Here is a 71,892-nt window from a genome sequence, read left to right as displayed (position 1 = left end):
TCATAGGGGGGAAGCGGGGGAAGGGCAGGGGGATGGCAGGCAGGAGGGTGCAGGGCTGTTTGCAGCAGGCTGCTGTCAGCAGCCTTGCCTTGCCCCCACCCTGCCCTCTCCTCCCTTTCCCTCCTTCCCTTCTGTCCTCCCTGCACCTTCTAAGACTGCAGGGTTTCCCACATGCTTTTCTCTGCTTGCCAATAAGTCTATTTATTTTTTGCAGCAAGCCCGCCAACAGCGTGGAACCTGAGCTGTTTTGCACAGCCCATGCTTTTTCATGGAGCCTGCCTGAAATCACAATTTCTGCGAAAATTGTGCAATTGCAATTTTGGCAGGTCTCTAATTATGTGGGTAGAATTTTCAAAATGCATCTGAATCTTAGGAGTACACATCTCATGAAAAGTCCCAGCCTTTGTTCATAGCGTTCATGTCTTTTCACAGAAGACTTCCAAATTGCAGTGTCATGTGTTTTTAAAATCTTGATTCAGTAAAGGTTATCCTGTATGTAACACCACTCTTTACCTGGGTGACCAAAGAAGCATGAGTGCTGCATGCCCCTGGAGGCTGTGGGAGCATGGCAAGCTCCTGCAGGCAGTGGTGGTGCTGTCGGTGATGGGAGCATGGTGGCAGCAAGCAGGCGAGCTCCCGCAGGTAGCCGCAGTGCTGTTAGCGGTGACAGCAGGTCAGGAGGGGTGGTAAGCGGTAACCACCTGCAGGACCTGCTGGCAGTGTTGGTGGCATCTTTTCGCAGGGGGTGCACCACCACACTCAGGGGGTACACGTGCACCTGCATGCACCCCCTACATGTCGCCCACGCAAAGAAGCTAAGTGAGCTGAGTTCTAGCCTGCAGTTCTGGTGCAGAGCACACTAGGGGATACCCCGCAAGTATGCTTTGCCATCAAGTTTCATAAGTAGGATATCTAGATGCCCTTTTCACTCCAGATAAAGTTAGCAATCAGGGGCTAAGCAGCAAGGCCTGGACACTGCTCCCTGACTGGTTCCCCATACCATTATGTTTCATTTGACTGGGTGAATGCTAGTTCCCAGATTAATACCATTGTCTTGTAACAGTTTTGTTGTGTGGCTGACTGTGCCCTAAAAGAAAGAGGAAGGGTCTAGACAAAGGAATAGTCCCAGGGTGGACAGAGGGGAGAGAAAAGAGTGGAGTCTGAGGAAGGACAGCGGGAACTACAGTGGCACAATAAAGACTGCTTGTTTGAAGCTGAGCCATCTGCTGTGTTGTTTGGGGTGCCTGCCCTCTGAATTGCCACCTTGGAGGAGGAGGAAAACATACTCCCTTTCGAAGAGTTGAGTAAAGAAGAAGCTCTAAAAGGTGGGGGTGCTATGAATCAGTGGGAAATGCAAGGACAGAAGCACCAGGTTCTCGAGCCACAGACTTGGCCGTGGAGAAACCACAGCTGGTGTATTTTCACAGAAATCTTCTGGAGGAAGGCTGGATAAGGGTTTTTTGAGGAAAGTCCTAAGGAATAGCTTCCCCTGAAAGGGGATGATGTGTGACAGCTTGAAATTTATAGAGTTATAATGTCACTTACTAACTGGTAAGAAACCCTTGAAGCTACAAGATAAGAATGTCCTGACGGGATAGTGGAGCATTTAGGAAAGAGGGAAAGTACCAAGAAGGAGTAGGGAGGTGATTATATTTCTGTGGGTGCATAGACACGAGACTTTTACTGTCTAATTAGCTCCACAATAAAGTCTCAGCATGTACACATGTGGCCCTATAAGGCCAGGGGAAACTAATTCTGCTGTAGATTAGTATTTGTAAACACAAGTACTATCCTGCAGTAGTGGTATTTAGTGCACAGCAATGCATGTGTAAAATGCTGATGGGGCTGGATGGGGCATGAGAGTGCTTCAGTGCAGAAATTGCGTGGTGGTTCAGCCCACACTGGAGCACCCTTGTGCCACAGACAACCTCTCTACGGCATGTTGAGCTGGATCAGAGTAGCCCTAGGTTGGCAGACTGACCCCCAGGGCCCCCTGCCAACCAGGGCTGCTCTGACCTGGCTTCATGTGCTGCAGTCCTAGGTGCATGTGTAAGGTGCATGTGTAAACCCAGTGCCTGGAAGCAATAAACTCCCACTATTGTGTTGCATTCATTTCATGTTTAGGCATGCCCCATATATGGCACATACTGGAATGCCACGTCCAGCTCTGTTATCCACATTTCAAAAAATGATGTAAAAAATCAGAGGGCAAAGCAAAGAGTCATAAAAATTATTGGAGAGCTGGAAAATAGGACTTACAGTTTGAGGTTAAGGAGCTCAATCCATTTAGTACATCAAAAAGAGCTGACTTGAACATTTCTTGTTTAAATACCTTCTTATGCCCTGGATAATCAAAAAAGGCTCTTTCATCTACGTCATAAAAGCATTACTGGTAGTGTAACTTGGGATGGGGTAAGCGGGGCACCAGCTGTTGGTGCCAATTCAAAGGTGGCACCAGAATTGCAAACCCGAGAGAGCCCTGTGGACCCCACGCCACTCCCACTGCCGCTGCCCATGGTCTGGGAGCTCGACCAAAGGCAGCAGCAGCCCCAGGACAAAGTAAGCACTTGTCCTGCCTCCTTCCCCACGCCACCCAGGGGACCCGAATTCCAAGTTATGCCTCTTTGCATTATAATCACCCTAGCAAAAAGTTGAAGTTAGAGATTCAAATTAGAAATAATGGCACATTGTAACAACTGAAGTGATAACTGTTAAACCTTGGGAAGTGATTGAGTCTCTATCTCTTCAGGTCTATGCTGGTCTAGATCTGTCTGGAAGATCGGTTTTAGCCAGATACAAATTACTGAGCACAACACAGGGGTTACTGGATTAAACTGTATGGTCCTGTGTCTTACAGGTAGTCAGGCTAAATAATGTAAAGTTCCTTTGCCCAATACCTACGAAGACAAATTGCTTCATTTTATGATGTTGAATCCAAATCAAAGATGTGGGGTGGCAAATTTTCCACGGAAAATGTTCCAAAATGGAAAATTTTCCGGTGCTTTATTTTTCCATGGAAAATTTTCTGCCCCACATCTCTGCTTTTAGCAAAAGAGAATGTGGTTCAAGTCATTCTGAATCAGATTTGCCTCAATCTGATTCGGAAATGGAACTAATAAGTTGTGCAAGTGACTCTACGGATAGTGACAGTGAAACTGGAGGTGTCGCAACGAGCTCAGTGGAAGAGAGTTAAACGCTGTTGAAGTAGATGAGTGGACAACCATGGCATATCATGCACAGTTCTTTGGGTGTGCTAAAATTAGTGTGTCAACAGTTTTCAGTGCCTTCGTTTTTTTCCTTAAACTTAAATAAACAATGTAAGGGAAGTACATGCTATTGTGTATTGTCTTTACATTTTCCCAAGTATTCCAACAAAAATAATTTCTTCCTACATAAAGCTTTGAATTTGTTTGAATATAGCATTTAAACCACATTAAGTGTGCTGTGTTTAAATTTTTCCTAATCAAATATTTCAGTTCAAATACCTGTGGCTATTGGGGCATAAAATTAACATGGGGATGCATTTTTAGTTTTGTTTACTAAATATAAGTCAAATAAACATGCTAAATCAGATCACGCTCTATTTAGGGCATTGGAAAATTTTCTGGAAATTTTTCCAATTCAAAATTTACTGAAAAATCCACATCTCTGATCCAAATACATATACATTTTCATGGTCTAGAGAACATTGTGGTGTTTGATATAAACTGTATTTTTATAGGTTATAATAGGGCCAGGATTGCACAATACAGTAAGTTTCAAGTGAAAAACAAGAAGTTTCTTTGGCACCTAGAAGATCCTCAAAGCCTAAATAGCTGAAGAATAGTAATTACTAAGAATTAACATTTGTCGTAAATTCATTTATTCCTCACCCTTCTGAACCTGCTCTGAGGCACATTAACCAGGCCCTTCCAGAAAATGACACATTTACATTTTAAAAGAAGGGGCCATGAGAATAACAACCAGCTATTCAGATTATAGGGGAAAAGACACTTCTCAGAGCATAGTAACTAAGAGGCAATATTATTATGATATTGGATTAGCAATCTTCATGTCTGAAAGGATGAAAATATTCTTGTGGTCCTAATAAAATCAGGAAATATTTCTGCTCTGGTAAACACATTCACCATAGATCAGGAAGGTTACTTTTGGAGTATTTCAGTCAGTTCTCAGTAGTCAAGTAACAGATGGCAAAAAGGGGTTTGAAGCTGAAGGATACCCCTGAAGGCGTGAGAGCATCCTGTCTCAGAGGTGCACCCGGTCACATTCAGCATTGGGGCATATCACAGTGTTAATTATGGTTCCATTTTTACAGTCAGTCATGAAAAACTGTACTTAAGTACAGTAAATGGAGCTCCACCACTGTAAAAATCAGCATGAGAAAATATCTAGCCCAACACGCTCATTCTTCTGAAGACTCTCTAGGTTTTACTCATAACATGTAGCTGAAACTTTCGTGTCTATTTTTTTTACACCTCTTTTTTGGCTTTCCATTAATTAAGAGTTCTCCAGTGGAATCACAGCGCATCTGTAACTCCTTATCTGTCTCTCCAATAAAATTATAAGTTGTGCATGTTTGAATTCTGTGTGATTTTCTTTGAGCTAATCAAAGAACCAAGTGCTTGGAGAAACTTTAAATTGTGTTCATTTATGATTTATTCTTCTTCAATTTACAAAGTGCATTTAAAATTCAACCATAGCATTACCAGGAAGATTAATGAGATCTTTCTTAAGGAAAAAACTGTTGGAATAGTAGGCACTACGACCCAGATTCGGGTCATTAAAAAGGGAGGATCTTTAATGCAGATATCATGTTTTGGGCTAATTTTAGTGTTATTACTGTGCTAATTTTAAATTACTTGCACTACCACTGTTGATAGCCTTATGAAGGCCCTCTAAAGTCTAGCCAACCCAGCTGCATGATCAATAAAGAGACAATGGTTACCACACGCAGGGTTATTTGGATTAGAGAATACCATGCGCTAGTAAATCATCTGCCAGATGGCATTGGAAGAAAGCTGCAACTCTCTCACTTTCATTTCAACAGCAGCAAACAATGTTCTGCATTTAAAATAAACTCTTCCAGATGAGTCAAAGATAAACCTTGTGGTGCTTGTGCTCTGTCTTCCCTTTGACTTCATCTTGAGAAAAGGGGGTCCTGATTGGTTACATTAATGAAAATCCCGGTGTAGACCACCATCGGATAATGCTGTCCCTCTAGGCTGCATCAAAATTCCATGCTACTTACCGAATAAAAGGGAATATGAAATACAATATTTTCACTCATCAACTTCTGTCAACAGAACCCTTAAAATTGAACACCTACTACATTAAGCCATTTCCTGTCATTTCATGGGTTTTCCACAGCAAAGCGTTACCGTTTTGTTGAAACAGCGTCTGTTTACACATTTTCTGATGCTTTCTCCTTATGTTCAAATAGAAAATATTAATTGAAAGAATACGTTTTGACAGAGGATTAAAGTGGCACTTACCCTTTATCCTAAACCGGCTTGGGGATATAAGTGTTGTCTTTGGTTTTTGCCTTTGTTGACCCTACCTCTGTAACCGTTTGTCTTCCATTTTCCTTCCCTAATGCCTGTTTCTGTGTCAGGGTACCAGTCTTGGCTGCTCTGTGCTACTGCATTATAATTAATTATGTTAACATCATGAAACCACTGGCACACATATAGTATTAAAGGATGTGTTTTTAAGTTATTTGGCTTTACTGAAATATTATGGTCAACATTTTCAAAAATATGCACTGATTTTGAGTGCCTCTATGCTTGGAGAGTGAGTCTGAAACACCTTAGACCTGGTTTTCAGAAGGCTTGAGTACCGCTGAGAATGGGCAAAACGATAAACTTTTTAACAAACAAAAAGTTTTAGTCCATCAAAAACTCTGAAATTAAATGTTTTAATTTCAACTGTAGTTTTGAGCACATGCAGCATCTGTTGGTTCCAATTAGAAATAAGGGTATCCAGCACCTCAGAAAATAAAACGTGAAATATCTACGGGTTGGACGTAAAAAAAGTGGGCAGTTTGAAAGTTTGGTGCTAACTCTTAAACAAATGTGCTTTTCATCCTCACAGATTCATCTTATTCACCAGTCCTTACTCAGATCTATGATAGGGATAGGCAGACAAACTGCACTGGATTAAATGGGGAGGGGGCCTCTGTCCTCTTTATTGTATCTGCTTTTCTCCTATGGTAAGTGAAAGCTAACTGGGGTAACTTAGACCAGCTTTATTCAGGGATAAGCTCTCCTAGTTTAGCTTTCCTTTTTGCAGGTAGGAATGGACATCTAGAATAGTTACTCTGGAATATCTGATGTGCAGTTAGTCTTACCTCTCTCCCTGCCCTTTTACTTCAGTACAGTTTGTTCATCTGTCCAAGTCCTCAAATTCCCCGACTCCAATGGGACAATTACTTTAAATGAGACTAGAGGAGTGGTACCTGCATATGCAGGAATCACTTCACTTACTAACTGCAGTTCCCCGCAGGGTGGAGGTTTGCAGCCGGACAGCAAATGGCATAACATGAAGATGACACTTCAGCAAAAAACCAGGGGATGGACTGTCATTTCTATGAAAAGTGTCCTGGGATCTTTAATGTCTCAGGTAAAGGTGTTTTTGAAAAGGTCTGCAGACCCTACACACCATGCTTAATGTAACTTATACTGAAGGGGCAAAATCAGTCTAGCCAGTATTACAATTCCAGGGTCCCACAGCCTGACCTACACGGCCCAAAAACCCACATCCTCCAAGCCTGCAGGTGCCTAACTCCCACTGGCTTCACTGGGTCCAGAACTTCACTGTAGTTTTTAGGGCGCTGCCTAAGATGTGCTCAGCATGTTGCAGAGTGCTGGCATTGTATGTATTTCAAGCATGAAGCTTTCATGAAGCTTTCAAGCTGTAGTTTTCATGGAACTCAGGCCTCCAGTCCTTCCCTCCTTCTACCCCTTCTGGTTTAAGTAAACCTCCCTCATATTACCTGCAAATATTTAAGAAGTGATAATTCCCAAATGGGAGGAGGGTAGGTTTGTTGAACTTATTAGAGGGCTACTTTGCCAGCCTTTTTGAAAGATGATTAGTTACACGCTTCTCTCGCTGTACTGCTCAGGGCATTTGGAATCAATTAAATATTCAAATATAATTTCTCAGATCTGAGTCCAGTTACAACAGGTGTGAGGGTGCTGGTGGTAGCTGAGGAGGCGAGTAAAAGGCCTAGAGGGAGGCAGTTTTTTCTGTTATGAGAAATAGCAGCTCCTTTCTGAGACGGATCAAAAAAATAATGATTCAGCTGTCTAGGCCTCCTGGATCTTTTTGCCAGTCAGCTACCTCCTAAAAGATTGGCTTGGAAAAAAACATATGAAAAGGGAACAGGCCTCATATTCTAACATTATTTGAATGACTCTTGCAAGCTGTTTATTTTCCTTTCAGCCTTAGGTGGAAAGAAATCAACTGTGCTCAAACTGGGAACTCTCCACATTTTATAAGGTCAGAGCATAATCTCCTCACCACACATTCATGGGATCCAGACTTCACTGCCTGCAATACATTTGCATTGCAGGAAACTTGGACAAACCAAGCAATCTCAGAAGAAAGAAACAGGAGTTTAAATATTTCTGTTTTCATTGCATCATGGAAAAACCGATCGTTTATCTCATTAGGATGGATAATTTTTATTGGAGGGCTCATGCTGTCTTATAAATTTACCTGCTGCTTTTGGATTAAAAGAAGTGTTTGCCCTTTGCTTAGTGGTACAGTACATTTTGGCTTTATAGCATGAGTTTCCTTATGGGTGACATCGTTCTGGAGAAAATATCGCGTTTCCTCTTTTTTTGAGTATGTACATGAACCTTGTTTTCCTGGAATAGATTGGCCAAAAGTAAGAAAAAAGCAAGCAAGTAGCAATTTCACTAGCAGAAGCCACAATTAAGCAATTACTGGGCGTGTCTACACAAGACACTATGTTGTCGTAGCAATGAACTACGGCAATGTCACTCATCACTATGGCGACATAGCATCAATGAGTACAAACTGTAACACCAACACTACTGCATGGTAGCAACAAGCTACCGCGCAGTAGGGTTGGAAATGACCCGTGCGCCGCCAGGACTGCGCAGTAATGCTAAAGCAAGTACTTATTGACTGTGCAGTAACAAATGAGCAGTCAGCGGCATGAGTACACACATTCACCGTGTGCAAGAATGATGGCATTGCAGTTAATGAACTAGATGGGGGTTTAGAAGACCAAAATTGGGTTGCCAGTGCTGTCACAAATCCTTTATGCGGCGTAGGGGAAACCTTCAAAAGGTGAGTGCACCCAACAGGCATCCAACAGGTATCCAAGCTTTTAATGTTTTAAAACATACAGTGTCTGCGATTTGAATTCTTAGGCCCATTTCCCACCTCAGATGTGCATGCTAGTTCCTTTACTTCCACTCTGCCTGCTTGGCCTACTTCTGGCTGCAAGCTGAATGCATGGTCTCTTATCAGCAGGGATCCTGGTGTTCTCTGATAAAAAAATCGCGGATTCTCTTAAAAAAAACCCCAAACTTGAAATTAAAATGAAATGCCTTTAGACATGCCCACACGCACACATATATGTACAGGTTTCCCCTCGCTTTATGAAGGTTCTGTATGTGCGAATTAGCTCTTATGCAATGACCCACAAATTCATTCTATGCGAGGTAAATTCACTTTTACCCAATCAGTGTGGTGGAAGCCTGCAGTCAGCTGCTTTGTGCAGTGCATTGTGGGAGTGACACGCACCAAAATATAGTCTCCTGTGTGGATCGGTGCTCCTTGCTTGCTGTCTGCAATACTTGTTTCTGTAGTTGCCATCCCCATTATGATAATGCCCTGTGCTTGTGTGTACTGTCTGCTGTTGGCGAGTACCAAAATTTTCTTGTAAAAGAGGTAGAAATGGGTCTGGGGGTCAGTACAGTAACCCTAATTGTTGCATTGTAAAGTGGGTTGCCTTTATGCAAATTTGAGTTATGTGCCGTTTTCCAGCAGAAAATGAGGGAAACCTGCGTGTGTGTGTGTGTGTTTGTGTGTGTGTGTGTGTGTGTGTGTGCATGTATCAATTGAAAACAATGTTTCATTGAAATATTTATAATTTTAAAGCAATTTGGAAGCCTACCAATGCCTCAATCACTATAATAAAATGCATTCTAAATACCTATACATTTTGGTGTTTGATTTGGGGTTTTTTATCATGGAAAATCAGAGCTCCCCTTGCCTCCTTAGCTCACAGAACAGAGATCCAGGCTTTCTCCCAAGCCACAAAACCCTGGCCCTGCCGGTGCCCCTCACTTCCCCCCTCCACCACAGCCTTCCAGCCCTGCTGGTGTCCTTCACTCCCTCCTACAGCTCCCCAGCCCTGCTGGTGCCCTTCACCCCCCACCCACAACCCCCTGCCAGAGGGGGCCCTCAGCTGCCAGGGCTATGGGGCCAGCGACCCAGGTCCGCAGCCCCCTTTCCCACCGCAGCTGCTCCCAAGTCCCAGCTGACACCTGCAGGAGGTGACAGCTGCTCTGGCTGGGCAGAGTGGAGCCCAGCTCCCTGTCCCCCATGGACGGCATGGCTGTAGCGGAGCCCATGGGGGGCAGGTGTGGGCTGCCTGCTGCAGGCTCTGCACCCCGCTGCCCTCCCTTGGGGCCTCTGTGGCCCAGAGGGTGGGACCCGGCACAGCAGAGCAGAGCAGGGTTGGACTCAGAAGCCCCTTGCTGCTGCAAACCCCATTCTGCCCTAGCACTGTGCCTCCTACCCACCCCACGGCAGTGAAGAGCACAACCCCATATCATTGCCCCTGCTGCTGCTGGGTGGGCAGAGGACACCTCACCAGGGTGATGGGGGTCTTGCAGCTGCAAGGATCTTCCCTGCTCAGCCCTGTGCCAGGTCCCACCCACTCGGATGTGGCGGCCCCAAGGGAGGGCAGCGGACTGAAGAGCTCAAGCTCACAGCCTGCACCCACCCGCAGATCTGGGGGGCATGTGTCCTCCCTCCCCCCCTTGGAGCATGTGCAGCAGCAGGGAGCCAGCCCCACCTCCCCCTGCCAGCCAGGGAATTGGCAGGGGTTATCACGGGGCCCCTGGCACAGCTTTATGAGCACTTGTGGTGCTCTGGCCAGGTGCCGGACAACTGGAAGAGGGCCAATGTGGTCCTCATCTTTAAAAAAGGGAAGAGGGAGGACCCAGGCAACTATAGACCCATTAGTCTTACTTCAATCTTGTGGAAGCTCTTTGAGAAGATCATCAAGGAGCACATCTGTGATGGGCCAACAGCAGGGATGATGCTCAAGGGCAACCAGCATAGTTTTATAAGGGGCAGGTCCTGTCAGACCAACCTGATTGCCTTCTACGATCAGGTCACAAAATCACTGGATGCAGGTATCACGGTGGATGTAGTCTTTCTAAACTTCAGCAAGGCCTTTGACACTGTCTCCCACCCCATTCTCATCAAAAAACTAGGTGACTGTGGCATCGATGCCTACACAGTCAGATGGACTGCAAATTGGCTGAGGGGTCATACTCAGAGAGTGGTGGTGGGCAGGTCGTATTTGACCTGGAGGGAAGTGGGCAGTGGGGTCCCCCAGGACTCGGTCCTTGGGCCCGCACTGTTCAATTTCTTTATTAGCGACTTGGACGATGGGGTGAAGAGCAGCCTGTTTAAATTCGCAGATGACACCAAGATTTGGGGTGAGGTGGGCTTGCTAAAAGGGAAGGACAGATTACAGCAGGACCTGGACAGGTTACAAGGGTGGGCAAATGAAAATAGGATGGGATTCAATACTGACAAATGCAGGGTGCTGCACTTGGGCAGTAAGAACCAGCAGCATACCTATAGGCTGGGGAACTCTCTTCTCAAAAGCACAGTGGCAGAAAGATCTTGGAGTCATTATTGACTCCAAGATGAACACGGGCTGACAATGTGAGAACACGGTCAGTAAGGCTAACTGTACCTTGTTGTGCATCCACAGATGTATCACGAGCAGGGCCAAGGAGGTGATCCTCCCCCTCTATGCGACATTGTTCAGGCTACAGCTGGAGTACTGTGTTCAGTTCTGGGTGCCGCACTTCAGGAGGGATGTGGACAGCATTGAGAGGGTCCAAAGGAGGGCCACTCGCATGATCTGGGGACAGCAGGGCAGACCCTATGAAGAGAGGCTACGGGACCTTAACCTGTTCAGCCTTCGCAAAAGAAGGTTGAGGGGGCACCTGGGGGCCATCTATAAACTTACTAGCGGGGATCAGCAGGGTTTGGGAGAGACCTTGTTCCCCCAAGCGCCTCCTGGAGTAACAAGGAATAACGGCCATAAGTTGCTAGACAGTAGGTTTAGACTAAACATTAAAAGGCACTACTTCATAGTCAGGGCGGCTAGGATCTGGAACCAACTTCCAAGAGAAGTGATGATGGCTCCTACCCTGGGGGTCTTTAAGAGAAAGCTCAGCGCTTACCTGGCTGGGGTCATTTGAGCCCACTTTTCTCTCCTGACCAGGGCAGGGAGTCAGACTAGAAGATCTACAAGGTCCCTTCCGACCCTACATCTGTGAATCTATGAATCAAATGAGCCACCCACGGCTGCGTGCTGCTCCCTGCTGGGCCCTGCGGCCACGCATTCCAGCCCCGGGCGCCAGCCCGTGCCCAACTCCCTCCCTCCCTATGGGGGCCCTCAACTCTACCCCCCCCATCTCCACCAGACTTACCTGTGGGAGCTGCTCTCCAGGCTGCCTGGCAGCCATGTGCATGTACGCACACATGGTGCTCCCTACCTGACCAACTTCCTCCCGCTCCCCCCAGCTCTCTGCAGGCTTGAACTCTACCAGCCTGCAGAGAGCTCTTTGCAAAAATGCAAAAGCTGCATGTTTCTCCATTAAAACGGGAAATCCATGCTTTTCTCAGGTAAAGTGGGAAATCTGTATTTTCTCTATTTTCGCATGGAAAACAGAAAACTCGGATCACTGCTTATCATGTTATTTTAACACGTCACCACAGGGCGTCAATCTCTGCTGAGGCCTCTATTATTATTTGTACTGTACTAGAACCTAATGAATCTAGGCTTCGTAGTTGTGCTGCACCCAGCCCAGAATCCCTGGTTCCTGTCTATGCTTTATATTCCTTTTACCCCTCAGCCTGCATTTAGTGCCCTCATTAGTTTTAATAATGAGCAGGGATTAGTCAGGGGAGGAACTTTACCTGCTTTTCAGTTGTATGCAGTTGAACGGTTCTAGGAATCAATTATGAGCTGTGGAACCCAACACCGCTTTTGATTCAAATCCAGCTTTGTTCAGTTACAATAAAACCTCTTTTTGTTCTGTATTTGTATAACTCTTCACTCCAGGGTCCTGGCCTTTTCTTCATTATGCTAACAACTGAAGTGATTATCACATCACAGAAACAACAGTAAGTATTGGCAGTCTGACCAGACAGTGAGGCCTGAATGGCCATGGGGTCTGAACTGCTCTGAACAGTTTATATGGATGCAGTTGGAGGGGGCTTGTGCTGCAGATGCCACTGTACCTGTCCTACTTGGTACAAAAGGGACATCAGCATGCTTTTGCAAGATGTTGACAGACAGATTTAGGCTAGCTATCAGGAAAAAACTTCTTCACGGTAAGGGTGACCAAAATTTGGAATGGGCTTCCAAGGGAGGTGGTGCTCTCCCGTATCTTGGGGGTCTTTAAGAGAAGGCTGGATAGGCATCTGGCTGGGGTCATCTGACCCCAGCACTCTTTCCTGCCTAGGCAGGGGGTCAGACTCAATGATATGTTGAGGTCCCTTTGGACCGTAGCATCTATGAATCTATAAGTTTTCAGATGATACAGTTTGGACATCTTAGTCAAGGTAAGCTGGTGACATAGTTTATTAGAAAACACCCTCCCCCACCCCTTTTTGAGTATATACATAATCCATGTTCCCCTAGAAGAGATAGGACACAAATAAAAAGGCAAACAAATGGCCATTTCATTGGCAGAAACTACAGCTAAGCAACTGCTCTGTGCAAAAAAGATGGCCCTGCGGTTGAGGAACTACATTAGGGTTTAGAATAACTAGACTGAACTACCAGGATACATGTGATCTTGTGCCTCCTCAAATGTTTATTTATGTATATGCCACCCTATACAAAGAAGGCTGAGGATGACTTATAATAAAATCCATAGCGCTCCCTAAAGGACACTCCAAAACCTCCACCCTACCTCTCAACTCCAGTTCCCCAGCACTCACTAAGGACAGCATCTCTTCCTCACCCATTGCAGCTGTTCTTTGCAAACTTCCCAAACATTTGGGGCATGTGCTGGCAAAAAAATATTTTCCCACATTACCCTCTTCCCCCTGCAGACTCACTCCCATTACTCTCTCTCTCTCTCGTCCATGCGGCAGTGGCTGTCTCCTCAAACCCACAAGTCCTCTTCCTCATCCCAACAAACTCTCCATGTAACTCAAATTGAATAAAAAAACATAACAAAAACCCCTGTCCTCACTCGGTCAAAATTGAAGGGCAATGCTGGTCCACAGGTGCTTGCCCTGGACACCCACCCTAGCACAGCCTGCTGGCTTTGTAGGGGTTGCAGGCCAACTGGGTCTATCTCCCTCCAATTCAGGTGGCCAACATGGTGCCTGAGTTGAGCACTGGCCCTTTTTTCTCTGGGCAATGCAACATAGACAGGGGCTTTCCTAACTTCTGAAAGATAAAGCAATCTGTAAGATTACAAAGCATAACTCTTCAAGAAGTTGCACCCTACCGGATGTATCTGATACTTATAGCTTCTTACCTCCACATCTTTCCTGTTCTAAATGTCCATGTGTCATGTGCCAGTAATTCAGTCCCTGAAAGAACTGCAGGTACTTGCATAACAAGATGGGCAAGGCTAGTGTGGCATGGTCCTTGAAACGCTACAATCTGACAGGGGTCTCGGACTCTCCTACAATATGCACACACCGGTTTCAAGATGTTAGCAGTAAAACAATAAAATATAAAAGGTAAATTCTGTTTACTGCACTGTCAGCTCCTTTAGGTAAGACCTTAAAGAACAAAGGTTTTGCTCTTTGGAGAACTCTATATATTCCACTTTTTTAAAACATGTATATAGTAGTATGTCAATGCCTTGCATTCCAGAGGAGGTGGCACTTCAAGGGTGCTATGTATATACTCAGGTAGACATTGTTTCCAACGAGTGCAAAATATTACTTTATAGGCAAAACACCAGTTTATTCCCTACTTCTATATATCCTGTGAACAGGATGCACCTTTGCATTAGCTCAAGGCAGATATGAGTTGAATGTTCAGAGTACAGTTTAATCCCACATCACCTCTACTCCAGTGGACTGGGAATGAGCCAACAAAACAACCATTATTGTGACAGGAGCTTAACAATCGGTTCTCCCCTCCATTCATTTATGACCTGGAAAGCTGACTGCCTCACAGACACACGGCTACTCTACTGTGTCTGATGTGTACAGGAAGTGCACTTTTTTCTAAAAAGGAGCGTGGTACCAAGTGAACACAATGGGAAGGGATGCAAGCTTGGACAGACAGTGAACCTGAGCTAGAACAGTGGGGGCCAACCTTTCTGGCAGGCATATATCAAATTAGCCCTGACCTTTTCCAAATGCCACTCCAAATCCCTCCCCTAAGCAACTGCTCAGCTTTCTGTTCCCTGCCCTGTGCTCCCTGCCTGATCTGATGCTCCACTTTCTGCTCTCTCCTATATTGGCTCCTGTGCTGCCTGTCTCTTCTCCAACCTGCTGGACGCCATGCACAGAGGCTGCCCAAGCCTTTTGTGGCACCCATGCCACAGGTTGGCCACCCCTAGACTAGAACATCTACACTCTAAGTGACCTGGGGAAGGAATATAAAGCACCTTGCTGTTAGCCCAAGCACAGAACCAAATCCATTTATGGATGTATAGATGTAGGTCTGAATCAAGATTTTTAAAAGATTTCTCTTTGAGAAAATAAAACGTGTAGCAGCATTTTATTTATACTCATTAAATTATACCATCAAATAGCAGTAAATTAGAATTTATAACGAATACACCATAAACAAGAGGAAGCTTTTTTCATTTTAAAAATGAGACATTTTTATGTAATATCCATTTATTTATTTTGGCCTACATTCACTCTTTTACATCTGCATAGTAGAGACTCTAGAGGCCTACAAAGGAGGAGTTGTTAGTTATGGAGTTTCCAGTGTGCACAAGTTTCTGGATGGTATTTTTAGTGTACGCATCAGTGCTGTTGAATCGCTTCATCAGTCAGTGTGCATTTCTCAGAAAGATTCATTGTCCATATTCGACTGAGCCTTATCCACATTTCTTTAGAGTATGAAATAACAGTAGTCTATGCACAGAATATTTACAAGCAGAGACCTCTGAGGCTAACCTTAGACCTTAAACCTACAATTAACCTCACATAGGTACTGCACACTTCACTCGTGGAAAGCCCTGCTGAAATCAATGCTGCATCGTCTACCAGCACATGGTTTTTTGCAGAATTGGGACTTTTGTACACAACAACACAAGGCAGAATTAACCCAAATAAGATTGTCCCTACTATATAATAAAAATATAATATTAAGCGAATGCCAGTTGCAAAACTACTCCAACTAGGGTATTTTCGAGACCTGTGACTTTTGCCCTGCAGCTTAAGTTGAACTCAACACGATTCTTGTTCAGGCAACCAATGAAGCAGTTAGTTGTGGAAAGGAATCTTTGTGATATAAAGCAGTATTTGGCGGCCTAGAGTATCAGAGCAGAATGCCAGCAACTCATCAGTGAAATCTTTCAGCCAGAATGGCTAAAAGATAGCATTGCTTTCCATATGAGAAGAGGGTTTTTATCATTTCGTAACACAAAAAATAGCAAAAGCCACATCCTGCATTGTCAATTTTGACTTCAAGTAGTCTATCACAGTAAGCATATACAATGTATACATCACAAAGGAGAGCTTTTTTATTATTGTTATGTATAGTATAAGTTAAATACAGAAGAGATTTAATGAAGAAATATATTCAAAATCTCAGACTCTAGCTCTGTATTTCTTTTGAATAGCTAGCTTCAAAATAATATTCTCTATCTTAAAATTGAGCTCCTGTATACATTACTCATATTAACTATACTTACAGATTTGAAAGTAATTTTTATTGCACACCACTGAAAGGGGGAATATATTGCTCCAGGAAGCATCAAGGTTGTAAGATTTCAGGATTAGGATTGCCTCCTAATTACTTATTTTAATAGCCCAACCATCACTTCACTGATATCCCACAGTTTCCTTGCAACCAAGTCATCCATGGCTTTAGGCAGCAACTCCTCCTCTTTGCAGTTACCAAAATATTTCCCTGATACACTTTCTACATCAGGAGAGGAAGCTAAATAAATGGAAGTCTGGGCTCCTTCCAATGGGGTTTTGAAGAAAGCCCATGACACAAAACTGAGCAGGGGCTTGGCCAACAAAGGAACATTCACGTGTCTACCCAGATTGGTTCTGCAAATACCAGGGTGAAGTGCATTTACTGTGACCCCTGTGCCTTCCAACCGGCGGGCTAGCTCCTTGGTGAACAGTATATTAGCCAGTTTACTACGAGAGTAGCAAAAACTTTTATTGTAATTCATTTCGCTGTTCAAATCGTCAAAGTTTATCTCTCCGTATTTGTAAAGCTTGGAAGAAACAACCACAACCCTGCTTGGGGCAGAACTTTTGAGAAGGCCAAGGAGGAGGTTGGTGAGCAAGAAATGACCCAGGTGATTAACACCAAATTGCATCTCAAAACCATCTTCTGTCTTCATGTATGGACATTGGAATATTCCTGCGTTATTGATCAGAACATCCAGTCTTGGCTCTTCCTTTAAAAGAGGAAAAACAATCATTCAGATTATCAAGTCATGCTGCAACATGCTTTGAAAAATTAATTTAGTGATCTTCTTAGAAAGGAACAGAGCAATTTTTGAACTTCTAGAATAAGATTTTCTGATTCATAGTTACCTTAATGAGATTTTGAGGGGGGGGAAAAGGAATAAAGTAAATTGCACATTTCTACTGCACTATTGTCAACAGGATACAAATATAAGGAGGGATTGCATTTGCTTTGAAGATGAAACACACAGGATCAACTAACTTTCCAGAAGTTTTTCCTGCAAAGAACTGTTTTTTAGGAAACACTTTCAAATAAGCAGGTAGGATATAACCTGGAAGTAACATTAAAGCTTAAACAATAATATATTTATAAGCTTTTGTATTTACTTATAATGCAGTAGGCTCCTAGAAACCCCAGTTATGAATCAGAATCCTAGTTTGCCAAACACTATACAAATACAGAAGCCCACTTAAAATATTTCCTATAACAACAGACTAGAGGATTTCTTGTGCAAGAACTAAAATAGCCCTTACAAAGGCTATGTTTTTGTACTTCTGGCTTTTAAAATCCCAGATAATCTGGAGGATATTGTAAACAGGTGCCACAGACAGAGATACTGACAGCTTTTAAAAAAGCTGAAACATCTATTCTTTTCAGCTTCTGGAACCTGACTCCATGTCTCTATGTTTTGTTGTAAACTCAACAGCTTTCTAAACCCCTCTATTTACAACGCCAGGTTTCTCTTTGTACAGGGAGCTTAAGAAGGGGGAAAAAAATGGAATGTCAGTTTTGAATTCTGGTATCTCAAGCCCAGCAATGAAAGTGCGTCAGGGAAGGGGAGCTCTCCCCCATCCTCTCTTTCTGGGAACCTCCCTCTCCCTTAGAGAGAACTTCAAAGAAAAAGAATCACAAGTTCAGCAAAGGATATAAACAACCTGAGTTCACATGTACTGAAACCCTAAAACGGCTTCCAAGAACCACCCATTTTAATCATTTGGAGATAACACAAGGTATAAAACTAACATCAGCACCACTTTCCCCTGCCACACCCCACCATATGTCATCCGTTATAGTGTCATTCATGAAAAGATATCACTTAAAGTGACTTAGTCAACAGAGATAAATTGTCGTTTTTTTCAACTGTTGCCTTTGTACAGATATGGTCAGACATGGTTTTCTCCGAATAGTCAAAAGTCCTGATTTTGCAGTTGGTTTGAAAGTTACAGTTGGTTTAGGAAGACACTTAAGCCCTCCACAGAGAGCCACTGAAATTTGGTAGAGAATCATTTGGGCTTAAGTGTCTATCCAGTCCAACCTAATGATGAGATTAGGACATTTTTCACCTTGTTTTCACTTTTTGTTTCTCTTGTTTGACAAAAAGAGAAACATTTTGGGCCAGGTCTCCTGTAGGGTGGCACTTCTAGTGGGCTTTTATTTTCTACTTTTCTGCATTTCAGAACACACGCTTCTCTCTCTTTTAGGCACCGTGTCATTCAGATGCCAAGCAAAGCTTTCTCTGAAGATCTCCCTAAATAAGCACCTTCCACATGAGGTTTGCAGGATTTGCAGCACATCAGATTAGAAGAACAGGAAATAAAAGATGTTTGGTAAACTGTGGTGGGATTCACACATGCTCATGATGTGCTCGTTCCCTCAGTCCACGGATTAGGCTCTGGATGGAGCTGTAGCCAGCCAACAGAAGTGGCGTTGAGTACCCACAGGCCTGATTACGCAGAATCATAGAGAAGTAGGGCTTGAAGGGACCTCCTGAGGTCATCTAGTCTAGCCTGCTGCCTGAGAAGGGATCATCCCCATCCAAACCATCCTACATAACTCTACTGCCTAATTTATTAGTATACCTACATAGTCCACTCTGACACAACACAAGACATAACACCTTAACCCACCCAGGTAACACAAGGGGACCATGCCAGCCAACGACTACTTCTGGTTTAGGAACAATCTGCCCTTACTCCACAAGGATCCTCTTTTGTGCGATGGAGGAATTCACAAGGTGCGTGTGCACATTTTAGAAGCCTTATTGACTTGGATGTGTTCAATTACCAGAGAATCCACATCAGGACCTATACAATCCATAATATAAACTCTTTGTAAAACTACCATCAACCCTAGCCCAACACAAGACAACCTGCCACAGGTAAAGCAGGGAAACCCCTGGCAGCCATTGGCCGGCTTCTATAAAAGGTTAATATATGTTAAGAGATCCTAGGTAGAGGCCAACCCCCCCCCCTCCCCCCTCCTATAGAGGAAGGCAAACCCCCCCACAGTCCTACTAATTGGACCAGGAGGTAAAATTCCTTCCTGATTCCAAATATAAAAGGTCTGACCCCGAGCAGAGGGGCACATACCTCCAGTTTTGAGTCCCAACAGGAGCACTGGCACACCCTGATGAGAGGCATTTTTTACCCACCGGACAGCTACCCCGGCCAAATTATAGTTGCTGTTTGAGTGTGGAAAATCTTGCAATGAACATGTGCAGTAGTCAATTCAGTTAAGATTATTATAGCAAGCAATGTTCCCTCCAAAGAGTAGCAGTCGGTGAGTGTGCTGCTTTGGTCCGTGAGCGCACCAATTTGGTCCCACCTCCCCCTTTTGGTGCGGTGTAGGACACTTACCAGATGTAAGCTCCTCACCCAGGGCAGGCAGTGGGGCCTGGGGGCCAGAGGCTGGGGCGGGCTCTGCTGGGGGCCTAGGGAGTGGAGCACTTTCCTGGAGCTGGCGAAGCTCATGCCAGGTTGGGGAGGAGCTTACCTTCATTAAGTGTCCCATGCCGCAGCCCAGCTCCTCTCCCGGTGGATGCGCGGCCTTAAAAAGTTGCCAGACTTTATCTGCCAGACTTTTACTTGCGTGGCCAGACTTTTACTTGTGCACAGTCGTGCACACATGCACCTTAGAGGGAACCTTGCTAGCAAGACTGAACTCTTCACCTTTCCTGATGTAAGGGACCTAGTTTTGCTGTGGAGCATGCGGAGTGGCTAGGATCTACCTGTTGAGTGCTGAGAACAGGGTATGGAGCTATGTGCAAAAGTGTGGTAGTGTGTGCACAGGCATTTGACTGGACGGGACATGGTCTGAGCAAGTGTTTGATACAAAGTTTGATGATGGGAACTGTTGCAGACTGCACGAGGCAAGTACAAATTTGACTGGATGGTATATGGTTCAAGCATAGGCTCGATACAAAACTTAATGATGAACAGGCTGGAGTATGAAGTGATTGGATAAGCAAGATGGGGTGATTTTGAGGTATAAGAGTCTGAGTTTAGCTTGTGTGTTGGAATAGGAGGGGGTTTCTGCTCCAGAGAGGGTCTGATCCATGAGGTAGGGGTCATTACTGTGCACTGGCAGCAAGTCTACATTTATCACGCCATTCACCAGTTAACCCTGGGGCCATTACTGCGCACAAGTGACAGGTCTACATTTTTTGCACTATTAGCCAGTTAACCCTGGGGTCGTTACTGTGTACTGGAGGCAGGTCTACATTTATTGCGCCAATCCCCACTTCACCGCGGGGACATTACTGTGCAGGAGTAGCTGCTCTACATTTACAGGCAGCGCTCCACCACTTACACCCACATTAGTACTTATGGCGCTGGATCCTTGCACTTACGGCACTACAGGGGAATTTACAACAAGAAAAAATGGGCAGCAAAACAAACATCCCTGGATCAGTTTCTCAAAAAGCCATCAAGTGGCCCAAAGTCTCCCCAAAGAAGCCTCTGAATGCCATGACCCCGATGAAGGTGTTCCTTCACCTTCTGATTACATAAACTTTTGTATGACTAGTTACTGTATTGCCCTATTTAATCAATTTATATACGGTACACTTTAGAAAGTTTTGCACCGTACAGTGTATATCCTTTATAGTCAATTAAATTGTTGGTTTAAACATGGTGCTTGTGGTCATTTCTATACAAAGTTGGGCATCAAGCCCTCGGTCAGCAACGTATCCCCGTTATAACACTGTTTCTACGGGAAAATCAGATTCGACTTGCATCGTTTCGACTTACAGCGCCTTCTCCAAAAACATAACTTGTATTGCGCCACGAGTCTACACTTATTGTGTGGTACAGCAGGACACACACGTTCCCTGCAGCACTGACACGCGCGCACACGTCACGCACACGTGTTACCTGCAGCACCCGGTGGCAGAAGCGGCGCACGGAGCGCAGCGAGGCGAGGTCGAGCTCCCGCACCAGCAGGTCGCCGTCGTGTGCGGAACCGGCGGCGCAGGGACCCAGCTCGGCGCGGATGTCGCGGGCGGCGCTCTCGGCCCGGGCGCGATCGCGGCAGCCCATGATGACCCGCGCGCGGCGCCGTAGCAGCTCGGCCGCCGTGGCCCGGCCCAGCCCGCTGTTGGCTCCTGTGATGATCACCGTCTTGCCCCGCATGTCACCGTCGCCGGCCCCCACCGCCGCCGCCGCCGCGCCCCGCAGGTAGCGCCAGGCCAGCAGCGCCAGCGCCGCGCCCAGCCCCGCGCCCAGCGCCGCCGCCACCGCCATGGCCGCGCGCCGGGAGAGCGCGGCCCGGGCCGCCTAGCCGCCCACGCGGAGTGGCTTACACCCAGGCCCGGTGGCTGATTGACCGAACTCAGGGAGAAGATGGTGGTCGGCCCGCCTCGGCGCTTTGCATTGTGGGGCTTGTAGTTGCTTGCGAAGGTGTCAGCGCCCGGGCGCTGCGGACGGGAATCATGCGCTCCCTGAGGCGGGGAGGCAGCTGTGCGCATGCGCGCCCTGCTGAAGGGCGGAGATGGGTGCATGCGCCCCGCGAGAAGGGGAGGCAGTTGTGCGCATGCGGACTCTGCTGCAGCGAGGGAAGTGTGTGCATGCGCGTCCTGGTGAAGGAAGGCAGATGTGTGCCTGCGCCCCCTAAGGAGGGGTGGTAGCTGTGCGCGTGCGCGCTGTGTTTCCAGTTGGTTGACTTGGTTCATCACTGTGTTTAAATCCCAATCTCAGCTACAAAGAAATAAATAAATCCCAATCTCAGCTCTCATTGAATTTTTCTGACTTCAGTATCCAACCATTGATGCTCATTGTTCTTTTCTCCTTGTGAGAACTATTCAATACCCAAGAACCCGGACCCAGTATGAAACTCGTCCCCCAGCCAGCTGCAGAGACTTGAGCTCTTCAAGTCAGCAGCTCCCCTGAGCCTTTAAACTGTATGAATTACATAATGTAGTAACACCTTTAATACAAGGTGGTCAAGACCTCCGTTTGACATCTCATCTGGAAATGGGCTTCTCAACCAGCATGCAAGTACGGTGGTTTAAAAAAAACAAAAGAATTTTGCCTAAGGAACGTTTCAATCTTCTTTCCTCAAAGTATAACCATTTTTCTCATAGGCTGTCTATCAACATGTTAAACAAGCCTGTGTGGCAGATCTGACCGAGAAGTTTTGACTACAAACCCTTGATTGATAACAAAGAAAATACATTCTTCCTTTACTATGGCATTACTTGATTGATCCTTTTTATGACACATCGGAAACTTGAATGCATTTGTAAAAAAATTTATTAAGGACCGGTTTTGAGTCAAGTTATTATGTAGAATTCATACAAAAAAGATCACAAATGCACATATGAACGTGGATTCTGGTATTTATAGGCCACTCTTAAACAGTGAAAGCTTCAAACAGGGTTTTCTTTCTTATCCACAGGTAGCATTCATGTTCTTTGCTTTAGGTTTCTTCATAAATCCTGTTGCCCAATCTAAAGACAAAGCATGAAGATTAATATTATGAAAACAAAAATGGGAGGGATTATACCCTTGGGTGAATCTATGATAGCCATTAGATCAAAGAAAATTGGCTGTATCAGAAATCGGCCTGATGTGGCTGATAATTTGGCCGTTAAATGTCCGTGCATGCATGCAGCCTCAGCACAGCACATAGGTGGTGAGGAGCACAGCCTGGCAGCATGGAGAGCTGGGTGCAGCTAGTAAGTTTGTTGTGGTGGAAGGGGAGGGGGGAGGGAAGTGAAGGGGCGCAGATCAACACCCATGGTGAGGAAGGGAGTGGGGCTGGGGCAGCCCATTCGGGGCAGGGTGAGGAGAGAGAAGGGGGCTCCCGTCGCTGTGTGCATCCACAGAGGACACGGTGGAGGGGGGGCGTGTGCCCCCGGATCTGCACAGGGTGGGGTGGGCTACAGCTGCAGGCTGGGGCTGCACCGGGCTCTTCCTGGCGTGTGGGGGGCCAGGGTTGGGCCAGGGCTGTGCGTGGGGTGGCTGGCAGTAGCGCCGGGGAGAGAGGGGCCATGGAGGGACTATGGCAAATTCTGGGGTGGCTGCAGCCCCCCACCTGTAGCCCCCAAACAGCACCACCGCTTCCTGCCCTGGGTGCAGCCTGGTCCAACCCCTGCTGGAATGAGCTTGGTGCAGCCCTGACCCCCGAGCTTGGTGCGTGCCTCATGCAGATCAAGGAGACATACACCCCCTGTGCCCTCCTGGGGTGTGTGCAGCAGCAGGAGCCACCCCCACTCCTCCTCGTGCCCCCCAGGCAAGCCATGGTTCTGTCCCCTGCCCTGCCCCAGCTGGGCAGTGCTTGCCCCAGTCCCAGTCCCACTCCTTCCTCACTACAGGGGTTTTGATCTGCCCCCACCACACCTCTTCCCTCCCATCTCCCCTTCCACCACAACAGACTTACCAGCTGCATTCAGCTTTTCAAGCTGCCAGGCTGGTATCAGAAATCAGATCAGTATCAGCCAACATGCCTCCTTAAAAATCGGCCATCAGTATCGACCCCCAAAATCTCTATTGGTGCACCCCTAATGGCTGTAAACCTCAAAATCAGTGTTGTTGAAGCATTTCTCCAAAAACTTAATGTCAGATGACTTTTAATTATCTACTCAAAAATAGAATAAATTTTGTCCAGAAAACTATTCAAAGCCTTCAGATCCTTCCAAACATGAAAGAATTTAACATACATACATACAGAAAACTCCATCCCACTGAGTAAGATTTCAGAGGGGGATACATTGCAGTTATAATTGATTAAATCCACTGTTGATGATTTAATTTAATAACTGCATGATATGGGAGCTGCTCTTTTATACTTATGTTACTATCTTCCTTAATTCTTGAGTTACCAAATCCATCACATTTCTCAGGGGATAACCAGATCATAAGATTTTGTTCTGTACCAGCTTCATCATGACTGTATGTGATAGAAGTCAATGGGCAAAACTTTATTCTTGAAAATTGACTCATTAATTGCCTAAGGATCTAGCAGAGATGTAACTGGTGAAGTCATGACCAATCCCTTCATATCTTCCTTTAAACTATTGCATTCTATTTCCACAGTTAAATTACTTTTAGCCAAGACTAATATTTTTGGATATCCAACTTGAACATCTTTAAAGGGTCAGATTTTAGAAAGTGCTAATTTTTTTTTTTTTTACTCACTGCAAAAATAAAAACTATTTTAGAGGTCTCAAATAGGCATCCAAAGTCACCAAACAATTTTTAAAATCTTAGTCCAGGAAAAATCAAATTTATCCATCAATTTATAGCAGTAACATGACAGATAGAAAAATCAGATAAGAAAGGCTGAGCCTAGCCAGTTAGCATCACAAAGCATACTAAATTCTTACAACAAGGACATTACAGTGGTAGCCTAAATGATAGGAAAAAGCCCAAAACATAGTTTCATAGTAGGTAGGGTCGGAAGGGACCTGAGCAGATCATCAAGTCCGACACCTGCCATGGCAGGAAAAAGTACTGGGGTCAAACGACCCCAGCAAGGTGTTTGTCTAACCTCCTCTTAAAGACCCCCAGGGTAGGAGCCAGCACCACTTCTCTTGAAAGTTGGTTCCAGCTCCTAGCCTCCCTGACTGTGAAGTAGCGCTTCCTGATGTCTAGTCTGAGACTATATGATACCATCTTATAATTATACCAACTCATATCTGAGGATTTTAGAGTGTTTTACCACCACCCCTAATCTCATAACCCCCAGGGCACAGAAGACAGCTGCTAAACCTACATATTACAGCTAACCACTGGTAAACTTAAGCCTATGGGGTGCCAAGAGGCCTCAACTCTAACTGGTATCTTCAGCAAGGGTCAGTGGCACCCTACAATTCACCAAACACAATTCATAGCAAACACCTTGTACAGACACTCAAAATATTATCAAAGATAGCAAACAATGACAGAATACCAGACAAGCCTGCTGGACAACAGAGATAAGGATGCTAAAATATTCTGAAGCATCTATTTTTCTTTCCTTTAACAAGGAAAAAAGATGGAAATAACTTGAATGTCTTCTTCCTCACTCACAGATGAAAACAAAAAATGCATCCTCACACAAAAAGACAAGGATCTGTTTGTGAGTGTGATGAAATGATCAGCAAAGCTAACCGCACTTTATCGTACATCAAATGCATGACAAATAGATTCAAGGAGGTGATACTTCCCCTCTATGCGGCATTGGTCAGACTGCAGTTGGAGTACTGCGTCCACTTTTGGGTGCCGTACTTCAAGAAGGATGTTGATAGACTTGAGAGGGTCCGGAGGAGGGCCACTCGTATGGTTAAGGGCTTACAGGACAAGCCCTATGAGGAGAGACTGTGGGACCTGGATCTCTTCAGCCTCTGCAAGAGAAGGTTGAGAGGTGATCTTGTGGCTGCCTACAAATTTATTGGGAGGATGCAGCAAGGGCTTGGAGGTGCTTTGTTGGGGCAACAAGGAACAATGGTCACAAACTGACAGAGAGCAGATTTAGACTAGATATCAGGAAAAACTTCTTCATGGTGAGGGTGGACAAAATTTGGAATGGGCTTCCAAGGGAGGTGGTGCTCTCCCCTACCTTGCGGGTATTGAAGAGCAGGCTGGATAGGCATCTGGCCAGGGTCATCTGACCCCAGCGCTCTTTCCTGCCTAGGCAGGGGATCGGACTTGATTCTTGAGAACTTACATCTAAATCCTCAAGCAGAGTTTAAAAATATACTTTAAAGTTACTCCACTGCACAGCACTTCAAAAGATATATGGTAATTGGCAGTACATAATGGGGACAAATCTGCCTTCCAGTTACAGAAGGTGTCAAACACATGTTTGGGATATGCACATATTTAATCAGAGAAGTATTTAAAAAACAATCCAAGGTATTTTCTTCTATTAAACTGTACACATAGCATTTGATAGCTAGACACCATAGAGAGCTTAACCAGCATGTTTTACATTCAGTGGATCCATTTACTATTTTTTTTTAAACTCTCCAATTCCTTATCCTTGTTTTTCTCAGCACTCGGTTTGACATGCAGTAAGCCAGATTTTTCAGAAGTATTAAACATCCTACTTTCCTGTTGATCTCTAGTGAATAGTGCACATTCACCACTCCCTAAAATCAGACACTGAGGGCATGTCTACACATGACGCTACATCTCTGTAGCAACACGCTACGGCGACGCAGCATCCACGGGTGTCTACACGTGATCAACACTATGTTGCCATAGCGACACTCTTCCCCGTTACAGAGTGCTGCTACAGCAAAGTGGCTGCTAAAAATAACGGTGTGCCACACATACGGCACAGTACGGGTTGTTACTGCGCCATGATTTAGTACTTCTAAAAAGAGTAAATTTGGAAGTACTTTTGAAAGTACTAAATCACAGTGCAGTAACAGCATCAGCATAGCGACACATGTAGATGAGCCTTGGGTGACTCATAAAGGACGTCTAAGATCAAAAAACAATCACAAAAAAGCCTAAAGTAACAAAAATTTAAAGGCTACTTTTCAAACTTTTGGCTCAAAGGTGCTAGGAGATTTGAACTGGGTCCTTTTCAAATTGCATTTAGAATTATTGTCAGGTGAGCTAAAAGGAATCTCTTTCTACTAGCAGGATGAAATAGGATTTGTGTTAACACCATATCACATAGGGGGTGTTCTTGCATATCTAAGGTTCCCATCATCGCCTGCGTGCCACTTTTAACTGACAAGCTGAACGGTCAGCCGATGCAACTAAAACATGACTTTCATTGTCAATTTAGTGTGTGACTGCTATGATGAAGCCAACAAGTTTGGTTTTACATTTTCTTTCACATACTTCAATGCTCATGGCTCGTTAAGGGTCAACATCACTAGACACTAAAATCCTGTAACAATCAACACAAGTATTGCAAGCTTCCTGGCTATGCCATGGCCAATATGCTTCATAGAATCATAGAATCAAAGAAAGTTAGGGTTGGACGGGACCTCAGGAAATCATCTAGTCCAGCTCCCTGCTCAAAGCAGGACCATCCCCAACTAGATCATCCCAGCCAAAGCTTTGTCTAGCCAGGTTTTGGAAACCTCCAGGGATGGAGCTTCCACCACCTCTCTGGGTAACCACTGCAGTGTTTTACTACCCTCCTAGTGAGAAAATTCTTCCTAATATCTAACCTAAACTTCCCTTCCTGGAATTTGAGACCATTGCTCCTTGTTCTGTCATCTGCTACCACTGACAACAGTCTAGCTCCATCCTCTTTCAAACCACGCTTCAGGTATTAAATACCTTCTCAGTCTCCTCTTTTCTAGACTAAATAAGCCCAATTCTGTTAGTCTTTCCTCATAAGTCACGACCCTCCAGTCCCCTCACCATTTTTGTTGCCCTCCACTGGACTCTCTCCAGTTTGTCCACATCTTTTCCGTAGTGTAGTGGGGGGCCCAAAACTGAACTCCCACGTACTCCAGATGTGGCCTCGCCAGTGCTGAATAGAGGAGAAGAATCACTTCCCTTGACTTACTGGCATCACACCTACCAATGCAGCCCAATATACTGTTAGCTTTCTTTGCTGCAAGGGCACGCTGCTGACTCCTATTCAGCTTACTGTCTACTGTAACCCCCAGGTCCTTTTCTGCAAAGCTGTTGCCCAGCCAGTCAGCCCCCAGCCTGTACTGGTTCATGGGCTTGTTCCGTCCATAGTGAAGGACTTTGCACTTGTCCCTGTTGAACCTCATGAGATTTCTTTTAGCCTAATCCTCCAGTTTGTCTAGGTCATGCTGAATCCTAGCCCTACCCTCCCATGTATCTACTACTCCCCCCTGCTCGGTATCATCTGCAAACTTCCTGAGGGTGTACTCTATGTCATCTTATAGGTCACTGATGAAGATATTAAACAATATTGGCCCCGGGACCAAGCCCTGGTGCACTCCACTTGATACCAACTGTCAATTAGACTTTGAGCCATTGATTACTACTCTCTGAGCCTGGTGTTCCAGCCAGTTTTCTATCCATCTTACAGTCCATTCATGCAGCCTGTACTTCCTTAGCCTGTCTGCAAGAATGATGTAGGAGACCGTATCAAAAGCCTTACTAAAATCAAGGTACACCACATCCTCTGGTCTCCCTGCATCCTCAGAGACAGTAATCTCATCACAGAAGGCAATCAGGTTGGTCAGGCATGACTTGCCCCTGGTGAATCCATGCTGACTGTTCCTAATCACCTTCTCTTCCAAGTGCTTAGAAATGGATTCCTTGAGGATCTGCTCCATGATTTTTCCAGGGACTGAGGTGGGGCTGACTGGTCTGCACTTCCCTGGATCCTCCTTCTTCCCTTTGTTAAACACAGGCACTATGTTTGCCCTTGCCCAATCATCTGGGACCTCTCCTGATAGCCATGAGTTTTCAAAGCTTATGGCCAGTGGCTCTGCAATCTCATCAGCTAACTCCCTCAGCATCCTCAGGTGCATCCCATCCGGCCCCATCAACTTGTATATGACCAGATTTTCTAAATAGTCCCTAACCTGTTTTTTCACCACTGTTGGCTGCTCACCTTGTCCCCAAACTGTGCTGCCCAGTGCAGTAGTCTGTGAGCTGACCTTGCCCGTGAAGACAGAGGTGAAAAAGGTATTGAGCCCTTCAGCCTTTTCTGCATTCTCTATCACAAGGTTGCCTCCCCCATTCAGGAAGGGACCCACATTTTCCCTGATCCTCCTCTTGCTACCAACATACAAGTAGAAACCCTTCCTGTTACCCTTCACATCCCTTGCTAGCTGCAACTTCAATTGCACCTTGCCCTTCCTGACTTCATCCCTGCATGCCCAAGCAGTACTCTTATATTCTTCCTCAGTTATTCAAGTTTCCACTTCTTATAAGCTTCCTTTTTTGTCATTTAGTTTACTAAAGAGTTCCCTGCTAAGCCAAGCTAGTCTTTTGCCATACTTGCTTGTATTCCCATGCATCAGGATGGTTTGTTTCTGCACTCTCAGTAATGCTTCTTTAAAGTACAGCCATCTCTCCTGGACTCCTCTCCCCTTCTGTCTGGCTGCCCATGAGTTCCATGAGCAAATCAAAGTCTGCTTTTCTGAAGTCCAGGGTCTTTACTCCACTGCTCTCCATCCTTCCTTTCCTCAGGATCCTGAATTCAATCATCTCATGGTCACTGCTGCCCAAGTTGCCATCCACTACCATATTCCCCACTAATTCATCCCTGCTTGTGGGTAGCAGGTCAAGAAACCCACAGCCCCTAGTTGGCCACTCCAGCACTTGGACCAGGAAGTTGTCCCCAGCACTCCAAAAACTTCCTGAATTGCCTGGGCACTGCTGTATTGCCCTCCCAGATGTCAGGGTGATTGAAGTCCCCCCATGAGAACCAGGGCTGATGATCAGGAAACTTCCACTAGCTGTTTGAAGCAAGCCTCATCCACCACTTTCTCCTGGTCTGGTGGTCTATAGCAGACACCCATCACGACATCACTCTTCTTGCTTTCCCTTCTCACCTTAACCCAGAGACTCTCAACAGGACTATCTCCAGCTTCATATTGGAGCTCTGAGCAATCACATGGCTCTTTTACATAAAACGCAACTCCTCCTCCTCTTCTCCCCTGCCTGTCCTTCCTGAACAGTTTGTACCCATCCATGACAGTGCTCTAGTCATGCAAGCTCCCACCATGTCTCTGTTATTTCAATCACATCATAGTGCTGTGACTGTGCAACGACTTCCAGTTCTTCCTGCTTGCTTCCCAGGCTCCGTGCATTTGTGTACAGGCACTTGAGGTAATTAGTTGATTGCCCTGATTTTTCAGGAAGTATGACAGCACGTCCCCTGATGTCCCCTCTCCTGCTTGCTCTTCCTCCAGGTCTCTTGCTTCCCCACTTACCTCAGGGCTTCAGTCTCATTCTAGATGGACAGCTGCTTAGGTCTGGTTGGAGAAGGTTCATGTTGTAGACCTGTGTAGGTACATATTTACTTTTCCATACCAAATACTTCTTTGGCTCCTTTGCTCAGCTTGTCAGTCATAGCAAAATACAGATGGCAGATAGCTCTATCCATCTTTCTTCACACATGATCACACCATTACAACTGTGTAGCCATACTAGGGTGCACCGATAAAGATTTTTTGGTCAATACTGATGGCTGATTATTAACCAGCCATACCAGCTGATCTGATTACCAGTAGGCAGCCTGGCAGCTTGGAGAGCAGCATCTGGCTGATAAGTCTGTGTGGGGGAAGGGGCACAGGTGAGATGTGACAGATGTTAATCATGTTACCTGAAAAGTGCTTAGATACTATGGTGGTGATTTAGGTATAAGAAGATTGGTATGACAGAACAATAGTGCAAATGATTATCAGTTAGCATTGAAACAGCCACCTTCTCCTAAAATCTGAGCTGAGACAATCATACTAATTTTACATAGGTTATGCAATAGCAGTCAATTCTGAACGATCCTTAATAAGATCCTTTTCCCTAACATATACACAAAAAAACGGCAATGTTCTGTAAAACCAGCTTTATTAGAGTAGGAAAAAAAGTGTAGAAAAATAAAAGGCTCCTGTAAACACAAGGTCAAACAAACTAACATTTTCTACTGAAACTACAATCACCCATAGAAATCAAATGCTCATAATGACAAAATCACTAAATACATATCCAACAAAGCGGCCCTGAAAAAGTAAACATAACTGCACATTAGGTAAACTGAACTTTTGGTCATCTCAAGAATAACCTATAAATGTTCACTAGGCAGCAAAATTATTTTTATAAATAATCTGTTCATAACCCTTTCAGAGAATGTATACATGCATCTCTCTCTCTTTGAAGTATAGCTTAAATCACAAAAGCAGTAGAAATCTTTTCCTAATATTAAAAAAGTAGTGTGCTAGCTCCAGATTGGTAAAAAACAACAACCAAGACTGCTTAAGAATATTATTACAGTAAAAACATGCTTGTAATAAAAATATTTCCTTTTAAAATTGATATAGCCAGTGAGGTTAAACTTTTAAACACAGTGCTTATAAAATAAAAAGGTACAGTTTTCAGACATAGCTATGTATGTATTAGAGACTTGTTAAGTTAAGGGAAGCTACTTCTTAACACTGCTGTCATTAGGTTTGGATTTGTGGTATTTCTGACCAATACCGTAAGGTACGTGCGCCGCTATAGTACCCAGCTGTTGTGCTCCTTCTATGTGAAACATCTGGTCATCAAAGAAAATATGAGGCCGGATCTTCACCAAGACTGGTCCTTTAGGAGCTCCCGCAAGGAAAAGTGCCTCATCAATCTCCAAGCCCCAGCTACGGAGAGTCTTCAGCACTCTGGCTCCAGAACTCGCTGCACTTCTGGCTGTGACAAGGTAGGTCCTTATAGGACAATCTAGTCGTTCATTTTTTGCATAGAATTTCTTTTGGAGCTTCCCCAAGTCTTCCAGAAAACCTTTCAAAGGACCCTAGGATTAAAACATTAGAAACATGTTTAATATTTGTACAATTGTACAAATATCTTGTTCTTTCTTCCAGGCCCTCTATGCACAGCACACCTCTCCCAAGCCCTAAGGCGACTGCCATTTCCATGTTGAAATCCCTTCTCAAAACATGCTTACAAAAAAATGAGCAAATGATGGTTAATTCTGATACCTCACCCAAAAGTATATTTGTATATAATATTTCATGCATATTTCATTGTGTCCCTCTTACTGAGATGTTGCCTGTGATATTGTGTAATTAGTGATGCCCTGTTCCTGACTTGGACCCATGAGCCTGAATAGAACATACATATATAACTGTTATTCCTGATTCTGTTCTCACAGAGACATTTGTTTAGGTTTACATATGTTGACATCAATGAAGTTCTTCCAGCTTCAGATTCCTCCTGAAAATAACATCAGGATCAAAAGAAAGAATGATCAGTGTCAAAATCCAAGGTATTAAACACCTGCAATTTCTGTTGTTTTCAAGGATGAAGCCTTATTTTGGATATACAAGAGTGGAAATAAGAGCAGAGATGATCTTTTTAGATTTAAATTGCTGTTACGATTTGAACTTCAGGACAAGTTTTATAATTCTCTTGGGCACTCAGCATATTCCAGCATTTTAAATCAATGCCAACTTCTTATAAATACAGTGTTTCATTGACAGCTGTTACAGGTGACAACATGAAGTGAAGCCAAGCAAGACGTAACATTACATGTTAAATCCTCAATGTTGCTATATGTACAGAGGTCAACAAAGGAGCACAAGTGCTGAGAAAAGGTACTAGGTCCTGCCTGTAATGGGAAAGGTTTTTGCTACAGTGACCAAGGGCTTTCCATTTAAATTAACGGGCGTCTTTTCACTAACTTGAGTGAGCTTTAGGTCAAGGCCTCTAGATGATAATAAAGAGAAAATATACCTTTAAGTAGCTGTGATAGCCTCATGCTCTTACTTTTACCGTGTTTAATGTGTCCCTTTCCCATTACTAAAGTGGAGAGAGAGCCTGTAAGCAACCAGCTGGATCCGGGTCCCTGGAGGGACGAAGAGAGGTCTTTAAGAAGATGGCTGCTTGCCCTAAGTGCAGACAGCGCAATCAGGCTAGTGATTAACAGGTGTGGGGTAGAAGTGGTGGATCAAGTGACATGGAGAGGTGGCTGCAGGCTTCACAAGGCCAGGACCATAGCTGTGAAGGGCAGCTGACTGACCTGCCAGAGCTGAGGAACTGCAGGCCCTGGGAGGGCTGCAAGGAAGGCCAGCAGCACCTGATGTTGAAGCTAAATGATTTTGGTTACAGGTTTATTTGTTATCATGGTGTGACGGCCCCAGGTTGAGGGGAAAGGATTTTACGTTGGAAGCAGTTGTGGTGTAGACCTGTGTTTGCGTTTAAAACTGGAGGCATGACATGTGGCTGTATAGGAGAGAAGGGTAACTGGGATACCCCAGATCCTGAACCCTTCAAAAATGGGGCAGACAGCATAAGTATGCTAAGACTGAGAGGGCCATGGCCAGCTGAGAGCCCTGCTAGGCTTGGAAGCTGCAAGCAGCATCTGGGGTGGGGAACACTGCTACCAACCGAGGACTGCAGTGTGTGGCAAAAGAGACAGTGGCCAAAGGGTCAAACCCCATGAGGATGTGGCTAGAGCTGGGAGCCAGCAGCCTAAAGTCCTGTGACAGTGGACCTTGGGCGGAGAGGCCAGCCACAGCAAAGTGGGCCAAGGCCAGAGGACTGACAAGGATATAGGTCCTGAAGTGAAATTCCTTGGCCTCTAGGGACAGCCTCCCAATCCAACTGTAACATTAAGGCATGGCAGGAGAAACAACAGGGTGAGACCCTGATAGACAGGGCTGAGAGTAAGGTGGGATCCAAGCAGTTGCAAGGGGGTGACTCTGCCGTCCCAGGGCCTGACTTGCTACACGTGAAGTTTTAGTACTGTGTTATAACACTACAACATCAGGTCCAGAAGCACCAGCTAAGAATTCAAACTGTCCTTAGTACATTCAGACGACCCTTAAAGAAAAAATATCAAAGCAAGTATAAGGAAATTAATGTTATAATAAAAAATACACTGAATTATAAAACACCTCTGAAAAACAAGAACATATATACTTATGAGAAGAATGAGGAAAAGAGAATAAGGTAGCAACAAAATGCTTGGTAATAAAAATGCAGAGTTGTTTTGAACACTCATCATGATTCAAGAAGCAGGTACCTGTGCAAGAGGCTTATTCTCATTCAACTGCTCATGTTCAAAAAATCTGTCTAGTCCTTGCTCTTTGACAATCTTCTCTGACTCATCAGAAAAGAGAACAGCGTCCCCATCAAATGCCACCCGCAGCTGGTTATCACAGAAGGGCACATCTTTATTTGCAGAGAACATCGTAGCTGATGCAATGCCTGAAATTACATCAGAGAATTTCAGTTAGTTTCTAGGAAAATGAATGTCAATAACTATGGTTAACTAAGTACTAAAAATCAATGTTTGTATTATTATTTTAAACTCTTCTTTCTCCTGTTGGAGCACAGGTGGCATTTGGTGTTGGTTATTTTTTGCAGGCATCACAGAATAAATGAATCTTAAAGGAAATAAGAAGCTTGGTATAGTGGTCTTGGGAGGTCATTCTATGGATAGGGACAGCATAAAAGAAAATGAGTCGGTGGGAATAAGAGATAAAGGAAGATGACTAGGAGTGAAGGGGGCAAGGAGGGAGACAATAAGATGCAAAATGTGAGTGGAAGGATAATCATAACTAAACCAGTGACAAGCTGGTATCTTATGGATAGTAATACATCTATTTTTAATTCAGTGCTACCACCTTCTGTGAAAAGGTATGTGTAATTAATGAATTAATTTTTCAGTAGGGCTAGCTGAGAAGTAAACCAGGAAAAAAATTATTCCAACCTGCTTCTATGGCTTCCTGAACTTTTTCAGAGTCAGCAGAAAGATATAAGTTGGTAAGATATGCTTTCAGGTAACCAACAGGGCTTTTTCCACCAGTCATGCAGAAACGTTCAATTGTTAAACCTGAAAATCAAGTAAACAAAACAGATATAGAGGGGACAAATGCATATGGTGACATGGTACAACCCTGCTGGGTTTTTGTCCTTACACACACATGCATGGTTACTATGTGACCTAACATTTAGGGAATGTAACACAGACACTCACACACACACACGGTTACTATGTGAACTGACTACCATTTAGGGAATGTAAAGAACATTTATGGAAAGCCATGCTGTTGTGGCAGTCTCCTACTGAATAAAGGCTGGGATGAACTATTTCTTCTTGTATCCTTTAAAATATAGGATTGGCTGGAAGAAAGATATGAGGTTATAGTCTATTATAGTATGGCAACTCTTATATTATCATGTCAGACAAAATGAACTTAAAAGGTGTGTGTCATTAGAAAGACAGAGTGGGCAAGACAGAGCTAGCCTAAGGGGTGGGCATTGTTTGTAATTGCCCAGGGTGCCATGGTTTGGGGAGATACCACACACACACCCCTGCTCCGCTGCTCATGCCAGGTGAGAGCTGTTGGTACACTTTGGTGGCAACTATTTTGGGGGCTGGGCAGCGGGGCTTGTCCCCAACACCCAGATCATGCCCAGAGCTGATTGGAGCCAGCTGCCTAGAGGCAGTGAGATAAAAAGGTTTCAGGTGGTAGTAGCAGGCAGTGCCAGGCAGCATGGAGGCCTGGGAGGAGGGCGCCAAGGGCCGAGCCAAGGGCAAGGCACCGATGCCAAGTGAGAAGGTGGTGTGGCTGGGCAACCCCAGCCTGCACATTAAGGACTGCCATCACCAACCTGCTGGAGCTGAAGGCCGAGTTGCAGTGTCCCCAGCCACTGTCACCACTGCTGAGGGTGAAGGAGCGGGGGGAGCTGGGCAGTGGTGCCCTGCAGCTGGTGCTGGGCTACTCGTGCAGGTAGTCCTGCTTGCTGCTCACCTGCCTGCCCTTCCTGCTGTCCCCTGCCAAGCCCCCACTGCCTGGCACCAGGCCAGCATCTCTGATGAATGGACACATGCGCTGCCTTGTGATAGCCCATAGGGTTCCCTGCCACCCATAGCTGCTGGCACCTATGTGCCCCTCATGCATGCACACCCTCCTCTACACACACCCTGACACCCTCCTGGCCCTGACACTGCCATGACCTGGGGGCGGGGTACACTGGCAAAATACAAGCTCTCCAGGGAGCCATTTTCCCTAAGGCCAGATCTGGGGCCAGATAACCATCTGAAGATCTCCTCGATAGCCTTCTGTAGACTTCTGATTTTATGAGCTGACCATTCAATCAATGAAGTGACAGTATTTCAGTCCTATCAACAAAATCTTATCTTCCAGTCAACGCTAAACTTAAGGAATTTTTCCATTTGCTTAGAGGATAAAATACAAAACAAAGATATATTCAAGGGCCTTGCCACAGAATCTGAGATTCACTCTTGACAAGGAAAATCTGGAGCTGTGGATCAATCCTGCATAACACACTCTCATTTATACCGATACACACAAATAAACATTTTCCCCCTTAGGAATGGGTGTCAGTATCAAAGAAAGTGCCTTATATCAGGGTCAGAGCAAACAAAAAATGTTTCACTTTACACCAGGGCAGCAGGCAGCTCTACAAAATGTTATTTATTTTACTTACCATAGTGATTGATGCTGTTTATGAGTCTCACTCCTACTTGGGCATGGTTATTAGTCATCAGAACAATATCAAATAGTTCCTCTTCATCAGGGTACAGCTCACGAAGTCGAGCATTGACATGTTCCAGTGCCTGTGGGTAAGAAATATGGATGTGCATAAATAAGCTGCATATACATTCTTTCTTAATCAGGGTGGTTTTATTTATACTTACAGGTCCTGCCTAGAAGGAGAATACGGGTTTAAAATGCATACAGGTTTACCTTGCTAAACTTGTTTTATTCATTCCTTTTCTTGAACTCCCAGCTGCTACTTAGTTGAGCTTCTTATCGGGGAAGCAGACAAAAAAATGTTAAGTTAAATTCTGTAACTTTAAAATTAAGTTCTCTTACCTGGGACACCTATGATCAGTTAGACTAAATGAACGAAGAGAGGGGGTTAGTCTTGTAAGTCTGAAGTCATGCAGAAGGCAGGGCAAGGTGGCACGTTAGAGAATAACTGGCTGAGACAGACATAAGCTTTCATACGCAAGAGACCAAATGAGTAGATTATCACAGACTTTCTTATGCCACTCTAAACCAGTTACTGGATAAGGTTCTACCCTGCCCTGGCTTCGGCTAATAAATGAACAAGTTACTGACCCATCTCTACAGGACTTGTCTAGTAGCAAGTAACATGCCACTATCTTCTCTCTCTCTTTTCCAGGCTAAAGTGACTAGGCACAGGCACAGTTGCCTGTTTTAGATGCTCAGATGCTTTCAGAGGGGGACTAGTGGGTTCTCCAGAGTGCATGCTATTTCATCTTGCAGAATCGCACAGCTCTCCCATTCAGTTCTATGAACAGCACCTACGACACCACTGGGACAGTTCCTCTGTTGCCAGAAAAAGTGCAATCCTACATTCATTTCAATGGGGAGTTTTAATATGTGCTAAAATATGTTTACCTTTTGCAATTCTACTTCCTCCTAAGGCATCTATGACCCAATCTGCAAGACATCCACATGGAGAACTGATCTACCTAAGTGGTATAAAGTTCCTCCACTATAACTCCGTAATTAGAGCAATTATCCAGGACATGGGAGATCTGGGTTCTAGGCTTGCCTGGACGCAAAGTTCTGAAGCCACAGCTCCTGTGTCCCAATCACCAAACTACAGCTGAAACCACCTTCACCACATCCTACTGAAGCTGGCCCACTAGATGCTCAGGAGGGAAGAGTCATGAAGCCAAATGAACAAACAAGAAGACTGACTTTCTGTGTACTATTCGTGCATCTTAGACAATAATTATTTAATGCCAAATGTATAACTGAGACACTGCCATTACTTAAAACTAAGTAGTGGCACTGTTGTGGATTATATTTTAGTAACAGAGGGCAAATCTGGCCTAATATCAATTCAAATGAAGGGACTCTAGCCTGCAGTGCACAGCATGATCTGAAAATAAGTTTATCACCAACTGTTGTATGCCAAATCCATCCTTCTGTGTCTGATAGTCCTGCACCGACATATGCCATGGGAAAGTGTGATTTCAAGAGTTTTGACACTGAAAAGAACAGGCTGATGCCCCATAAGGGACAGTGAGCTAGAGACCCATTGTATACATGTGGGCTTTATTCTTCTAAAGGTAAAGTCAGATGTCTCAAGGTTCGCTACTAACAATCCACCATGATTTTTTTCCTCTTTTCAAACATAGATGCACACTTCTTCCTGTTAGGAATTCTAGATCATGTCTTCCAATAGGCCTGTCCTGACTGCAGGAGTACTATAACGGGAACTGTTTTCCAAACAATACAGTCAGCCCTGCTGGGAAGGAGTTTCAAACAGGAGGAGGACCCTGTGAGGAAGTCTGTTCTCTACTCCCGATGCTGTTTATACCTGAAGGTTTTTTGGGGAGGGGGTTTCTCCATTGGCAATGTAAACACAAGCACGAACAACACTGGAAGTGAAAGCTTGTTCTTCTCTGGCAGTATGCACCCCCCTGACCACAGTTCTTGCTTGTTCTCCCTCTGGACTAGATACCGCTGCCATAGCTCAACAGAAAAAGGAAATAGCAGGTTCTGAGCATTACAAATGACCTGCTGAGATAATCAAAGTTGATGCGTAAGGGAGACAAGCCCAAGGACTCAGGCTGAAAGGAAAAGTCAGCTGATTCCATCAAAAGAGAGGCAACAATGAGATGGTCAAGGGATGAGGACAAATAGATCAGGAGGGGCAGGAGGCTCAACCTCCTATATGGCTGGGTGTGTTAGTGTTGCCAGTATCTGTCCTCCCTGCTGCACATATAAAAGTTTGGACAACTATACCATGGCTGTTGTTTCCTTAGGACCCCATGCATGGCAAAAATGTTTTAGCTACTCACTGTTTTCCTGAGTCTATACACATGACAGTGAAAGTTAAGAGTCTCTTTTAAATGCTCCTGGCAATGCAATGTCACATGTTCTTTCTACCAGCCAGTCTATTTAATAATAAATCCAACAGTTCTTCTCAAAAATTAGTTGGGTGGGTTTTATGCCATGGCAGTTTCCCAAGTAATTAAAATAGATATTTCAGATCAAATTCTCTCCTCTTTTGCACTTGCATATTCCCAGTGAAGTCTGTGTTTCTTCAAACACTTATAAAAATCCCAATCAGCAAAATCATAATTTAGCCTCCACCATCCCGGCGGTTAACTTGCACATCTCTCTCATCTCACTCAACAAAAACACGATAGACCTCCTCACCCTTGTTTATGGAATCCTGAATTAAAACTAGTCTATATCTCTTCCCAGTTTTCACTGCAGCAGGAAAATGTGTGAGTTGCCACCAAAGGTTGGCAAAATTTGTGGGCAACCAAAACGAAAAAAAATATGTCTATACTAGGCAAGTAATTTTGCCTCTACTGAATCAACATCTGATGTCTTTATTCAGATGAACTCCCAATGAAGCAGTGGGCATTAAGCAGTTACAACCTTATGATTTGGGATCTGAATGATCCAAGAATGACACAATGACCTTAAAGCAGTGATTCTCCACCAGGGAGCTCTGACACCCTGGGGTGCCTTAAGATCCTTTCAAGGGTGTTGTGAAGTGCTATGCAATGTTAGCACCACTAGGTGGGCAAACCTGATTCATAAGAACAAGGCAGAGATTTCAAATAGGAACCTGTTGTGTCAAAATCCTTGTCTGGCTGTGGGCTTGCGGCATTCTCTGCTACAGAATTGCTCTAGTTACAGCGGTGCCCAAAATTTTTGGCCAGCAGGCTAGATGTGTGGTGCCATGTCCCTCCACAGGCCAGATCCAGCCAATGGACCTGACCTGGCTGAGAGGGGTTGTACAGCCCTTGATCCATGGGCAAGGAGGAGTGGCTCAATCCAGACATGGGGAGCGTGGGGTGGAGGGGAAGGCAGGGTAAAATGACCTTGATCCAGATGCTCAGGGCAGGACAAGGCAGAGTGGTGCTTGGTCCCAGTTCTGATCCGGTTATGTACTGGAAGGCAGGGTGGGGGGGGGATGTCCAGCCCAGATCCAGCAGCATGGGGAGGGGCCCCGTTGCAGATACATGGCAGGGTAGGAGTCCATTCCCGCTCTGGATGTGTGTGTGTAGGGCAGGGGAGGGGGCAGCCCAGTCCCGCTCTGGACACGTGGTGGCGGCCCCAATCTGGCCATGCTGGTGGGGAGGGGGTGAGCAGCCCAGCCAGATCTGGACATGGGCAATGGCAGGTGAGGATGGACTGGCCACATGGAGCTTCCACCACTACCTGCTGCCAAGTTTTCCAACCTGTGAGGGACCCAAGCAGGCCAGATGCTGTGGCTCCACGAGCCAGATTTGGCCAGAGGTTTAACACCCCTGCTTGTTCTTGTTTTTTTCTGTTGTGGAAAGACCAGTGAAAAGAGCAAGCCGTCATTTTCCTAGCGGGGCTTCCTTTCCCAAGGAGGGTTGCCTCCAGTCTAAAAAAGGCTGGGAACCACTGCCTTGCGGGAACCGATCCTGTCTCTGGGCCCCTCTAGACATTCAGGTAAAGGCATGATAGGATGTGATACATGACCCACACAACTGTATCTGCTGCCATGCCACGTGTGCAAGGCAGGAAGGCATGATCATGGGATCCATCATCAGGTCCTATCATGTGGTGCAGGGAAAACCTGGGATCACCATCCTGGGCTCCCCCTACATTGGCAAGTAGCAAGTTCCCACAGCTGCAAGTCCCATAGCTGACAGGACTCTTGGCCCCTACAGTGTCTCAGTTGCCAGGATGGAGAGTCCCATCAGCTGCAGGACCCTGTCCTGGCAGCTGTGGGGCGCTACCGGGGCTGAGAGTCCTCTCAGCCATGGGACTCCCTGCCCTGGCTGTGCAGGGTGCACCCCTGCAGCTGGGAGTCCCATTAGCTAACAGAGCAACCAGTTGTGGGGGGAGACCCTGCTACGTGTGCAAATTAAAGCTGGACAAAAACAAGCTAGAAAGTTACTGCATATTTTCCAGTTCTAACTTTATAGCTAGATGAACCTTTTCATAGTATGATTGCATGTCCAGCCAATTTAAATTCACTGCACAATTAACCAGTTAATTGCATAATGCATGTAACTTGTAGAGGGAGCCTGACCCATGACTGCTTAGGGGGCTACTGTATGTTAAAATTAAAGCTAGATAGAAACCAGCTATAGAGTTGGTACACATTTTCAAGCACTAACTTCATAGCTGGTTGGCTCTTTTTATAGCTGAAGGGTCATTTTTATTGTGTGATAATTACTTTGCACATGTGGCCAAGTACATTTATTGCATGATTCACCAGTTCATTGTGTGATCAGCACTACGCACTGGTCCTTACTTTTGCACCCGAGGCCAGTCTAAACATACTGCACAATTCACCAGTTCATTGTGTAATATATGTAACGGGTAGCAAGGGCCTGTCTCTATGCCCATCCCATCTGGTCTGGAGCCAAACCGCAGCTTAACTTCCTTGAACAGGGCTAGCTGTATCTGCTGCCTGACCTCATTTCCCAGAAAGGGGTGGGGAACAAATCTAGTTGCTTTCAAGGAGGAAATGAAAGCAATGAGGCCAAGCCTCTTCTCCAGCACCAGCCCGCCGGAGGGGAGAAACGTCTGGACCAGGGCCTAAGGCAGGGATGCTGCTCCTACACAACAGGGTCTGGCAACCGGCCCATGAGATCTGAATGCCGACCCAGAGAGACTTTCCTTTTGGTGCCTGCAGGTGAAAAGGGGCTTTGCTGGAATCTCCTCATATGCCTTTCCTATGGATCCAGTACATCCAGATCTCCCAACACAGGCAGGGAAGCTGTCTCCCAGCCACTGCCCGGTGCTCAGGAGGGATCCCTGGTGGAGATGACTGGGGCTCTGGAGGGATCCCCAGTCTCAGAAGGGGCACCAGGATCTAAAGAGGAATCCCTGGTCTCAGGAGGGATACCAGGATCTTGGAAGGCACCCCTGGGTGTCAGGCAGATCCCCGGTCTCAAGAGGGGCACCAGGATCTAAGGAAGGATCCCTGGATCTCTGGAGGGACCCCTCAGTGTCACGTGGGATCCCTGGTCTTGGGAGGGGCACCACATTTTAAGGAGGAATCCCTCGATGTCAGGAGGGGACCCTTGGGTGTCAGGAGGGATGCCTGCTCTCAGGAGGGTCCCCTGGCTCTCAGGAGGGACCCCCCAGGATCTCAGGAGAGAGCCCTGGGTCTCAGGAGGGAACCCTGAGTCTCAGGAGGGACCCCTGGGTGTTAAGAGACATCCCTGGGTGTCAGGAAGGCCCCCAGAGTCTCAGGAGGGCTCCCCGGTCTTGGGAGGGCTCCCTGAGTATCGGGAGAGACCCCCGAGTGTCAGGAGGGCCCCCCGGGTGTCAGGAGAGCCCCCCAGGGTGTCAGGAGGGCCCCCCGGGTGTCAGGAGGGCCCCCTGGGTGTCGGGAGGGGCCCCGGCCCTGGGGCGGGCGGTACCTTGACGAAGTTGAAGGCCGGCCCGGGCTTGAGGGTGACGTTCTCGTTGTCCTGCTGGTAGGTCACGTAGCGCTCCACGCCCTGCTCCTCGTAGATGCGCCGCTCCTCCACCAGGTCGAAGAGCGCCCGCGACGACACGGCCACGGTGATGGCGTGCTGCGGCTTGGGCTGCGGGCGGCGGCGGGCGGGCGGGCGGTCAGCGGGGCGCCCTCCCAACACCCCCGCAGCCCCGACCCGGCCCGGCCCACCCCGTCCCCGCACTCACGGGCCGCGGCCGCTTGGTGGACACCAGGTTGTCGTAGAAAGCCTTGGCCGCCGCCCAGTCCTGCTCGGCCCCCGACGGCTCCTCCGGCGGCGGCGGCGGCGGCGCGGTGCTGGAAGCGGGTGCGGGTGCGGCGCTCATGGCAGCGGCAGGCGGCGGCGGCGGGGCGCGGGCAGCGGGCGGCTGCGGGGCGGGCAGCGCGGCTCGTCCCCGCCCCGCCGGCCCCGGCCCCGGCCCCGGCCCCGGCCCGCCCCGCATCGCGCCGCCCCGCCCGGAGCTCGCCAAGGGCAGCGTGGCCGGCGCCAGCCCTCCAGCACGGCCCGGGGCCGGAGATCAGGCTGCAGGAGGGCGCTGGGAGACCAGGGAGAGGGCTCTCATTAACAGTAATACGATGATTAATGCATTCATCATCATGCAGATGCCCCGCCGGGGGGGGTGACACATGTAGGAGTGGATTTGCATGTGCATTTTCCTGCCTTCCCGACCTAGAGGCATTCATGGCACGACAGCGGGGTGGGCAGCCCTGGGCAGGGGGGCCGCGGATCGGTCCCCTTTGAACATCTGTCCTGGTGGGCCCAATCTTTGGTGGAAAAGGTGGTGGGAGCCTGTGGGCACGGCGGGCCGCGACACGGAGAGGCCAGGACGTCTTGGGGCGATGCCTTGGAGACAGCACCAGGCAGGGCTGGGGTTGAAACCCACCCCTCTGTGCCTAGCCAAGTGAGAGGCTGGGGCATCGAAAGGGTGGACTTGATTTCATTCACGCCCCCTGTGCCTAGTCTCGCATTACCTGGGACAAGGAGAGAGTTTGTAGTGGCAAAGGCAGCCTTGGCCAGCAGAGATTTGGCCACCGTTTATCGGTGCGAGGCGGGCCAGGCTGGCACCTTAGACACAAACTGGTTCAGAGAGGCATGAGGTCGTTCACTGACCTTGGTGAGCCTTGCCTGAAACCCTATGTATTAAATTAAAAGTATTGTTCTCATTATTTAATAGTAAAGGCAAGGATTTTGTTACGTTGATATCTTTAACCTGGCACCTCCTACAAAGCCTCTGAACCCTCTCTCAAGTGCCACCCTGCCCTGCTTTCTGCCAATAAATGAACAAATTTGTCCAATGGCCAGATTTGACCTTACTGCTATAATGCTTCTCCTTTTCCCAGTCTAATGTGACTAGGCACAGGGGGACTTTCTACGCTGTGAGTGAAAACCAGAGCACATCAGGCCCAACATTCAAGTATCTTTAAGGAATCGCCTAAAGAAATCCTTGCAGGGTGGGTTTGATTTAAAGCCAACCAGTTTAAATCATGGTTTAGATCACTGGTCAGGAAGCCTCACTTTATTCATTGTTTTCTATAAAAAGTGCTTTCTTGTTTTTCAATATCCTTTATTCATTTAACTTCTTGAAATGTTGCACTTTTAGAGAAAGGTAAGGGCGTGACTGCATACACACACTTGCAGAGACAAGAGGGCTGATGGGTGGGTAATCACGTAGTCTTGTTTCCTCTTATCTCCATATACTGCTGTTAACAAGGATGCAATCCCCCTAAAATCCCCCTAGGCCTGAAGAAGGGTGTTTGTCCCAGACAGCTTGCAAAGAACAAGTTTTCTAACTTTTTAGTTTGTCTAATAAAAGATATCACATCTACCCAAAGGACCTTGTCTGCCTGTGATCTCTGGAGACACAAATCCACAGTTTGAGAAGTGTAACTAAGCATCACAGAGATGCTTCATGGGATCTTCTGGACTGAGCACCGAGTCCCATTGGGTAGAGTGGTTTTCTTTAAACTTTACTAAACTATAGAGATTGGGCCCCTAATATAGTCCATGGCCTATGGTGGCCTATTTATAAAACTTTTCTAACAAGGTTACAGGCATATATTGTTTCAAATAGTATATAATTAGAAGTTATAATCCCTATTCCATGATGATATCTTTGAACTTTTAAAACTATCTTTATATAGGTTTATTTTTTTAATAAAAATAAAATCTTAAAAAAGACAAGTAAATAAAAAAAATCCAATTTAAATTTAAAAAAATCTTTTTTTTTTTAATTAAAAAAAATACTGTTGATTTTTATCCACCCTGAATCCTTGCCTCTCCTCATTTCTGGACCATCACGGCTACAACATCACCCTTACACTTACTATTATTAACTTGAAAGAAAAAGGCAGATGCTCAGGGAAAAACACTGGCAATCTGAAATCTGTTTTCTTACTAAAATATCCTGTCAGCACACATGCAGTGGTTTATTAGCTGGGCTGCTAAGGTGCTGATATTTAATTGGTTTTATTTGCTTTTGGAACAGAAAGAGGAATGATAGTATTAATTTGACAATGGAAAAAAAAAATTGGCCTGGTTTCTCTTCTTGGACACTGTTTTTCTCTTTAACATTTCAAGTAATAGTGTTGACAGCTAATTAGCATTATGCTGTGGCTTTGGGCACTGACTTTATCAACAGGATTAGAGTCTTATTACTTGCTCAAGTTAATTACTTTAACATTAGCTGCAGCAGAAAAAATCCAATTCCTGTGTGCCTGTAACACAACAATGATGTGTCCAGGGGTCAACATGGTCTGGTTGTCAGTAGCTCAGTGGATGGGATAGTATGCCTTTTTACAACAAATGTGAAGGAACCACCTAAGCACAGTGAGATCTACACAATAATATTTACCAAATATACAAAATGCGCAAAGTTTAGTTCTTATACTAGTAGGGGCCAATCTTTGACAGGCATGCCACAAATTAGTCCTACACCTCTGAGTGCCACTTCAGTCTCCTTCCTCTGCCTGATCTGCTGCTCTGCTTTTTGCTTCCTGCCCCACTCTGCTACCAGTTTCATCTCCACTCCTCTGTGCACCACATGTAGAGGCTGCCTGTGCCATTTGTGGCATGTGTGACATAGGTTGGCCACCCTTGACTTATACTCAGCTATTCTGGTTGGCTTCTTGGATTGCTCTCAAACTTAATATGCTAGGCAGGGTGCAAAATGTTCAAAGGAAGACACTGGATGGGGTCTCAAAAGACTTGAATTCTATTTCTGGCTTTTTGCCACCCTGCCCTGCCTTATGCCAGTAAATGAACAAGCTATTAACCCATAGCTGATGGCCAAGTTTGACCTTGCCACTACAATATCTCTCCTTTTCTCAGGCTAATGTGACTAGGCACAGGGGGCTTTCTATTCTGTCAGTGAAATGAAGCCCATCCTGTTGATATCAAAAACAGTATTCATCAAGCCCATCATTTTGTTGTTCTGTTATAAAAACTTCACTCAGTCAGTGATGAAGATTATGTTTATCCTTTTCAGGTTAAAAAGGATAACTTCACATTATAACTTCAGTGGCTTAAATAAGTTATGACTTCCAATTTAATGAATTGGATGAATTCCAATGTAATGAAGAAATCATTCAACTATTTATATTGATAGATTTAAAAAATATATATTTTCCCACCAAATCTATATTGGGTTCTTGACTTGCCTTTGTCCCTTTAATAAACTGCATCAATCACCTATCAAATGCAACTATTACACTAAGCTGGTTAGAGGCAAAGATTTCATAGATTTCATAGACATCAGGGCTGGAAGGGACCTCGGAAGATCATCGAGTCCAGCCCCCTGCCTGAAGGGCAGGAAGTCAGCTGGGGTCATAGGATCCCAGCAAGATAAGCATCCAATTTACTCCTGAAGGTGTTCAATGTAGGTGCTTGAGCCACCTCCAGTGGCAGGCTGTTCCAGACCTTGGGGGCTCGGACAGTAAAGAAATTCTTCCTTATGTCCAGCCTGAAACGGTCTTGCAGTAGTTTGTAACCATTCGACGTCGTCATCCCTTGGAGCGCTCTGGTGAACAAACGTTCCCCCAGATACTGGTGGTCACCCTGATAAACTTATAGGTGGCCATCAGATCACCCCTGAGCCTGTGCTTTTCCAGGCTAAAGAGCCCCATGGCTCTCAGCCTGTCATCATAAGGTCTGCTTCCCTGACCTCTGATCATGCACGTGGCTCTTCTCTAGACTCTCTCAAGCTTCTCCACATCCTTTTTGAATTGTGGAGCCCAAAACTGGAAGCAGGACTCCAGCTGCGGCCTCACCAAGGCCAAGTACAATGGGAGAATGACGTCCCGGGATTTGCTTGAGAAGCATCTATGGATGCAAGCCAGCGTTTTGGTCACTTTACTAGCCGCAACATCGCATTGCAGGCTCATGTTCATCCTGTGGTCAGTGATGACCCCCAAGTTTCTTTATTCTGTAGTGCTAGCCAGCGTAGCACTGCCGAGCCTATAAGGATGCTGCAGGTTTTTCCTCCCAAGGTGAAGAACCTTGCATTTTTCAGTGTTAAACACCATCAAGTTCTCCGCCCACTTGCTGAGCCTGTCCAGGTCAGCCTGGATCACCCTCCTGTCTTCTGGTGTGGATGCTTTGCCCCAAAGTTTGGTGTCATTGGCGAACTTGGCCAGTCCGCTTCTGACTCCAGTGTCCACATCATTAATGAAGTTGTTGAACAATATGGGTCCAAGGACAGAGCATTGGGGGACCCCACTGGTCACTGGGTGGCAGAGGGGACCAGGGCTGGGACTCAGGCACCAGGCTGGGGCAGGCTAGGGGAGGGAGCCAGGGCTGGAGCTGGAATGGTCACCCAGCCCCAGCACCCTTCTGCCCTGCTGTTGCGGCTGTTGCCAAGGCTTGGGATGCATGTGGCATCCCTGGGCAGCTGCTGGTGAATGGCGGATGGAGCCTGGCTGGAGTTTCACCCTGCCCTGTCCTATTTGAAAAAGGACTTTTTATTGTCCTTGATGCTCGAAGCCAGTTGGAGTTCAGTTGCAGCCTTGGCTTTCCTGGTTTGCTCCCTGCAGGACCAGGCCAGTGCAGAATATTCCTCCTTGGAGGTGAATCCCATCCTCCATCCTTTGTAGGCCTTTCTTTTTAGCCTCAGGAGGTCTGCTAGGTCCCTGGAGAGCCAGGGGGGCTGCTGTGCCCTCTTGCTGCCTTTCCTCCGAGATGGAATAGAATTAGCTTGTGCATTGAGGATCACTCCCTTGAGGAGCAACCACTCTTCCTGAACTCCCCTCCCCCTGGGGTTGTGGCCCCTTAGGACCTCACTGCCAAGCCTCCTGAGCTTGTCAAAGTCAGCTTTCCTGAAGTCAAGGACTTCAGCGTTGCTGACTGACTTGCCAGCTTTACAGCGGATGGCGAAGGTGATCAGCTCATGGTTGCTGCCACCCGGCTTCCCATCGATCACTAGGTCGCCGATTAGGTCATCCCCAGTAGCCAGTACCAGGTTGAGCTGCGCTTTACCTCTCGTTGGCCCGTAGACTTCTTGAGATATGCCATAGCTAAACCTCATCATATCCTGAACATGCACACATGTTGAGGAAATTATTCAAGCACATCAGTGCACTTACCTTCCTCTGTCTTTTCATAAAATTCATTACATTTGGGAATTTTTAAGGTCTGTCTTCCTCAGCCTATCATTTCTGTTCACCGACTCCACAACCATCACTGGCACTTCTTTTAGAATGCTAAATTTGTGACATCACACTGTTCTATAGCAACGGCCTGACATCCTTTTTCTTCTGCTTCTAGTCTTTTTTTTGAACGTTTGGCTAATTAGTGATGGTAGGTTCATTATCTCTGAATAAAGATCTTGTGTTTTACCAGATGCTCTCTCGTCTTCAGTAATTTGCAATATGAATCACTCCAGTGTGCGGATGATGAACTGGGAAAGCAATAGAGGTAAGTCCACAGTAGGAAGGTTTGATGTATGGGAGGCACAGAGCTCATTTAACAGAGATCTCCTTCTATCAAGCAGCTCTGTCAATTTTTGCAGCAGAAGTTTCTTTCACAAGAGATTTCCCTTAGCCTCCTGAAGAATGAGGTACATTACACAAGCAGGGAAGAAATGCTGCATCCTGGGAACATGCCTTTCCTTTGGGAAGGTGTGTGTGTGTGTGTGTACATATCAGGGTTGCCACTCTCCATAAAGTTACAGACCATCTATTAAAAAAAGGCTTAAAATGCTTGTCCATGAGGTCTGTAAAAATTGAGCTGTCCCTAAAAAACTAAAGGGACCAAAACTTAGTGGTGGGGGGTAGAGGGGGCTTGTTCGATGAGCTTTAGTTACGCACCCTCACCTCCATTTTTAAGTGCGGGGACACTGATACACGAAATGCGGGAGGCTGCTGGAGCACAGTAATTACCACGCTCCAGCAGATTCAATTAATCGAGTCTGCTCCCATGTGCTGTAATTACAGTGCATTGGAGCAGCTGCTGCACTTGTGCACAGGCACCCTATGAAACTATAAGCTTGACTGAAGATCCTTTTTTGGAATGAGGTGGGCTGAAAGTGTTGATGGACAAAGCAGAATAGTGCCACCTCGTGCCTGTGCAAGAGTGCAGCTTAGTGCTCTGCAGAAAGCTCACATCACCCGCTTGCCCCAGTGGCAGCCCTGACTACCTTTGAGCCTAACCCTAGGCAGTTTGGCTGCATCCAGAAATCATAGATGTTTGGTTCCCCAGGAACAAGTAGCAGCAGCACACGTTGCTCCACAGCTACTTGTCCCTGGGGAACACCTGTGCCACGCATGTTTTGGCGGGCAGCAAGTTACCCTGGGGGCAGTAGGGGAGGCTGGGCCCAGCACTGGGCTGGCCGCAGCAGCCATACCCAGCGGCCTCCTGAGACTGCAGCTGCAGCAATCCTGCTGTGTGGAACCTGGCTGGCAGCCACAGTGCAGCTCTGGGCAGCCTGGTGCTGTTTTTCTGCCGCACACACTGCCCATGCGTGTGCTGCTCCATTTTTTTCCCGTGTTTTATTTTTTTGGCCCCTGGCTATCCAGGGGTCAAAAAACCCCATGGAAAAGAAAACGGAGCAACACATGCATGGGCAGCATGCCCTTACAGTGCAGAGAACAGCTGACTGGCACTACAGACATGTTTGCGGCACCCCATACTGCACTCATCTGGATGTGCCTTCTGAGACTGAAAACAGAAAACTGGCTTATTGCAAGACATATTTGGTCTGTCCGACTCCCACCAAAACAGATGCAGCCCAGCTGTTTACACACTAGGCTTAAATGGCAGTTACATTGCCAGGATTGCTCCAAGGCAAAATGCTAATTTGAATAATTCACAGGTACTCAGTGCTGGACATTGAGCTAGGTTGTCTGTAAGGTCTGGATTTGCTGCAGCCCAAGACACTCCGGTCTGAATCAAACTGGTTGTCTGTTTTTAGCTTGAGACACCAGGTGGGAAAAAGGAAGGGAAGTGGTGGTGGTCAGGATAGGGGTGTGAGGGTGGGGTCTGTGCCCGAATTGTGGGGAAGCAGGTCTGGCTGGGGTAAGGTTGGGAGTGGGGTGGGGTGGGACAGCACGATGCAGGGTACAGCACGGTATATCAGGGTATGGCAGTGAGTAGAGGGTCCCTGTGGTGGGGCTGCACAATGAAACACCATTTCTACAGTCAAGTAAGACTGAGACTATTAACAGTTTCATTTCACTTAATGTTTAATAATTAAGGTTTTTTCTAAGGTCATGTGTTTGTTCCCCTCTCCCCTGTAATAAATCCATTTTATTTGGACATTCCTTGTGAGTGGGGCATTTTGTTCACACTAGAACACCCAGGTAAAATATGTTTTTTCCTGATTTCTGGAAGGGGGCTCGTGTCAGATTATAAAGTTAGTATTAAACCCTTGAATTTGAACCCAGCCCTTGTTACTGCCATCCAGAGCCTGGCCAAAGAGTTACATTTATGTTATGTTAAATGAAGCTCAGTAAAATAGTTTGGTTGTCAGGAAAACGTTTGCAGATTGTCAGTAAAAGATTTTTTCTTGGGTTGGCAGCCCTGATTTATATATACATACATACAATATTTACTCAATTAGAAGATGAGGTTTTTCCCTCCCTCATTTAACATGGGGGAAAAAACCCCCTCAACTTACAATTCAGTACAGGGCATGAGGACGGCCCCATATTTGTGGTGCTACCCCACCCACACTGCCTGGCCCACCTCCTTTTGAGCTGTGGCAGGAGGTGTGGGGTAGGCTGGCTGAGCACTTCTCCTCCTGCCTGGTGTCGGGATCAGCTGGGGCATGGTGCGCCTGGGTGGCAGAGGAGACCTGGGCTGGGACTCGGGCACTAGGGTGGGGCAGACTAGGGGAGGGAGCCAGGGCTGGAGCTGGAATGGTCACCCAGTCCCAGCAGCCTTCTGCCCTGCCGTTGTGGCTGTTGCCAAGGCTTGGGATGCATTTGGCATCCCTGGGCAGCTGCCGGTGCATGGCAGATGGAGCCTGGCTGGAGTTTCACCCTGTCCTGCCATCAGGGATTTTGGGAAACATGGGGTCAGAGCGTGCATGTGGCAACCCCCCTCCCCCTCACCCCCACCATCCCAGATTTCCTTACCCTGTCCTTAAAAATAATATGGTCTTGATCACTTGAGCTAAGGAGCCAAAAGACATGATGCTTGTCACACTGCTCCCAGAATCTTGTGTGCTTTAACCATGCTAGATCCATGGTTAATGCTCAAGAGAACTTTTGACTTTTCCCTTGGACTAGGCCAGTGAGTGGAGAAAAGAGGAAACACTCTGCATTCAGCTCACCCTCTTCCATGACCATTTGGTGGTGCTGCAAGAAAGTGGTGGGCAGGGTGTCAAGATCTTGATAGGCTGTTCAAAGTGAAGGAGTGTTGGGGCAAGAAGGGCAAGAGCACAATTTAGTCTTGCACATTTTTTATATGTGCAACCACAATTCCCTCAGTGTCAAGAGTTCCACCAACAAACAGTTCCATCATCAGTCCGGTTGTTTTATTTACCTCTAGAAAAGGGACAAAAAACTAGTCTATAGTTTCTTTATTGCAAAAAGACAATAGAAAACTAACTACAACAAGAGTTGACCTACATGAAATGAGTCATACAGCAGGCACTTCTGGACTAGGCCTTGTGGACTTTGGTTAACATTCAGGAAATATTTAGATCATAGAAGAATCTTTCTGTGGTTCTTCTATGTTTCCAAGATAAAACAGAAGCACTTAGGAACTGCAAGTCAAAAATTAAAGTTAGAAAGGGGTGTTGGGGGGGGGGGGCGTCAAATGTTCCTGTTGTTGACCATATACAAACCATTATGAATGACTTAAAATTCATTTTTGCACATTGGAGACTTGTTTAATTGACACTTCATTTTAGTATTTTTTTTTAATGATTTAGTATTTTTTTTAAGGAAAAAAATAAATAAATTAAGGCCCCTTTGCCTGCCAAGTACTCTGTTCAGGAATATCTGTGCAGAGCAGATAAAAGATAAAGCTGTCTGATATTCACCCTAACGAAGTGAGTAAGCTACATTACAATATATGGCCAATTTATGTACACAAATATATCATCTTCCATTAAGTTTTATGGTAATTTCAATTTTTTTTGCATAAGAAAAGCATATTGAAAATACCAAGAAAAAGTATTTCATAAGGCATACTTTCATATCCCTCTTTGAAACATTTCATGGCACACCCCTTACTCTATGGTACACAGAATAAGAAAGAAAAAGTTCCCAGTTTTAGTTCTTTCTTTTTATAAATTAAGAACCTATTCAATCTAATTCTTCTTTCCTAGTTATTTCCCTAAGGGAATGTAATATGAAACATTGTTCACACTCACGTGTCACTAATGGCAGCTATTGCACAACTCTCCACTGCAAGAAGTAAAGCAGGGGTGTTAAACATCCAAACTGGCTTGCAGAGCCTCACCACCTGGCCCCTGATGCTGACCCTGGGTCTGGTCAGATCCACATGAAGCAGTGCATGGCTTGGACTGGCTGGAGCAGGCACCACGTGCAGTATAGTCCCAGAGCTGCCGGGCTGGCCACTGCAGGCGGCACAGTCTGGTTGAGGTGGCCACTGTATGCCGCAGTCACAGCACTGGCTGGACCATGCCACACGCAACATGCATTCTGCCTGCTCCAGGATCCGGGTGCACACACAGCGCTGATCCTAGACTGGCAGGACCAGCTGCTGGATCAGGTATGCTGAGGGAGGGTGAGGGGAAAAGGAGAGAGTTTGTGGGCCTCATCTGGCCCATAGGGTCAGATTAGTTGGATATCCTTGAACTAAAGGGCCATAGGGATTTTGGAAGGCAGTGGCCATGGAAAAACATCACAATGTTAACTGTCATTCCTGATTTATAGGAAAAAGGAAGTTTAAGTCTTCATTAATACAAAGCACCTGCTTTTCCCTTCTCTAGACATAAAAGGGCAAATCTACCCTCAGCTCTCCCTGCATGTCTCAAATAATGTTAGTGTCATAGCAGAATTGGAGAGGGGACTTTGTACCCACTGCTTCTATATATCCATTACTGTTAAACCTGACAGTAGTGGCCCAAATTGCCTGTTTAAAGGACTTGAAAGAAAGTATTTGTCGTTGTTTAATATGTTTAAAGAAACCAATTTACAAAATGCTTTATATAAATACTGCCATCCTTCAATTATAAAAGCTACAATTTGCCCTGAGCTAGGGTGGTGACATCATGTTGTTATTCTGGTTCATAGAGAAGACAAGTTTAATTATGGTGAAATGCTATGAGCAATTAATTTAGAGTGCTTCTGTGGGGAAAAAAACAGTGCCTGACAATATGAGAGAAATATAACTACAACTAGAAGAGAGGTAGGGCTTCACTAAGCAAAAACTTCAGCCTGTCAGCAATCCATATCTAACCTGCCTTGTCTTTATCATTATTTATATTGTGGTAACAGGCCTCAGTGCTAGGTGCTGTACAAACACAGGAGTAAGATCTCCCATTCCCAGATTTGGCTTGTGACTTTGGGCAAAACACTTAACCCCTCTTTGTCTTTCTAGCTCAGAAAAATCCGTAATACTTTATTCCAGACAATTAGCATTCTCAAGGAGATGATATTCTACAGGAATCTCATCCTGCAAACAAAGGCAGAAGAACCAGTTGCTAGAAGCTGAAGATAGAAAAAAGAAAACTGCAAATATGGTGCAACATTTGAACCGTGAGTGGACTTAGACATTAGAACAGCTTACCAAGGGATGCAAAGTCTTTAAAGCTACGTCCATACTGCAGTCAACTGTGCAGACACCAAAACTAGCTTTAAAATTAGCTAGCTAGGGTACCAGAAGCAGTGTAGCCACAGCAGTCTAGTGCTCAGCATAGGATAAGCACTTGAGAATTTGTTTTGGGCTTTAGGTGGGTTTTGTAGTCCTTGCTGACCCCAGTACTCCCATGGTTACACCATCATCCAAGACAGTTGTCTTGCCTAATTCAGGCCTAGGACCACAGTGTAACCAGACTCCAAACCATTATTATGTCTTTCCTAAATATGTACCTTGTGGTTGAGTCACAAGGTACTGGGTGATACTCAATGTTATGCATTTTTCAGGAGTTCAGACTAAGTGATGTTACATTTTTCCCTTAATCTCAAAGAGTCACTGTGCAGCTGGATTCAGTAAGCTTTGTGAGAACTATGGAAGTGCAAAAGACAGTATTCTAATTTTCATTGGCTTGTTTAGGTTTGAATGCATTCTGGGCTGTGTCTACCGTTCATGTTTGGTATTAATTAAGTTGTACTGAGTGTTCATGTAGCCTGAAGCCATTCCAGTTTGTGCTGTGACCCTTTCAGCTCTCAGAGGCTGAATAGGTTCACAATAGGTCAGTTAATTACATGCAGCTGGAAGTGGAATTAGTAAATCAGAACCACAGACATAATTAGTCTGAAGCCAAGTAAAAGGCAGGGTAGATTTGCACCTTATAAACTAACCAAAGTAGAAACATACCCTTCTTCCCCCATATATATCTTATATATCTATATCTATATAGATATAGACATAGCACATGTTTTTATGGGCTGAAGCTCACATTGTCAGATGCTGTGAAAGGATATGCACAATGTCTCTTCCCCTTCTACCTTCTGGGGTTGTATTTATATTCATTTCTCCTTTTACACAGCTTTGTGTACATCCTTTCACGGCAGCTGATCAAATGAGCTTCAGCCTACAAAAGCATGTGTTATATATACCTATATATGTGTATATATATATGTATACATACATACACACACATAGCTACCTTAGTTAGTCGCTAAGGTGCGAGTCAGAAACAGGCCATTTTGCTTGTGAATTGATCCTGAACTAATGCCCCCATATTAATCTGTTGTTGAAAACCATTCTGGCCTGAAGATGCTTAGTAATATTTGCAATACCAATATGTCATTATCACTTTCAGATATTAGTCATCCCATGGCCACTGTACAAAGATTATGGCTTCTCAGTGTCCCAGGTTCTTCAACAGAAGAGGCTGGGAGCTCCAACCAGCCTATTCCACAATCTGGTAGCCAGGGCAATCTCCTTGGCTGCAAAGCTAAGAAGTTCTTAAATTCCAGGCCTCTCAGTTCCTGGATTAATGCTGTAAGCCCAGGGGTTCCCAACCTTTCATAATTTTTCAGAGTTTAGGGACACCCTGGCTGAAAACCACTGAGCTAGAATCTAGCTTATTCCAAGTGAGGGGGTGGGGGCAAGCCCTTGGCCCACTGTGCCTTGCTTTTCCACTATCTGCTCTCTCTGAGCCCCTGGTCTGTACCTGAGAGAGCAAGCGCTACTCCCACAGCAACTTGAATGCTGGCAGCTGGAGTTATATGCACCCATGGCCCCTCCCATTGCCCCAGGAACATGGGAGTAAGAGGGATGGGGCATGAGTCAGGCTGAAAAGTGAAGCCCCATGGCCCCATCTCTGCAAGGCCACTGTATGCATAGATTCATAGATTCATAGATGTTAGGGTCGGAAGGGACCTCAATAGATCATCGAGTCCGACCCCCTGCATAAGCAGGAAAGAGTGCTGGGTCTAGATGACCCCAGCTAGATACTCATCTAACCTCCTCTTGAAGACCCCCAGGGTAGGGGAGAGCACCACCTCCCTTGGGAGCCCGTTCCAGACCTTGGCCACTTGAACTGTGAAGAAGTTCTTCCTAATGTCCAATCTAAATCTGTTCTCTGCTAGCTTGTGGCCATTGTTTCTTGTAACCCCCGGGGGCGCCTTGGTGAATAAATACTCACCAATTCCCTAATGCATGCTCCTATGCATGCAGCAGAGTGCACTGCTAGGACGGGGGTGACATGGGTGCTTCCAGGGGTGGGGAGCAGCTGTGTGTGCCTCTTGTCTGTGGGACGCTGCGTGGGAGGAGGAGTGATGGCTTACCTCCTGGCACAAAGGCTGGGAACCATGACACTGTGGTTGAAGAAATCACTGCTTTAACCCTTAGGCTGGTGGGCAGGAGATAGGCAATTAATCTGGTGGTGCTACCTTGTGTCAAAAGATGGACAATGTCTTTGGGATCCTGAGTGAATGGAGGCATGTAATGTGTAGCCTGTCTCAGTTTTTTAAGCTTCAGAGAGGTGGGAACAGACCCTGTACTTATCAGTTCCTATTACCTACCTTTAGGTACCTCCCAGCTCTCTGAATCAGGTTCTGAATGATGTCTTCTTCTAGTATGGATTGCAGTTGTTTGAGGATTTTCCATGTAGGTTCCAGGGAAGGGTGATACATCATAACTAACGGTGCGCAATTTGTGGGGATTTTCTTTTTGTACAGCAGTATATCTTCACGTGGTATCCAGGTGGCTCTTTCAAAAATGTGATCTATCTCTCTGCAGGTGTGTCCTTTTTGGCTGAAGGCCCTTTTGAGATTTGTGAGGTGGCAGTCATGGGTATTCTCCTTGCTGCAGATTCAGTGGTATCAGAGAGCTTGGCTGGATATTACAGCTTTCTTGGTGTGTTTAGGGTGATGATTGCTGGTTCTGTGTAGATATATATGTTGGTCTGTGGGTTTCTTATATATGGTGGTTTGAATTTTAACATCTGAGTACTGATCATGGTGTCCAAAAAGGAAATGCTGGTATTGGAGTATTCAAGTGATAGTCTCATGGGGGGGGGGGGGGGGGTGATTGTTGAATTTTTGGTGGAAATCAATTAGAGACTGCAGGGCTTCAGTCCAAATGATGAAGATGTCATCTGTGTATCTCAAGTATATTAAGGGTTTGATGGTCCAGTTCTTAAGGAAGCCTTTTTCTAGGTGGGCCATAAAAAGTTGGCATATCGTGGGGCCATTTTGGTGCGATAGCTGTGCCCATAGCCTGGAGGAAGTGTTGGTTGTTGAAACTGAAGCTGTTGTGTATGAGGATGAAGTACATGAGTTTGGTGATATCCTGAGGTATGTACTCTGAGTTATAATCTTATTCTTGTAGATATTTGGGACAGGCTTGGATGCCACCCTGGTGTGGGATGTTGGTGTATAGGTTAGTGACATCCATGGTGGCATAGGCTTGTGACATCCATCCGTTTATGTAATTGTTGCATTCAAGCTGTTGGATCAAAGGCTGCTAGATGTGATGCTTGCCACAATACTCTTGTATGCTGTTGGCTAACCACACCAGCCCACAGGACTGTTCTGCTCAAATGGACCTTCCTTGACATCATTGTAGAGCTGCGCCATTTCTTTCCTTATTCTTTATTCTTCTTTATATAGCAAAAGAAGTTTTTACTGTTTAAGTCCTAGATGGACTTTTAGAGGTTCTCACTCTCCTTTCACACATTTGCTGGATAAAGGTAGAAGTAAATAAAAAGTGGAGTTAAAATGCAACATGCCAAAAGTTGACTGTGCAAGATTGTAACTCCCGTTGCTATTCAGTCCCTGTGCCTGCAAAGAATGGAATGTCTGCTTTTAGATTCATACATATTAGGATCAGAAGGGACCTCAGCAGATCTTCGAGTCTGACCCTCTGCCCCGGGCAAGAAAGAGTGCTGGGGTCAGATGACCCCATCCAGGTGCTTGTCTAGTCTCCTCTTAAAGACCCCCAAGGTAGGGGAGAACACCACCACCCTTGGAAGCCTGTTCCTTCTGCAGTTGTTATTCATCTAGTTACACCTGGTGTCCTTCCCTACAAGATTTTCCTCCTTTGTTCAGAACGCACATTTCAATTAGTTCTGCACTTACAAAGGAAACATTCGTAGCTTCTTCAGATTTCAGTTAGTGAAATTCTGTGTTTCAGATGACTTCACTAACTAATTCCACCGATTTAAAAAAAACTTTTCTTTTGAAATGGGAAGCCTTAGTTAAAGACCAGTCTTTTATTTTTTTTTTTAACTGAATCAATTTATGCATCTTTAATCCAAGGTTATTGCTAAAGATCATGTGTTCTATACGTTGTTACTGATTACTGAAACCAAGCTTAGAACAGTTTCCCTTCACTGATTATGAATGCTTCTGAAAAGCAATAGCTGCCACCCACTAGGTAGGGTGGATTTACCTCCACCACCTTGAATGGGGATTTTTGCTGGTGCTACAAGTACTGCCTAAGAAAGTATCCACTACATCAACTGATTAAGATTGTAGAGTAGACACTTTTTTTTTTTTAATAGATGAACCACTCAGTTTGTGGCAGCAATTTTTTACTAGATACCTTTAAACCTGGCTGTGAATCCTAAAGTATAATTTTCTTAGTTGACTATGTCTGTTACTACTGCAGTGTAAGAGCACATCACAAATGAAAAAAATACATTATTTTGCAATATGAAGCAATGCAACATCTTCCTTACTCCATTCTATCCATTGTCATTGTCTTTGGCAGTCCCTTGATTTGAGGATGATTTCTACCATGTCTTATTGATGGGTCTTGAGATTACTTTAGAGTCCAATCCTTGAGACAGATCCTTCCACAAAAGTTGCAGGTCTTTCTGCAGAGGAGAGTAGACTGCCAGATGCTTTATCTTGAAACAGGCTGCTGCTTGGTTGAGCTTACAATACTATTGGATTCAGTTGGCAGCCAGCTCCTCCTAACTCCTGATGTTGGCATCCATTTTCTTGAGGCATTCCTTCAGTACGTACTTGTAATATTTTTTTCTGGCCAGCACAAGATGTCAGGGCCAGGCCATTACTAGTGTGGGAGTAGAGTACTTGCATTGGGAGTCGAGAGTCAGGCATCTGCATGTAATGTCCAGTCCAGCAAAATTGGTATTTGAGGATCACCAATTCAGTGCCAGTAACATTGCCTTCAGCAGGGATGCTGGCATTTGTATGGCTATTTTCCATTTGATGCAGAGGATTTTCCAGAGGCATCATTGGTGATACCTCTCCTGGGTTTTGAGGTGAGGGTGGTAGGTCACCCATTTTCCATATCTGTAGAAGAGGTTGTAGATGATGAATGTATTGTAGACCTGGATCTTGGTGTCTTTCTAGAGATCCAAATAAATAAAGACACACTAATGTGATTTCCCAAAGGAGTCACTTGCACACTGGATCCTATGCTGGCTCTCCTTATCAGTGTTCACTCCCAGAGAGAGGTGACTATCAAGGTAGGGGAAGTGCTCAACTCCCTCCATGGTATTTTCCTTCATGGTAATTTGTGGAGGAGGCTCAGTTTATGGTCCAGAGCCAGCTGGCAGAGCACCTTAGTCTTCTCAATGTTGACAGAGAGGCTCAGAGTTTGGTAGGCTTCTCCAAAAAATATGGTGCAGTCTAGAGGTTTTCCTCAGTCTGCACAAGGATGGCACAGTCATCGGTATATGGAAGGTCAAAGATGGTTGTTTTGAGTTCTTTGGTCTTTGAGCAAAAATGACCCAGATTGAAGAGCCCTCTGTTTGTTCAGTATTTAATGTCAGTTCCAGAAGGAAGGTGATCCTTAATGAGAACCAGGATGATGTCAAAAAAATGGACAACAGAGTTGAGGTAATGATGCATCCTTGCTTGACCCCAGTTTGGATGACAAATGGATCTGCCTCTGATTCACTGCATAAACAGTCGTTGTTTATAGAGAAAACTCAGGAGCTTGATGTAATTTTCAAGAATCCATATCAGGTCTGTACTTTCCATAAGGCCTTGTGATTGATGGGATCATAGGCTTTAGTAAGGTCAATGAAGGCCATATACAGGTCCTGATGTTGTTCCCAACACTTTTCTTGGACCTGGTGGGCAACAGAGATCATATCAGTTGCTCCATGGGATGGTCCAAAACACTGAGATTCTTGAAGGACTTCCTCAGTAAGAGGTAGAAGATGGCTCAGAAGAATGTGGGTAAGGATTTTCTCTGCTCTGGAGAGGAAGGCAATATGACAGAGGGTCATATCATGTTCATTAATGCTCACAGGGAGCTCTATAAATTGACTGATGAGCTAGTTCTTGATGGGAAAATCAACACCATTAATGTACCTGTCTTGAGCTGGTTTCCCCTTCCAAAAGAAGGTGTAGTCTCTACCTTCTTCTCTCAGCTGACTCTTCTCTCATCTTGTCTCACTCAGAGATGAAGTGCCAGTGTTGTATCTTCCTAGTTCCCTGAAGATGATGGCAGTTCTGCTTTCTGGTCATTCATTGTCTTGGTTATCCATCAAGGTGTGAACTTACCATGTTGCAAAAATTATTGTCTTATGATGTTTTCTACTGCAGAGAGAATGTTCCCACTGGGTGCAGACATCTACCCAGTAGCAGATAAGACAGCTTAGGTGTAGTACACCTTTTCTAGCCCCTTCCCCATGTGGAGTGAGTGGAGGGGCTCCTGAATAGGATTGCTCAGTCATGGAGGTAGCTGCCAAATGGCACCCCTGTCTCAATTTGGGTGAAATACAACCAGGCTATGGCTACTTGTCTGCAGATTCATAGCTGGAGACTTCTGGATTCACTAGTTCCGTCTCTGTCACCACTCATCCATTGCCAGAGGGCTTTTGGAGGTTGGTACAGGACAGCATGTTATTTCCTCTGGTAAACGCCTGCGTGTGATTATTTAATGCAAGAAAGCTGGTGTGCAGAAACAGCAACCACACAATTGTGACAAGGGACACATCTGGGCCTAGTGGCAAGAGAGAACCCTAGGTGACAGGAGAACTTCATCTTGCTGCATCCTTCATTCTTTAGAGCCATTGAAATCCTGATATCTTCTTCCACCTAATCTGCTCTTGAGGATTTAGTGTTGGACTGTGGTTGGTCTGGAACCTCCCCTCAGGCCTCTTCACTATGGGTGACCTTGTCAGGAGTGTGAGACTTCAGGTGATGTGGCTCTGAGGATCATTGGGACACACAAGCCTCTCCATCACTACAAGACTTCAGCCCATGGACAGGCCTATTCTATTAAGACAGAGAAATTCAAGAGTGCCTACTAATTAAGTGCCCAGTTGATCTGATTTTTTCTGAAATGTCAGGGTAGGGGAAAGGGAAGGAGAAGTAACAATTCTCAGGACAGCTTGACAATTCTTTCATCTAATCTGAACAAACTGGATGTGTTTCTGAGTATTATGTGTTTTGCTGCTAGCACCCACAAATACCCATTTCTTGATATTTCTTTGAAGACTTAATACTATAGATCTGCTAATTTCACTACATAAACTTTAGGATGGAGGAAGACCTTTGTATTGTACTGTAGTGAGATCCTGGCATATGTTGCATCAGTATTTGTGTAAGTTGTGGCAAGATAATATATTTGGGGCAGGTTAATTGGTAGTATTTCTCAAGGGAAACTAAACTTGCTTTATAAAGATGAAATAGAGTCCATTTAATGTTTTGTTTTGGAAAAAATATGGAGGGAATGAAGTGAATTCATTTATCTGCCACATTGTTTCATAGTGTTCTTCTAATATATATATAGAATTAATATATATATTCAGATTTTAGCTTAAACAAACATGATGACACTGTCTCCCATGAGATTTTCATTAGCAAACTAAGGAAATATAGACTGGATAAAAATACCATAAGGTGGATACATATTTTTCCTGAACATATTCTTCAACATGACATATTCTTCAACATGACATATTCTTCATAATGATTTGGAGGATAGGATGGAGTGCACGTTTAGCAAATTTGCAGATGACATCAAGTTGGGTGGACTCACAGACACTCCAGGGGACAGGGCTAGGATCCAGAATGATCTGGATATGGAGAAATGGTCTGCAATCAATCAGATGAGATTCAGCAAGGACAAGTGCAAAGCCTAGCACTTGGGACAGAATAACCACATGCACAAATACAGATTGGGGAATGACTGGCGAGACTGCAGCACCATAGAGGAGGACCTGTGGGTTACAGTGGACCATAAGCTGAATATGAGCCAACAGTGTGCTCTTGTTGCAAAAAAAGCCAACAGCATCCTGGGTTGTATTAGCAGGAGTGTCACCTGTGAATCAATGGATATGATTCTTCCACTCTATTCATCACTGGTGAGGCCTCACCTGGGTACTGCATCTAGTTTTGGGGTCCCCACTTCAAGAATGTGGACAGTTTGGATAGAGTCCAGCGCAGGGCAACAAAAATGAACAGGGGCTGGAAGACAAGACTTATAAGGAAAGGCTAAAAGAATTAGCATTATTTAGCTTGGGGAAGAGAATATTGAGGGGAGGATTTGAAAACGGTCTTTAAATACCTGAAGGATGGTTATAGAAAGGACGGAGATGGACTTTTTTTCTGTGACCATAGGGCTAGGAGCAATGGCCACAAAGAAAATTTAGACTAGAGATTAGGAGGAACTTTCTGACTATAAGGGTAGTAGGCATTACTACAGGATACCTAGAGAAGTTGTGAAATCTATATCCTTGGAAACTTTCTAAAGCAGGTCAGACAGACACTTGGGTGGGAAGGTTTAGTTAGGGATAATTCTGCCTTGAGCACAGGGCTGGGCTAGATGATCTTGTGAGATCTTTCAACCCTACTTCTGTATGATCCTATCATCCTACATTTGTTTAATGGCATGATTTATTCCTCTGTAACAGAAATGATCAGTCTTGGCAGGCAAGCAGTCTGTCCGACTGCCAGAAGAGGACCTCTCGTATGACAGGGGACTAAAAAATTCTGAGAAAGAATTGATTATATTGGTGCCAATTTGTGTATCTTCTGGAAGATAGGAATGCTGGTTACAGTACACTTCCAGTATTTCTCTTCACTTTACATTGCTGAATGAAGCTGCAGCTGTAGCATTGATTCTAATAGTCATCATTCAGTTTACCTTCTAGACAACTACAGTGCAGCTACATAGTGGAGATATAGTGCGGCTTCTCTATGAGGTACAGGTTTCCCTCGATTTATGCAGTAAGTGTTCCCGGAGAATGGTGCATAAATCAAATTTTCATAAAGTGAACCCACTTTATAATGTAACAAATAGGGATAGGTTCCCATGGTGGTGAGGGAAGGAGGTATGAGGCTGAGACTAGGGAAGGGGCAGGGGGAGGGGTGCCACTCCTGGGGCTGCACAAGGCAGCAAAGCACAGGGAACAGAGTGGTACTCACTGGGAGTGGCCAGTGCCAGCTGCCTGCAGCCACTGGGCTGCACTGTGCTCCGCCTGTCCCCCTGTGCCTGGGCTCCACCTGTCACCGCTTACCTCTGCTCCTGGGCTGCGCTGTGCCGTAGTGCGGGCAGCTGGTATAGGGTGCTCCCGGATATGCTTCAGCCCGGGCTGGGGTGAGTGCAGGCAAGCAGAGCCTCGAGTGGTGCGGGGCATGGCACTCACCCCAGTCCCTGCTGCAGTAGCCCTGGGAGTGGCTGATACCAACTGCCTGTAGCCGCTGGGCTGCACCATGCCCAGAACCCGCTAGGGCTCTGCCTGTCCCCACTCACCCCAGCTCCTGATGCAGCCGCCCCGGGAGTGACCAATGCCAGCTGCCTGCACCAGGGCACAGTACAGGCCAGGAGCAGAGGTGAGTGGGGACAGGCGGAGCATGGTGCAGCCCAGCAGCTGCGGGCAGCTGGCACCAGCTGCTCCTGGGGCCGCTGCAGCCGGGACTGGGGTGAGTGCTGTGCCCTGCACTGCCTGTGGCTGTGATTGTCTGCACTCATGCCAGCCCGTGCTGGAGTGGCCCCAGGAGCAGCTGACACTAGCTGCCTGCACCATGGCATGGCACAGCCCAGGAGCTGGGCTGAGGCCAGTCACGGGGGGACAGACAGAGCACAGTGCAGCCCAGTGACTGCAGGCTGCTGGCACCAGCTGCTCCCAGGGCCACTGCAGCCAGTGCTGGGGTGAGTGTGGCCATGGCCCTTTCCCCTCCCCACACAGACTTACCTGCTTGGGTGGCTGATTGCATAAGAGCGATTTTACCTCGCATATAACGAATTATGAGTCTAAATATGTTCATCACATAGGAATGAATTTGCATATAAAGAGCCCACATAAATTGAGGGAAACCTGTAGTAAGATAATCATATGCAACTGAAGGGTGCTATTAAAGAGAAGGTGATAAAGCCTTTTCAGGAAACTGCATCTCTCTAGAAAATGAGTGAACTTTATCAGAAGGAAACCTTCTCCTGAGTTCCTTGCCAAAGTAAATCTCTTTGATGAAAACGGGGCAAGCAAAGACATTTACCTTAATTTACAGCATGACAACCTGGCACATGAATATATTCAAACTAGGATTTCATAGGAGTATATAATACTCTCCATTTTCAAAAGCTATGGGTTCCAAATGTTCCAAGCTTTGAAAACGTATGTACAATATTCCCACTCTAGAGATGCTGTCAAGCTCTGACTTTGAAGCAATGTACACCTCTCTGATTTTTATGTTGTCTAATCCCTTTCCATTGCACTGTTCATAGGGAATGTTTTGCTTTGCAGAAAGCAGAGAAATAGGGTATGTGCAAGGCCATTAATAATAATTTTTTTTCATCTCCACAATTTCATTATTGTGCATTTGCTGAAATGGTGAACATAGAATAAAATCTATGCCCTATAAACAGTTAGGCAGAGTATAGAAACAAAAAAGAATACTATGAAAAAAATCTGTGCAGCTGTTGATGTTAATGTTTTCATTCAGACTGTTGCTTGTGCCATTGTGCCATGTCAGACAATTTCAGTTTAGTTTATTTGTTTTACCACAATACTGACAAAGTAGTTAAATATAGCCTTTGAAAGCGAGATCTCTGCTTGTTTCACTTGTATTCTACTGTTCTTTCATTAAACATTTCTTCATCTCTGCAGAGCCAAACTCTTATAATAATAAATCAGAGACACCTAGGGTTCTTGCCAAGTCAAATATCTACAGTTTCTGGCAATTATGTAATTTCCAGATTTGCTACAATGGCTATTGCTGATAAGTCAATCGTCATGAAAAGAAATGTTCCAGACCAATCTTTATTAGGGCGTCCTTCACTGATCTATGTAAAATAATCTGCCTCTCACCCCCCTTTTTCGAAGGAAAAAAGAAACATAATTATAGCTTTTTCCCCTGCTTTGAGTGACTCTTCATCATAACAATTTATATCTGGAAAATGTCACAAGAAAATGTGAAAAAGGTAAGTTTAAACCAGAGAAATCAGGGACTGCTGTTATTAATAGAACAGCTCAAAAATGTTTCCCATGATGTGTTATAATGGCTCTGTCTTGTAATAAAATTTAACAGTGATATATTTCCCTCATTCTCAAGTTGATTTTGTATTAGAAGTCCAGACAAAAGTAATTTGTAGTAAAGGTCCCTGATCCAATGTCTGTATGTGGAAAGGGCTCAAAGGACTTCATGCCCATTTAAAAGCCCTTTAAAATGATTAATGGCTAAATGCATTACAAATTATCAAGTGTTTCACACTGACAAAACAGAGGACTTGTTCTGAGTTTTAGGCCAAATTTCCCTTCCCTGGAATTTGAGGGTATAATATCACAGAGTCAATAATTGCGAGCACCCGTTCAGAGTGGGAGTATATTTTTTTCAGTTGTTCGAAGAGTTTTTGCACATGTTTGTACTTGTATAACATACTTATTTTATTTCTGAAAGGTCACCTTAACCGGCACATCATCACCTACTCCCCTGAAGACAGTAAGGGCGGAATCCTGTTTCACTGCTAAGATGCATGCATGCAAGTCACGCATCTTTTAAGTGTCTAATTCATCCAACATCATGATATTTTGCCCTGTGTAACCAGCTGAATTGTGCTCAGACGTCTAAATTCCCCATACAACTACATTTTCACCCTGTGCAACAAAAGTTTCTCTACTGTGCATGCTCAGACATAATACAATTCTGCTCTCAGGGTGTTAGCCATTTTTACGCTTCATTGCAAGTCAGGGACACAAAGGAGTGTTGCATAAAACTCTGACATTTTAGGTGACTGAAGAACACAATGAATGACTGACAATGCACTGAAAACATAGAAATACTGTCACCCACATTTTTCCCAGTAGTTAAGGTGCCTACATAGGACATCGGAGACATAGGGAGTGAATTGGTAGTAGAAATCTTCAAGATCTCTGACTTTTCTTTCAGAAAAAATAGCTAGTGTATATTATATGGATGAAAGATCCAGGAATCCATGTTTTTAGCAAAGAGAGAGAGAGTTAAAATGCTAATCCTGTCAAGGTGAAAAGTACTAAGCCTTAGAGAAAGAAAAGGAGCTACTATAGATATGTTAATATATGAGAAAAGGTAGTCAAATACATACGTTTTGCTTTCTCCATTCCTCTGCTATGAACACATTCCACTTTATTGAATACTGGATGATTTTCTCCAATGCCAAATCTCTCTGGGAATCATACTTATCCCCTGACACCTCTTACCTCTCATCCAATTTACATAGCAGTATGGGATGGGTATCCTGATGACCGGAGATCTGTTTGTTTTGAGATCACCCTGGACACTTGAGAACAGAGTCCTTTTCACTTGTATTGATGCATTTACTCTGGGCCAGGTCTTGCCTCCCATGTTAAACTTCAGGGGAAAATTCTGGCTGTCCCATACTGGTTGCCTCCACTTGACTGGCCCATGTTAACAAAGAACCCCCCTTTTTTGCTGTTTTATCCCTCTAGATCAGGGATCGGCAACCTCCAGCATATATACCAGAGCATGGCATTTAAGGCCATTTTGCTTGGCATGCCATCGCCCACCTGGACTCTGGGCAGCTGCTGCCAGTCATGGAGCCTGTGCTGCTCCCAGCAGGTGGCTGGGAGGCTGCAAGCCCTGCTGCAAGCAGCACAAGCTCCATGGCTGGCAGCAGGTATCCAGAGCCTGGGTCAGCTGCAGGGGTATTGCTAGCCCCTTCCCGGTGGTGGGGCTGAGAGGGCTGCATGACAGGCAGGAGCGGGGTGGGCTCAGCTGCACAGAGTGAGGAGCGGCAGCCCGGGCAGTGCTGGAGTGCTGGCTATGGGGGGAGGGGGCTAAGGTGAATTTTGGGGTGGCTATTGCCCCTCCAACCCCTCCCCACTAGTGCCACCCCTATGCACCAGGCTCCAGAGCCCCAGATGGGCTTTGTGCCTGCTATTGTCTACCAGGTTTCCTGCTACATTAACATACCTATAGTAGCCCCTTCGCTTTCTCTAAGACATAGCACCTTTACCCTTGGCAAGATTAGCATTTTAACAATTTCTTTATCTTTGCTGAAACCATGGATTTCGGGATGTTTGATGAATTTTTGCACATAAGAATATGCTCCAGCAACCATTACATATTACCTATTACATTTCCGTAACATGCTACAAAAGGATTCCTACACACTACTTCTAAAATACAGTCCAGCAGAGTTCCATGGTTCACAATGGCATAAGTTTAGATCTACATCAGTACACGTTTATACTGAAGAATCATTGGGTAAAAATGTATGAAGAGGCTGAAGAGCAGAACCCAGGATTCCCTTCCTCCCTGTCAAAATAGTGCCTCCCTCCCTAGGTCACAGAGTTACTTGTTCTACTGCTGGTCACATTATTGTTTTTTACCTCTCAGCTGTTTAGTGGGCTAATTCCAACTATGTTGGCTCAATTGCTTGGTAGTTAAGGGCATAGGAGGTATAGGTTTCAAACCTCCAGAGGTGTGTTCGGGGGTTTGGGGGTATGCAGAACCTGCGTTTCCCACATCTTAGGCAAGTGTGCTAACTCACAAGCTATTCAAAATGAAACACCAGCATGCTCTTTATGCTGTTCTCCACTCAAGTCAGAAGCCTGGCTGAGACATGCCCACTTACACAGTCATACCAGTTTGGACCAGACAGATACATTGTCACAGAGATCAAAATTTTCCATTGAAATGAATGAAGAGCCATGTGAGTTCTCGGTAACCGAAGGTCCATCTCTAGAGGCATCTATGTGCTTCCCATTGTGATGAATGGGAGAGTCATGTTCTACAGAGTGAAGCAGAATGTGTCTCTGGGAGTGCACTAGCTGTGCATCAGCTCCCCTTTGCAATTATGTAAGAACTATGCATCTACATGGGTTAAGTAGAATGGTTGTGGAACCCAGGACTTTGCCAGCAGCTACATACTAGACAGCTTGGAAAGAGTCTATTCCAACTATTAGATGCATGAGTGGATTGAAGTGCTTAATTCTACTCCATTCTGCTTCATTCTTGAAAAAATGGTTAATGCAAAAGGTGGGCAGGTCCTTCTCTTCCTCACTGTTTTCTGGTAACTCAGTCTTAGGGGTAAGATGATGGTGTGTTAGAAAAGTAGATGCATTAATGGACTTCCAGGACTTGGACTGCAGGGCAAAATTGAATATAGCCTTGTAAGTGATGCATAGTTAGAAATTTAAATGTAGCTGAAGAAGAATTGGTGAGACAATCTGACTGAGCTGCATGCTTCTGAAATCCACACTTAAACATATTCTAGTTCCAGTTCTCCAAAGACTTCAGAGACCTGTCTGCAATGACCATCTGTTGCATTTGCATCTTCTGTTGGAATTTTAATTGTGCAAACAGGCAAAGCTGGTATCTGGAGAGTTGGTTGTTGTCTTGGTCAAAAAGTAAAAGGAAGCAGCCCATTAAAAAAAACAAAACAAAAAACAGCCATGGAGCACTGAAATAGTTTGGCTAAAAATAAAATAAAGCATTATATTTGCCATTAGTCAAAAAGGAAAAAAAAAATAAATTCTAAGAATCTGTCTTCTCTACTAAGTGTATTTGTACTATGATTTTTCCATGGCCTTGATATCTTTCTGGATTCCATTGAGTCCTTATGATGTGTGGGCATCTGGACAAGTCAGAAATGATCATCTGTACCAGGGGTAAATATAGCAGCCCGTATACTTAGCACACTGGTTGCCATTCTGGACACCCTGGCCACAAGCAGGGATGTGTGGTTACTGCAGGGAAAAATGCTGTGGCACAAATTTGCCCTAGCATATGCCCACTGCTTTTTGCCCCAGCACATGCCCCTGCACGTGTGGTTAATGTGAGGAAAAATGCTCCAGGTGGGGTAGAGGAGACTGGGGCCAGCACCTGGGTTGGCCCAGCAGCCCTACCTGGGATCCTAGGGGCCTCTTGGGGCTTCTGTGGCAGCAATCCGGCACACAGAGCCTGACCAGCAGCCAGAATGTGGTTCTGCTGGCTAGGCTCTGGTTTCGGGTGGTACATGCTGCTGTCATATGCATTGCCCTGCTTCCCCCTCCCCTGCCCCCCTTGTGCTTTTTTTTTTTTATACTGGGATTTCCTGGTATTTAAATTTGGCTCTGCACTGCAAATATGCAGCACAGAGAACCAAATCGTGTGGTCAGGATGTGTTTTGTGGCACCTCAGAAGCCTTTGAGGCACTGCAAAATGCACACACATGCTGTGTGGACATGGCTCCAGAGTCTGGGTTTTTCAGTTACCCCATTACATAAACACAAAATTCAGTTCAAGGTCTCTCCTGACAGCACTCTTCAAGGGACTGGACATCTGAGAAATCTTCCTCTTTATGGCTATGTCAGTGACTGCCTCTTTTGCCCTGATACTTTTTTCTGACCATCTCATTTCTAATATTGTCTTTTACTGGCTAGAGGCAGACATTCAAAAAGCCTGCGACTGAATTGATTCAGTCTTTGCAAGTTAGTCTAATCTGGCTAGGCTGAATCACTTTGTAACTGCTCAGACATCCCAGAAATGCAGGCATATGCCTGTAGTGGCTTGGGCTAGAAGCTGGGGGGTGCATGAAAAGCCCTCCTTTCCCTTCTTCAGGGCTGAGCTGACAGAGGCTTGGCCAGGCCCCAGCAGGATTAGGAAGGGGTTCCCCCTCCTTCTTGAATGATAACAGAGCAGTTATCAGCTCTGTTGTCAGCATTTATCACCCCATCAGGAAACAACTGCCTTTCTCATTAGTTCAAACTCTTCTTAAATAAAGAAGGGGTGGCCTGATATTACCAGCTAAGCTTTGATTAGTTCTAAAAAGCCCTAAGCCGACACTGCTGTCTGCCACACCACAGACCATAGCCAGCACGTGGCCTGCTAGCTAATGCTGAGGTATCTGTGTAAGGCAGAGGAGATGGGGGATCCCTGTTTAGCAGGGAGTGGTGAGGGGAGGGGGAGAGCAGGAGGAAGCCAGGGAGATGCTGCTGTGCCTGGAAGTCTCTGCTGGAGCTGCAGCCAGGGAGCAGAGGGGAGGGTCCAGCCCTGACGTGGAGCAGAGAGCCCCTCCCCACCCAGAGAGCATGCTGGGATGCTGGGGGAGTCTGATTTAGCTTAAACCAGCAAGGGGTCTGGGATAGACATTGCATAAACCAGTTTGACCCAAATCAGTTAAGTCTGATACTACATTCAACCAGGGTTATCTCAAACTGGTTTCACCCATTTTCAAACCAGTTTTTGTGGATAGAACATCTGTTCTGTTACAGGTTTAAACTAGTTTCTGATCACTTAAACCAGTTTATGTGTAATGTCTGTCCTTAGCCTATGTGGCTTTAAACAGCCATCTGTTAAATTGTGTTACAGTCATGTAAAGCATAACAGTCATGAAGGCTCATAATGCCACTGCATAAAGCAAAATCAAGAACAAGTGTGTTTTGAGCAGGCTCTCTGATGCTGTCTCTGAATTTGTATGCATATTATCCCTCATTTAAAATGAACGGGAAATTACAGAGAAATCAGCAAAGCCAAAAAAGCACCATACCTTGTAGTTCTCCAAGCAGATAATGTAGTAGTAAGAATTAGAGAGGCCTTTGAAGGAGTGAACCAGACTCCCAGCAGTAGCCACCACTGCTGGAGTGACTGCATCCCTGGATACTGAGATAGGCATGCTGAGAAGGGCCTGTTCATTTCCTTTTATAATTATATCAGGGAGTCTTCAAATGGGTCCCATCTTGGACCAAATGCCAGGGTGCCAGACAAATGGGTCAAGAATATGTATAGAGATATACCTGTTGTCAATTCTATCTTTGTATTTCTAGATTTCAAAATAAAATTTTGACAGAGATGATGATGAGGATGATACTAATGATTGTGCTGTTGTTGATGATAGTATATTGCATGCATATTAGTTATTGTGCTTCTTTTTCTTAGTTTCTATCACAAGTAAGCATGTATAGGTCTCTGTATACAATTAGATATTAACAAATATGCACACACAGACATTTGAGAGCAGCTGTTTCATTTTTGCAATTATATGAGATTTGTAGCATGCATAAGAAAAGAAAATAAGGTTTAATTGTCTACCGTCTTAGCAACATAATGAGGGTCATAACATGGAGGGAACTAATTAATCATACATGAGACATGGCCTGTGAAATATCACAGAACAAAAAATGGGCCTGTCCATGTCTGCTTATCCATTAGCATATTATTTTCTAGTTTGTTTCTACCTAATGCTGTTTTTCCTACATGCATATACCCTGATACTGTGCATATAGCTCTACAACTACTCTCCATTTTGGCAGGTTTCCAACAATCCTCATGTCATCTTTAAGAAATTCAAACACATTAAGGGTGAACATGTTATTTTGTGAAGTGATGATATGATTCATTATTCTGCAGCTCTCATTAGCCACATGGGTATAAGAAATTAGTATTATGCAGAAACTGAAATATTTAGTAATCTGCCCAGGGAGAACATTAGTTTGAAGTTCAAAATACAAACCTCTTCCATCTTTTCTCCATGTTCCCTGCTCCTCAGCTAATAGAACAGAATCATTTCCCAATCCTTATTTAAATGGAGTGGAATTTTTAACAGTGTTAAGAACAACTATGTGGCATATAAATTACATACAAGAATCACAGCCTTAACATGGTGAAGAGGCTTGTGTGCTACCACTGACCTTGAGAGCAATGCCATCTGGAGTGTTGTACTTCTCATAGGGTCACCTGTGTCATCAAGGTCCAGGGGAAGGTGTAATATTCTTCTTCTTCTTTTATATGGCTGACTTGGAGCAGTTATAAGTCCGGTTTAAGGTTACTTAATCAGTCTAATGCTCTTGAGAAAAGAGAATGCATCTCTGCAATGTCATTGTCATATTTGTATAGAGGGCAGACTGTTGTTATGTGGTCTATAGTTTGATCAGGATTGCCACAGTCACATTTTGCAGAACTCTAATACACCATTTGTGCATCAAGTGACCTCAGAGGCCAGGCCTGGTTTAGATCCAATTTAGAGCTTTCCACGTTTTTTGCGGAAGGTCAAAACCAGGAGACTTTAGTGTTGGGTCAGAAGTGAGATATTTATTCTGAATGGTGGTTTGATTCCATGCTTTCCTTCAAACTGCTGCACTTTTGTGTCCTTCAAGGGCTTGTACACATGTCCACAAAGGTTTTCAGGAGACCAAGTGGTGGATGAGGAGGTCTGGGCTGTCTTTCATGTGGACAACCTTTGTGTATGTAGCTTTGTCAGAGCAAATGAATGGAGGAACAGTA

The 71,892-nt window shown here is 45.2% G+C and overlaps 2 protein-coding genes across 2 annotated transcripts; both read right to left on the bottom strand.

Moving 5' to 3' along the window:
- Positions 1-14,966: 14,966 nt before the first annotated feature.
- On the bottom strand, positions 14,967-21,688 carry RDH14 (retinol dehydrogenase 14). The gene is made up of 2 exons (XM_006269557.4): positions 21,016-21,688; positions 14,967-16,853 (listed from the first exon to the last, which is right to left on the bottom strand). Exons 1-2 carry the CDS (start codon positions 21,382-21,384, stop codon positions 16,236-16,238), a joined length of 987 nt encoding a protein of 328 aa, XP_006269619.3. The 5' UTR covers positions 21,385-21,688; the 3' UTR covers positions 14,967-16,235.
- An 8,883-nt stretch (positions 21,689-30,571) lies between these two features.
- On the bottom strand, positions 30,572-42,560 carry NT5C1B (5'-nucleotidase, cytosolic IB). The gene is made up of 6 exons (XM_019479063.2): positions 42,375-42,560; positions 42,110-42,277; positions 36,190-36,319; positions 34,445-34,567; positions 33,755-33,939; positions 30,572-31,522 (listed from the first exon to the last, which is right to left on the bottom strand). The coding sequence occupies exons 1-6, from the start codon at positions 42,510-42,512 to the stop codon at positions 31,160-31,162; spliced, it is 1,107 nt and encodes a 368-aa protein (XP_019334608.2). The 5' UTR covers positions 42,513-42,560; the 3' UTR covers positions 30,572-31,159.
- Positions 42,561-71,892: the final 29,332 nt, after the last annotated feature.

Source organism: Alligator mississippiensis, chromosome 1 (genome assembly GCF_030867095.1).
Source record: "Alligator mississippiensis isolate rAllMis1 chromosome 1, rAllMis1, whole genome shotgun sequence".
In the NCBI taxonomy this organism is placed as follows: domain Eukaryota; kingdom Metazoa; phylum Chordata; order Crocodylia; family Alligatoridae; genus Alligator; species Alligator mississippiensis.
The sequence above is the reverse complement of the archived record's forward strand: the minus strand, read 5'-3'. Positions and strand labels throughout refer to the sequence as shown.

Bases quoted from the DNA above. Each gene is read 5' to 3' on its own strand.
- RDH14 (XM_006269557.4), bottom strand. From the start codon at position 21,384: ATGGCGGTGGCGGCGGCGCTGGGCGCGGGGCTGGGCGCGGCGCTGGCG. The intron at 16,854-21,015 runs GTAACACGTGTG...CCTCTTTTAAAG, and splicing joins TCTGCCACCGGGTGCTGCAG to GAAGAGCCAAGACTGGATGT.
- NT5C1B (XM_019479063.2), bottom strand. From the start codon at position 42,512: ATGAGCGCCGCACCCGCACCCGCTTCCAGCACCGCGCCGCCGCCGCCG. The intron at 34,568-36,189 runs GTAAGTAAAATA...CTTGATTTTCAG, and splicing joins AAACAGCATCAATCACTATG to GTTTAACAATTGAACGTTTC. The intron at 33,940-34,444 runs GTTGGAATAATT...ATGTAATTTCAG, and splicing joins TCAGGAAGCCATAGAAGCAG to GCATTGCATCAGCTACGATG.